The following is a 63,677-nucleotide window of genomic DNA, read 5'->3' as shown; positions in this document are numbered from 1 at the left end:
CAGGGTGTTTTGCTTCTTGTTGGTGGCTTGGACAGGTGCAAGGCTTTGGGGTGGTACAAGGTTGGTGATGGGACCCATCAGAGGCAGAGCATCAGCCAGGACTAAATCCATGGCAAAATTTGGGCAAAATCCATGCTCCTCTCCAAGCCACAGCATTTATTCCAAGCCCAGTGAAAGGGTATTTTTCTTTCCAACAGCTCATGATTTGTGCTAAGTTATTGTTGGCTGCTCTGCATTCGTAGATATTTTCACATCTGTAAGCCTGTAAAAGGTGACATTGATCTTCCTGTGTTTCTGTGGGTGAGATTATTTTGGAAAAGGCTACCTGTAGGTGTAGGGTAGGCTTTGCCTCCTCCTTTAATCGTGTCAAAACTCAGGTGGCCAAAACAAAAATCAAACCAAAGCAAAAACACAAACAAACAAAAGAAAACAAACAAAAATCCAAACAAACAAAACCAACAAAATGTATACATATATATAAATACAAATATATAGATAAATATCTGTAAATATAATATAAATAAATATAAATATAATATAAATATGTAAATAAAATTATGTAAATATAGATATAATTTATGCCTATAAATAAAGATATAAATATAAATATATTAAAGACCCAGTTTCCATTTTTGAATATTTGAATTCTAGGGATGCCAGCCCTTGTTTATTGCCATCAATCTCTAAAGCCAAAGCTCTTGGAGCCATTTTCACCAAATGATGACCAAAAGCAGGTCAAAAATGATAAAGTAAATGCACTCTGACTGCAATATGACTTAATTTTAACCAGCAGGAGTTTCAGGGGGATAAAAAAAAAAAGGAAAAGAACTTGTTGACATGAAGCATGTGGAGCCACTCATCCAGCATTGTGCAAGGGCTGTAAATCTGCCTGGAAATGAGGCATGAAATGCATCATAAAAAGTATATCATCAAAACTATAAGATCAGCTGAAAATTTATGGTAGGTAGCTTGGGGAGAGCTGAAGAGCTGTATTTTATTTAGAGCCCATGTCTGGGTTTTAAATCAAATACAGCTCTTCAGCTGTGTTATCCTGCAAGCTTTTGCACAGAACTCCTTTTTCTTATTCCCCCCTCCTTGCACCCGCTCTCAGCAGTAAAATCCCCACACTATTTTCTGTAAATTCAGCAGTGAAAACTCTGTAATCTGAAAGTCAATACCAAACCTGCCACAGCAAGTGAGTTACAGCAGAAGCATCACTGGTTTAAACTTTGGGGGGGAAATAAAGCTCAAAAATGAAACAGAGGATTTGTCCTCTCCTGCAAAAGGTTTTGTTGACTCAACTAAAGCAGCTCCCCATTCTCCTCATTGCTTTAAGATGTTCTTCTGACCTCCAGAACTGCACTGTAATTATCTTCTTGGTGTTAGTTTCTGTTTCTCCACCTCCCCAAAGATTATTATTGTCTCTCTGTGACCAAATGAAAACCAGATGGGGAGGATAAAGGGGAGAGATGAAGATTTGGGTGTCCACCTGATTTCTGCTGTGCCTTGGAGTATGGTCAAGCATGATCAAAATTAAAGCGTTCAATTACTCTCTAAAGCCTAATAGGAATTGTTCCTTTGGTTTCACTGTTGTGCCAAGGGAGTGGGGATCATGATCCTCCCAAATTACATGGGGCCAGAGGATTATCTCACCTCAATTTCCCTGCTCCACAAACCAGCCAACAAATTGCCCAGCACAAATCTACAGGAGGTCTCTTAATCTCTAATCATCCATCGAGAAAAGGCTGCAGAGGGCAATGGGGGAAAGATTCTCCTGCCCACTGAAGAAACACAAAATCAGAGCAATCTCTAAAAATAAACCAAGCTCATCTTTTCCCTGGTGTCTCCTGCAGCTTCTTGGTTTTTTCTGATAATTCTAGAAAATAAAGTACTGAACCACAATCCTTGCACATGAGTAATTCATGCCATATATTTATATTATTGAACTGTTTCATCTTAATTCTTATTGCATTCTGGGATGCACTGAAGGAACTCAAAATCAGAGCAATCTCTAAAACAAACCAAGTTCATCTTTTCCCTGGTATCTCCTGCAGCTCCTTGGTTTTTCTGTTAATTCTAGAAGATGAAGTACTGAACCACAATCCTTGCACATGGAGTAATTCATGCCATATATTTATATTATTGAGCTGTTTCATCCTAATCCTTATTGCAGTCTGGGATGCTCTGTGCCTTTCCCCTGTTTTTGGAGCCCTGGGACCCAGCATTGTGCAATCTCCCACTGCTGCAGCTCTGCCAGTTGTAGTGGAAAAGTTTGAGCAAGAAAAAAAAAAATCTCCTTGGCCTGACACCAACCACACTCCTCAAAATCAATGTCAGGGCTTTGCTGAGGCTCAGATTTCATGGCCAGCAAGAGCTGCTGTGGCCCAGGTTTGCAGCAGGCTGCTGTGGTGGTGTTCACAGGGGTCTGAGGGTGAGGGAAGAGAGGAGGATCTGACTCCATGTTTCAGAAGGCTGATTTATTACTTTATGATATATATTCTATTAAAACTATACTGAAAGAATAGAAGAAAGGATTTCATCAGAAGGCTGGCTAAGAATAGAAAAAGAAAGAATGATAACAAAAGCTTGTGTCTGGGATAGAGAGTCTGAGCCAGCTGGACTGTGATTGGCCATTAATTAGAAACAATATATGATATATATTCTATTAAAACTATACTAAAAGAAGAAAGGATTTCATCAGAAGGCTGGCTAAGAATAGAAAAAGAAGGAATGATAACAAGGGCTTGTGGCTCAGACAGAGAGTCCGAGCCAGCTGGGCTGTGATTGGCCATTAATTAGAAACAACCCCATGAGCCCAATCCCAGATGCACCTGTTGCATTCCACAGCAGCAGATAACCATTGTTTGCATTTTGTTCCCGAGGCCTCTCAGCTTCTCAGGAGGAGAAATCCTAAGGACAGGATGTTTCAGGAGATGTGTCTGTGACAGGCTGCTGCCACCCTCACCCATCCTGTGGGGCTGTCCCCAGGGGTGGCTGTGCAGGGCAGCCCCGTGTTTGCCACCCTGCACACTGTGGGTGAAGCCTGGGCTGGCTTGAAGCATTTCCTCACTCCAAAAGCTGATTTGTAGCTTGCAGCCTGCTGCTTTCCCAGCCGCGATTTTATGCTCCCACTGCCACCATCTCCCGAGCAAACAGAAACTTTTTGTGTCACCTCATCAGCAATGCCAAAGCCAGGCTCAGAGACAGCACAGAAACCTTCACCAGGCAGCATAAAAACTGAGTAAGCTCACCCTGGGGCCAAAACCAAACACCCCAAAAGCTGCTCAAGCCTGACCTGTTATCAACACGTGACACATGAAATAAATTCTGCTGAGTATCTCCAGATTAAGCCAGGCACTGCTGCCACTGGGCAGCCAAATTGTTTTTAGTGTTAATGAGAGGTGCAATAATTAGAGCAGAAATTTGGACTCCACAGGTGGGCAGTAAGGCCTTTGAAACCCCTGAGGGAGCACCCAACAACACACATTGTTGTGTGACCCTAAAACCAACAGCCTGGGGTCCAAGGTCTCCCCTGGACAAGGGGAGGAGGAGGAGGAGGAGCAGATGTTACCTTCATCCCCTGCTCAGCTGCACCGATGGGCTTCCCAGTCTGGAACTGGAGACAAATTGGAGGCAATTGGGAGACAAAGAGTTCCCAGCCTTCATCCAGCTCTGGCTGGGAGAAAGAAAAGGGATTTCCCAGGGGCTGCTTCCCACAGCGCTGGAAAAACCTGGGTAGAGAAGAGACAAACAGGTCTGTGATCCCTTGCTTGGTGCAAAAGGTGACTCTAAAAGAAGCTGGCACCATCACCAGAGTGACAACAATTCTGCCTGCAAGGCTCAGGAAACTCCAGGATAAAGTGAGGGTGGAACATGGAGGAAAACAGGTGAAAAAGTGACAGAGTCTACACAGGTATGGCTAAGTCTGCACTTCAGTTTAGATGATTTTGTACTTTTAAAAAGAATTTCTGATGAAATTACAATTAAAACTATACTGTGGTTGTGGTTCTCTTGCTTCTTTCCAAACAGTTCCATTGAATTTTAAGCTTGGGAAAGGAAAAAGCGTTACCAAAGAGAATTTACTCATCCTTTTTAGGGTATTTTAAAAATACTGGCTGTTCAAATGGTGATGAAAACTGTCAAGAAAATGCAGGGCATTCATTTGGGTGCAGGAAACACAGAAGGAAGGCAGAGGCAAAAGCAACAGTCACCAAATATGTGAGGACAAGGTCTGTGGGTCTCCTTTTCCAGACTCCAGCTCTGTCCCTGCTGTCTGCACGTCCCAGCCCATCCCATCCCATCCCTGCCTCTCCAGGCTGGATTTCTGCCCCTCACTGCTTGCACATTTGGACCATCAGGGCAACAAAAGCTGATCTCTGAGGAGCAGCTCCTGATTCCAGCACACCATGTTCTGCACCACATTCCAAGTCTCCTCTGCTCCATTTTATCACTGAGGTCTTGGCTGCATTCTTCTGCTTTTTTTTCCCCTTTTTTTTTTCTTTTCGTTTTGTCCTTTTGCCTATTTCTTCTTTTATTTATTTATTTTTATTCAGCGAGCTTTTCTCTAGCAATCTGCTGGAATGAACAGCCAGCCTGTGTCAAGCTGGGATGGAGCTGAGATTTATGTGAGCTGAATGCTCAGACAGTGGTTCAGGGTGGAAACTCTTACCCAGCAGAGCCTGCTGGGTGATTCTACACAGATTTACCCTCTGTCTGATCTCTAGGAACCTTTGCATGCAAACCTTGTGGATGTGCTCACCAACAGATGCAGCAGCTGCAGAAGAGTTTGGGCTCAGCCCTTTGCCACCACTGGCCAAACCCAGTGCCTCAGTTTCCCTGCAAGGCTGGATTTTATGGATTCAGGACTGCCCACTGTCACAGGCAGATTTTGTGAGAAATCCTTTCCTTAGGATTTTTCCCCCTGAGAAGCTGAGAGGCCTCGGGAACAAAATGCAAACAATGGTTATCTGCTGCTGTGGAATGCAACAGGTGCAGCTGGGATTGGTCTCATGTGGTTGTTTTTAATTAATTTAAAATTTAATTTAATTTAATTAATGGTCAATCACAGTCTGGCTGTCTTGGACTGTCTGAGAGTCACAAGATTTTATTATCATGCCATTTTATTTTCCTTTCAAGCCTTCTGATGAAATCCTTTCTTCTATTCTTTTAGCATAGTTTTAGAATACCATTTTCTTTTAATATAAAATATATCATAAAATAATAAATAAGCCTTCTGAAACATGGAGTCAGATTCTCATCTTTCCCTGGTCCTGGGACCCCTGCAAACCCCACCACAGCCACTTCTGCAAGTGCTGGATCTGCTCTGGAGGAGGCTGAGAGCTGGGGGTTATCTCAGCACTTTACACCCATATTTTGAAAAGGTTGAGATCCAAAACAATTTTCAGGCACCCAAATGAGAGCAAAATCTTTTCAGATCAGCCCTTGCTCACCCTTCACAGTCCTATAAATCCAATGGCTGTGCCACAGGGAACATCCCAGAGCCCTGCACCTGCAACAAGGAAGAAAATGCCCTGGAGGAAAAAGAGGAGCAAGAAGCTCCCCCTGGCACCACTTCCCATCAGCTTTCCAGGCAATCTGGGACCTCTCCCACATGGCTGCAGCCCCAGGTTCTGGGAACAAATCAATTGTCATTGATTTGTCATTCATTTGCAAAGGATCTTTCTTGATTTTAAAACAAAAGCATGAAAGAAGGGAAAATAACAGATCCCCAGGGAAAAAACGTTAGTTAGAACATAAAATTCTAACACTTTTAGATTTTAAAAATACATTACTTTTTAAACCATTCACTTGGGGGCTGGTGATGCTCTTGGTACTCTTAAAGGTGGAGACACGAGGCTCAGAAAATTCAGAGTAGGGGATTAATCAGCTCCCTTCTCCCAAAGGGGGTTTGCAGAGCTTGGTCACGTTTTTCCTCCTCCTTTCTCAACCCAAAGCTCCTGAGGTCCCTTCAGCAGGTCTGGGTTGGGTTGTGCAGCAGGACACTTGCATGGGAACAGCCCTCCCTGCACAGGTAAGAGAAGAGAAAAACTGAGGTAAATTATTAAAGTAAGAAAAATTTAATCAAACTTTTAAAGTGAGAACTATTTAAGTGAACATCTAAGTAGGCTTTGCTGGGTATGCATGAAGCTGCAGAGATGTGTCCCAAGGGCTGGGTGGGCTGGCACTTGTCTGCCTCACCACGTGTGGATCCTCCTGAATGCTCCAGAGCTGGAGGCATCCCAATTTTGGGTGAGGAATTCCTTGGGAGAGCTCACTGCAGCCCTTGGAGGGAAAGCCCCAGGTCTGTGATTCCCTTTGCAGGAAATAAAAGGCATCAAGCCTGACTCTGGCCCGAGCTTGGCAGTTTGCCTGTGGAAAACACAACAATCTGTAATGTTCCTTGTGCCAGTGGAGAGCCCAAAAGCTATTTTAATTACTGGGTTTTGGTAACTGAATCACAATAGAGAATTCAATAGGACATTTTTGGGTTCTTAACTCACAGTCCATACATTCCTCCTCCATATCCTGGGGAGGTGCTGTGGCCAGGATTATTCTGGTTTGCAGGCACTTAAAACCAGTTTAGGGGAATCATGGCACATTTGTCCAGACCTAAGCAAATTCTACCCAAGATTCCCCCAAGCATTTTTGGTTGGTTTGAGTGGCTGAGGGGACCAGGAGCACCTTGCAACCCTGAGCCCACCAAAAGCCACCTCAAGGTTCCAACAACCAGCTGAAGATCAGCAGAAAAATTACTTTGGAAGGATCACAGAAAGCAAGATGGCTTTACAAAACTAAGGATTTATATGAAAACATGATGGTGGTGGTGAAAAGGAGCTGAGAGGGAGAACTGCTGCACTGAGCCCCTGCCATCAGTGTCACAGGGCAGTGTCTGATGTGCAGGGAGCAGAGCACTCAGCACCAACCACCCACCCCTCCCTCCCTCCCTTCCCCTGCACTCACAGCTCTTGGTTTTAAGGCTCCCATGCCCCTCTTTTCAACTGATCACAGCCAGCCAGGTGTGTCCACAGGTTCCCCTCAGACTGGAGTGAAAATCCTTTAAAAAACACCAAAGCACAGGAGCTCTCCAGAAATGAAACAAAACCCAAGGAATGACCTGGACGCTGTGTCCCAGGGAACGCTGCCTCTCCTCCCTGAGCATTTCTGCAGCAGCTGCTTTGAGGGAGTGATCACACTTGCTGGGAGTGATGCTGCACTCAGCCCTGGGCTGCTTCCAGCCTGTGGCTTCAGGAGCAGAGTCAGGACACCTGTACCTAAAAGCAAAACCATCCAAGTCTGCTTGGATGTGCTGCCTGAGAGAGATTATTCTTCTCAGATGAGAAGGAACAATTCAGCCCTGCCCATCCTGGAAAGACAATACTGTATTTCTTACAAGAACTGGGATATTAATCCCTGCCACAACTCAGGACATTTCTTTGCTCTCCTGAAATTCCCCCAACCCTGAGTTTACAGTTGGTGCATTAATCTTTATTCCCCCCACAAAAAAAACACAAACTCAACTCCTGCTGCCTTGCCAGCCTCGTCTGTGCGTGCAGCCCAGCCTGGAGTTACAGTGCTGAAGGAATGTGCTGCAATGCTGAGCCTTGCCAAGCCTGAATTTGGATTATTCTAGCCTCTCCAGGCCTTTAAAAATGGATATATTTTGCTACCTACCCCACTCTCCTGATGGGAGCAGCTCTGCAGCAGGCAGGAGCCCACCAGCACCCCTCAGGGTGTGAATGTGGGACTAATTAAAACATTAAACTGATTAAAACTAATTAAACCCCCTGCTCTGCTTTATCAGAGTCAGGGTTTTGGGCAGACCCACGAGCTGGTCTGGGGGTGTTTATAAAGGAACAAGGAGAGAACTTGCAAAAGGCTGAGCTGGTGTTGCACCAGGAAGGGTTTCACAGGAGCAGGGTGGGTGCTGTCCCTCAGCTCTTGGGGGCTCTCACTGCTCTCTGGAGGGTTATGGATCAGTCTGGGACTTGGCATAGATAAAATAATCTGAATTATTTTGCCCCTACCTTTCTGGGAGTCACCCTGGGCTGTCTGGTCACTGCTGTTGGGGTGAGGATTAAAGAAGAGACTCTGCAGGGACAGCTCTGGGCATCTGTGATGGAGGAGCTCTGGCCACAGCCCTGCAGCACTGGGGTCAGGGGCTGATCCTGCCCCAGCTGTGGGTTTTACTGCTGCAACATCACCACAGCATAAATAACCAGGCACACAGAAAACAGCTCAATTTATAACAATCCAAAGTGACACTCTAAATCTCAACCTATAAATAAATGAATCTCCAAATAAATACCCTCGAGGCCATTACTAAGATACGCCCTCTCCACCTCAGGGTTTTTCTAATGAGCAAAACTGCAGACTTTAAATAAACCTGGCTCATGCCAAGCGTTGCAGCCCAGGGGCTGGAGCACCCAGGCCAAAAGGCAAAAATCACCTCAGGTAGGTCTGAACTCCTGCAGGCACTGAGCAAACAGCTCTGCAAGCACAGGAGCTGGAGCCGTTTATCACAGCAGGGGCCAGGAAGGAGTGAAGTGACCTGTGAAGCCAAACCCCTGTGGCTCTGACAGAAATCTCAGGATATTCCCCTTCCAGGACCCGACACAATGGCTGTGTCTGGCCAGACACGGTGCCTTTGATTGATGGAACTCCAGCTCTGTCTGGGCAAGGAGTCAAACGCCACAAATCTCCATCCAAGCCTCACACCTGATGGCACTTTGAGCCAGTCCAGACAATCATCTGGAGTTGATGCTCTGCTCCTTCCACCCTGTCCAGCTGCCAGCCTGCCTGCCTCCTCTCTCTGAGAGAGCTGAGGAGATAATGCCAGCAGATCCTTCCAAAAAGAAAAGGAATGCTGGGAAAAAAAAAAAAAAACAACAGGTTTTAGGCAATCTTAGACTGATGAGGAGGTGTGAGACCGTGTGGCCGACAGGATCCTCCAAGCCCCAGCTGGAAGAAGTCCAGGGTCAGTGTGGGCTCTAATGAGGCTCTGGTGGGACCAACTCTGGCTTTGAAGGGACTTCTACACTCATGGAATCTTCTAAATCCATGGAATCACAGAATGCTTTGGGCTGGAAGGAGATGATCTAGATCCAACCTCCTCCCTGGGCAGGGACACCTTCCATGAGAAGGAATTTCATCAGGTTACTCGTGACCTCATCCAGCCAAGCTTTGAAAATCTCCAAAAAAAGGGGAGTTCACAGCTTTGTTCCAGCATTTGAGCACAGCTGAGGGGCTCCTCTCCGTGCTGGCCCCTGCATGGTCACAGCATCATCATTCCTGCAGGTTCTTAGTTCCATTCCACACAAGCATCAGCGCTGGCCACTATTCCTAGGGGGGCAGAATTAACTGAAATTTGAGATGAAGCCTTTGTTGATGGACTCAGAACATCCAGAAGTCAGGAATATGCTGGTTTCTTTCATGGTGTCTCTTTTCATGGTGATTCATTCTCCAATATTATTGCAGTGTCAGGGTTGCTATCTCAAAATAAGGCAGAAAGCCTGAAAATCACCAGAACTGAAACTGCATTCGACACAGACCTGGCAAAATGAAAGGAGCAAACCACGATTTCCCTGGTGTCCCATTAACCTCAGAAACACAATAGAAAAACTGAAGTCACAATTCAGGAGAAAATTATTAAATAAAATCAGCACCTAAATTACTCCTGGGGAACCTGCTCTTGTAAACCCTGCTTTGAGCAGAGACTCCCTCCAGCCTCAAATAGTCTGTGTGATTTTTCAATCATTTCAATAACTTCAAATAATTTTTCACATTGTTTTGAATTTAACTGTATCAAAATTTGCATTTATGTGCATTCCTGAAATGTTGCATTAGTGGGGAACTTGTTGATAAAAATGGAGCAAAACTTGAGAAATTTTTCAATTATATTTGGTGCAACTCCAAGCCTGGTGCAGAGATTAATTTATTTTTTTTATGGATTTCTCTGCATGAGCTCCTTAAATCCTCTGTTTACCAGTGGGGCTGTTATACTCATACTTGTTTTCTCCCTATCAAAACCACACACCTTCTCTATTTAATTTATTGCACCAATTGCTGGAATTGTGCAACTCCTGGGGATTCCTTCTAAAGCCTTCAGACAGATGACATCCAACAGGGAAAAAATAAAAAAAGCCAAAGGAAAAACACCCTTCTCAGAGAGGAAGAACCTGAAGTTTTCTACACCTGGCTTCCAATTTTTGGCCCCAGCAAAACCCCAGATTTGCATATTCTAACACCAATATTTTAAAAGAAAATTGGAATGAGCATCCTTGGTGTCCTGACACTGAGTTTGAAGGGGAAAATATTGCCTGTTAAAGGAAGGCCTTTGAAATGGATAAAATCTTAAAGCTAGACATGGGGTGCTGGGGAGGGATGGAGGCTGAGGGAAAGGGAACATGGACGTGGAGAAGGATTGGAAAAGGGAGAGGGAACCAGGGAGATCACCAGTGAGGGAAAAGGGAGAGGGAACCAGGGAGATCACCAGTGAGGGAAAAGGGAGAGGGAACCAGGGAGATCACCAGTGAGGGAAAAGGGAGAGGGAACCAGGGAGATCACCAGTGAGGGAAAAGGGAGAAGGGAGGGGAAGGATTGGAAAAGGGAGAGGGAGCCGGAATTGGGGTGCTCTGGGCATGGATGCACACACAGCACCGGTGGAGCTTCTGCGCCAAAGGACAGCACCTGCCCCACCTTCTCCTCCACCCATTTCAGTAAATTTAGGCCAAGAATGCCAAAAGTCCAGGACACAACCCTTGTGCAGCCCAGCTGGTGTGGAGGACAGTTTGCTTGGAGAGCACACAGGGAGGAGATGACTCACAAAGGTCTCCTCACTCTTCTGACAGCTGTAAGAAGGAGCACGAGGCACCAGCCTGTCCCTGAAGATAATCCAGTCCTAGAACTGGGACAAGGAACTGGGAATAACACAGACAGGCTCTTCCTGGGGACAAAAGCCAGAATATGCTGATTTATGGCAAGGGGAGGAGGGATTTATTTTTATTATCCAAGCCAACCTGAATCACAGTAGAGGCAAGAGATCAAAAATAAAGACCAGGTCCATGTCCTTTCTTGGTTTAATTGCAGTCACTCCAAGAGGATTTTGTTTGAACAAGGGTTCCTGATGTTATGTCTGCACTGAAAAGAAAAAAAAAATAAATAAAAAATGTTTCCATTTCAGTTTGGTCAAGCCCCATGAGCTAACCTGGGCTGAAATAGAGGTGAAGAGAGTCCAGGAGCAGGAGAGGGATGGAGTGGGTCAGATCAAAGGTCCCCATGTGCCCAGGGAGGAACACCCAAGCACAGGAAGCTGTGAGTAATTCCCACACCATATCCAGCCTCAGGAACCCACAGCTTTAGGGAGGCTGGAAGTCACAGGTCCCAAACTGGACACGTTTGTGAGCCTCCAACCCTTCAGACAACAGCAGAGCCCCCTCAATACCCCACAGAAATGAGCTCCTGGGCTGGAGAATGGGCTGTGGCACAAATCCCAGCTCCTCAGCTGGCTCAGACCTGCTGTGTGGGCACCCCGGCTCCTGCAGGTCAAAGCAACAGCCCAGAGGTGATTTGGGGTCAGCCAAATTTAATTTCAATTAAAATTGCTGAATTTAGTCAGAGCCTCTGTTGGTTTTGCTTCTTTCTCTTTATCCTTATTTTCATTGGAGATAATTAATATGAATTGGTTAGCTGGCACTAAAAACATATTTTCTTCTTTCTGCCTTAAATTAAAACAGAATCAGGATGTAGGCATGAACTAAGCCAAGGATCCAAACACACTCCAGGCTTAAGGAAAGCCCGAGTTCCAAGCTAAATTTTGTGCTTGAAATCAAGAAAAAAAATATTTCAGTTTGGTGAGAAGAGTTTCTTAGCCCACAGAATAGCATTCTGTCCCATTTTTATTTTATCTCAGCATACCTGATTGCAACAAGGATGAGTGATTGTTTTTCCCAAGGCTCCAATCCCAGTAGTATGCATCCCTTCATTTTTCTTTCTTTTTTCCTAAAGATTTTTGGCAAATAATTTCCCCTCTGGCTCCTCACAGCCCATTTTGTATAGGAAGGCTCAGGACATGCCTGGCTGCACAAAGGGGTCACCCTCCAGGTTACTGATTAGGAAATAGTAGGGTTTGTCAACATCTGGCCCTGACAAACTTTTCAAATATAAATACAGATGGTTTTATTTAAAAGGTAAAAGGTCCAAATTCAACTCAAGGATGAAGCCTGTTTTCTTTCCAATCTCATTTTTTCCCCCTGGATGTTTGGTACGCTGTGTTCCGTTGCTGTGAAGTGTAATCACATTTATATAAGAAAACATAATTAGGAGAGGGAAGCATAAATTGGGAGTTATTTCGTTTTGTGACTTGTTCGAGAAATTTCTAGCCCAAACTGAGTAGAATTTGAATATGTCAAATATTTCTGAGAGCTTATTCCCATGGTAAGAGGGAACACAAGCCTCAGTCAAGTAGAATAAAGAGAATAACTTCTCTAACTGCTGCATCTGTGGACTAGAAAATTAAGTCCCTTCATCCAGAGTTTGCAGCTGAAGCTCTCTTTGCATGAGCTCTGATCCTGTTTAATTGTGCAGCACCTCAATCCCATTGCAGCAATTCCTGCCCAGGTAGAGATTCTACCCCAGAAAATACAAGTCAAAGCCTTTACAATCCATGCCCGTGACTTTTCTCTGCATAAAAGCTCCCAGGCCAGCAGCAGGGTGCTGAATCACCAGAGAAAATTGCACAATAAATTCAGCATAACAAGAACAAGCTCTCCAGCAAACCCCTCCATAATCCACGAGGATAACCCAACATTTGGCTCTCAATAAACCCTGGGATCAGGCACCTGAATTCAAGAAATCACCAACCTGAAATCACTGCAATCACTGCAATCACTGACACTTTCAGTGACCTCTGGATGCTGCCCCTTTAAAAATAGCATCTCATGCACTCTTTGTGCCCCAGGGCTGATAACCCAATAAACCCATGGATGGGTTAATTTACCTTGTCATTTATTTATTTATCTTGTCATTTCTTCCTGTTTCGCTGAGGTTTCTCATCTCCCTGTCCCTGACAAAAGCAAAGGGATTCACTCTCTCTGTGGAGGGTAATCACGTTTATATAATAAAACATAATTAAGAAATAGAAGCATAAATTGAGAGTTCTTTCATTTTGTGATTATTCAAGAACTTTCTAGCCCGAACTGAGTGGAATTCATATTTGTCAAGTATTTCTGAGAGCTTATTCCCATGATAAGGGAACACTGGGTGTTGAGCACAGCAAAGACAGGGAATTTTTTGGGAAAAGGACAGGGGGAGAAGCACAGAATCAGCATTGTGAGGGCAAAAGGGCTGGACTGCAAACATTGTTTTTATCAAGAGGGGTGAAAAAATCTGGCACCTGGATAATGCTCCTAGCAGGGCACCAGCAAGCCTGGAGCAGAGACACAGTTTTGGAGATTTAAATCCTGGGAATCTTGACTGTGACTGTGCTTGGTGCTCAGAGCAGTAACAGGGGTGGGTGTGGTGGGGACAAAACCCCTTTAATGTCAACGTGGAACTAATTAAAACATCCTGCTCTGCCTTATCAGAGTCAAGGAGAGAACTTGCAAAAGGCTGAGCTGGTGCTGCACTAGGAAGGAGTTTACAGGGCAGGATTAAATTCCAAATGTTCTTGGAAAACTGCTGAAATGAAAATCATCAAACTTCTTTGGAAAATCACAAAGAAGAGCAGAGGATTGCATGTAGAAAGGGGGGACCAATTGTGAGTGAGGGGCTGGGGACAGGGGCTGGAGGGGATGTGAAAATGGGGAGGGTGATGGGAATAAACTCAAAGGGAGGCAGAAAGGAACAGCTGGGGAAAATAAAACAAAACAAATCAATGTTGGAAAACAGTGCGTGAACAGGATTTTTTTTATGTAACCTAGAAAAGCAGCAACAGGAGATGGGAAATTGTGTTCACAGCTAAACACATAAAGATCATTATCAAGGCAAAGGCAGCCAGCAGCTCTCCAGGAATGCTCCAAGGAGCACATGAGGCCTTTGGCTTTATTTGCAACAAATACCTTGAACATATCCTCAGATTTAAGCACTCCATGAACTTGTTATTTGGTAGGGTTTCTTTTTCCCTCCTTGGCATGAAAACATCCTGAAGGCAACAGAAAAAAAAAATATATATATAAAATAAATTAAACACATGCAGCAAATATATGTTAACAACACATCTTAGACATAGGAACCCTAGGAAAACTTCAATTTGGCACACAAACGTGGCTGATTCTGCCACAAGGACTCTGTTTTCAGTGCAGTTTTTGCATTAGGCCCATAAAACTGTGACCCCTGTACCCCTGGGAGCAGCAGGAGCAGGGACTCACACCTTGGGTTTTTCTGCCATCCACATGCAAGGCTGCTGCTGTGCAGAACACGAGGTCCAAATGCACCAAGCAGCACCAAACTGTACTTCACAATCAGATTTATTTGTTAAAATACGGGTTTCATTTGCCTTAGGAGTTAATTAAAAGAAAAGGGGGAGGACCCAGCACCATTTACTTCAACAGGTGCCCACTTTTCCATTTCCTTCTTTTCACTTTTCCTTCTGCTGCCCTGAGCACCACAGTGGCATTAAGGTGACATTTTCACCCTCAATAACTGATTGGCAGCAAAATAAATCCCTGAGGCACGAGCTGAAATCCCCCCAAAGCCCCACCTGTGACCTAAACAGCCTCCAATGGATCCTTTGTGCAAAAAGGCACAAATCTCACCCAAAACCACTCATTTTTTTCTGTCTCCTGCTCTGCTTGAGCTTTGTGGGAGCAAAATTCCTGCAGCACCTGCACTCCTGCAGTGCCAGGCAAACCTCAGGGGGAATTCCAAGCTCTGCTGTCCTAAATAATAGGATGCAAATAATCAAGTTTTTACTCTGTGAGGTGGAACCATGCAATGTTTCCTGGAGCAGTCCACCCCACAACCCAGCTGGGAGGTGCTGGAACAGCTGACAGGGGCTGCAGCTAGAAAATGGCACTGGAGATTTAGGAGATTGTAGGAAATATTCCCTGAGTTTTAAACTCCATGTGCAGCTGCTGCACGGAAGGCAAAACAGGATGTCAGCTGCACTGGTAGAGGAATGTCCTCTAATTGAAAAGATTTGGTTTTTATTGTGTGAGGAAATGATAAAATCTAGAGCAGAGCATGGTTTGGTCAAGCAATGATATGGGAAATAAATGATAACAGTTCTCCAGGCTTAAGACATTGAAAGATTCAGGACAATGGGTTTATTCTGATTTCTCACAGCCTGTGGTGGATGGATCAGCTCTCACCTTCAGGAGAATGATGTTTTACGTGTGTTCAGCTGGGAGAAAGACTTTCCAGCATGTTCCTCAGTCAGCAGAGCTCTGCAGCCCCACCAGAGGCAGCTCTGCACCAGCCCCTCTGCTCTCAGTGCCACCAGAAACATCCCAGGGACACCAAAAACCCTACAGCAAAAGCAAGAAGCTGCCTCAGTGTAAGACAACCCTCAGGTCACCTCTGGGGATGTGGCCTCAGACAGCTCTTGTGACCGTGTTCGCAGGGATGAGGGAAGAGAGGAGGATCTGACTCCATGTTTCAGAAGGTTTGATTTATTATTTTATGATATATATTATATTAAAACTATACTAAAAGAATAGAAGAAAGGATTTCATCAGAAGGCTGGCTAAGAATAGAAAAAGAAAGAATGATAACAAAGGCTTGTGGCTCAGACAGAGAGTCTGAGCCAGCTGGGCTGTGATTGGCCATTAATTAGAAACAACCACATGAGCCCAATCCCAGGTGCACCTGTTGCATTCCACAGCAGCAGATAACCATTGTTTGCATTTTGTTCCTGAGGCCTCTCAGCTTCTCAGGAGGAGAAATCCTAAGGAAAGGATTTTTCAGAAGATACCATGGCTACAAACTCTGGTTTTTACACAAGGAACTGCATTCCAAAGAGCTCTGGAGCAGCAGAGCCCGGCCAGCTCGGGCTCCGTCCTCAGGGACATTTCACACTTTGCCACCCAAATATTTCGCAGACAGGTAACCCAAATATTTCACAGACATTTCTCCACCAATGAAAGGGAGAAAAGGGACAAAGCTGCCACTCAATCAAGCTAATGACACAAGGCTGATTGATGAGAGAGGTGAGTGCTGCAGTGCTGGCCTGCTGGGAGGTCAGAGCCAGAGGGAGTTTGTTGATATACCTTCAGAAATAGGTGGAGAAGCCAGAACAGATGTGCTCCCATGGAAAACACAGCTCTGGAGAGAGGTGGAGCTCAGCTGGGTCAGCCACACACGATGATTTGTCCACCAGGGCCTGAAAAATGGGCATGAAGACACGAAATTAAACCACACTTCTCTAATAAGGGCAGGACAGCTATTGGGTTTGGAGAGTGAGAAAGAGCAGCAGTGTTTGTGGAAGTTTGATGCTGTTTTGCAAAGCTTACTTTCTCAAATGAGAAAGAAACAGCCAAAAATATTATGATTTCTAGAAAAAACCAAGTTGGAATAGGCCAAGTAAAATGACAATCTCCACTTGGCTGGGAGCCTATCTCACTTACCTGGAGATATCAAATCCCACTCTCCGGAGGGGATGACAGGACCTGGAGGAATTCGTGGGACCCCTCCAGACCCTCTGTGTCCCCTGCTGCTCCTCACACAGCCAAGCCAAACACCATGACCCCGGGGTGGCTGCCCTTGGCACCAGTTCAAACTGGGTTGGTCTCCTTGTCCCTCCCATGATACAGAATTTCCTCACCTCAATTAAGGGCTGAGCTCCTTCTCTGGTCTCTCAGCCATCAGCAGAAGATTTGTGGGGTCCCCAGGGATGTTTGTTGTTCTCCAGGGAGGCAGGGGCAGCCCAGATGCTCAGCAAAGACCTCTTGCTTCTCATGAGGTTCCTATGATCTCATGGATCCCCATGGGGAAAATGAAAACAAACCCCAAAACCCAAAGCCAGAGGTTTACACAGAGACACAGGGTTTCTCAAAGCATCAGCAGATTGTATTTTTTTTAAATTTTTACTCATTCTGAATTTCGTATGTCATCTCCTGGAGAGTACCATGGTTCTTCCCACATGGTCACAGTAGCAGAGGTCTCACAAAAGCAGTTTGTGTTTTCTAACACCATCAAGAGAGCAGCAAAGAGAAAATGATCTGTCTGGGATATTTGAAAGCATTCCTTCTGCTCTGGTTTGCAAAAGAGCACGCCAGATTTCTGCCACAGAAAAATTCAGCAAATGGGAGAGATTTGAAGGAAACTTGAAACTGGCAGAAAAGAGAAGGAAAATAAATTAGGGAGATTTATTTTAGCCTATGATTTCATTTCTGAAGTCTTTTATTTGAGCATTATCTGTCTATAGACACAGGTTGTTTTTGCTCAAGCATGGAGCTGTTTATCTTTTCTGCTCTCCATGCCGTGGTATTTCTGGCCAGAAATGGGTTATGTATCAAATTCACACCTTTCTGCTCATTTCTTAATAAAAAATCAGCTAATTGCATCACCCCTGCTCCCAGCCAAGTGGAGATTGTCATTTTACTTGGCCTATTCCAACTTGGTTTTTTGTAGAAATCATAATATTTTTGGCTATTTCTTTCTCATTTGAGAAAGTAAACTTTGCAAAACAGCATCAAACTTCCACAAACGATTTTGAGCTCACTTGGAGCTGAGAATCGTTGCCTTCAGACCCTGACTCAGTGCAATCATTACTCAGTGTTTGCCCAAGAACAAGCACGTTTAAATTCTGTCTAAGTCTCTTCACCTTGTGTTACCTCCAGTGTAGGTCTTCAATGCTTGGTTGAAGGAGTTGAGTGAGGGAAATGAAAATATTTTCTGGCTCAGGGGGTCTCACCTTGCAGCTCCACCACGTGAATTGGGACAATTCCACTCATCCTGTAGAGCAGAACATCCAACCTGGTTAAAGGCCACCAGGATGCTGATTCATCCTCCCTGTGTCCATCCCTTTCTGTCCCAGCCCTCTTGGCTCTGGAGCAAGCCAGAGGCCATCCCATGCTCACCTCAGCAGCAGCATCCAAGTGTCCAGGCCCTGCTCCTGGCCAGGATTCCTCCTGCAGAAAGATAAAGAAGAATAAGAGGAATGCAAACACCACTTGGCATTTCCAGTGGTACAGGAAATATCCACTTTTGGGACAAAGCCTTTTCTTTCTAGCTCAGACAGAGAGGTTGAAAATGATCTGCTGCTGGGAGCTCAGCCTGGTTTTCTAAGGAAACAACAAATCAAACACTGCAAAAGCAATGAAGGCTGGCACTGGGGTCGTGTGGGTGTTTGGCCGCTCCTGTGCTCCACCCTCCTCCCCCCTGCTATTCCAGCTTGAGCTGCCTCCAACAATGTGACCCAGACTCTCTGCCCTGCTTGCTCTTCCAAATTACACCCTGCCTGCAGATATCCTTCCATTCAGCTGCTGGGGGGTGTCCAGAAGCTGAGTCTGGATTGAGCAGCCCAAGAGCCCTGAGCTCAGCGTGGTCAGTGCAGCTCCAGAGGGTCCCAGCCCAGCTCCCACCTTGCAGTGCTGTGCAAACCCAGGGCACACAGGGAATGTTTCTCTGTCTGCTCTGGGCTGCCCTGACCCCCAGGGCAGCACTGACTCTGACCCTCATCCATGGAGAAAGTTTCCCAGACTTAAAGATAGACTGGAAGCCACAAAAGTGTGAAATAGATTATGGAGAGCAGTGCAGGTGTGTCACTGGGGGAGAAATTGAGGTTTGGGGGTTTTCAGTGTGTTGTGGATGGAAGCAGATGGAGGGCACAGGGTGTCATCCTGGGCTTCTTCTTCATGCTTCTTCCTCCTTCTTCTCCATGGGCTTGGGTGGCATTTTGTAATTGGGCAGAAAAGTCCCCATTGCAGCTCTTTGGGATCAGTTATTGGGTTAAAAGGGAAAATAATCCAGGTGTCAGCTCTTAATTGGATAGTTTAGTCTTGAAGGACCTTGTAACAAGAGATAGTTAACGATTTTGTGCCTTCTAATGAAAGGCTGCCAAACTCATGGTTGTGTGACTGTTTCACTGATAAGAAACAATAAACACCTGAGTCCAAACGTGAGCTACCATCTCAAGTGCCTTCAATCCAGACCCAGAGAAACCAACACAGTGCTAGGAAGCAGATTTGGCCCAGATTTTTAAAGCAAAGCAAAGCAAAACCCTGTGCAGATGCCCAGAGTCAGGAAAAGCACAAATGGTTTGAGTTGGCCTGCTGAAATGTTGGCCATGTTGTTTAATTGTACCTTTGTACACCAGATTCCAAGAAGGAGGAATAAAAGCAACTCTGTGCCTTTTATTGCTGAGGTCAGGTTCCTGTCTCCCCAGTCCTGTTTCTCATTCTCTAATCAAATCATTCCTCTTGATACAAACAGTTCCTAAAAGTCTGCTTGCCATAAAGTGCTTTAACCTTAGAACCTGAATTGAAGGGTTTATTCAGGCTTCATCTATAAAATGTTTTGTGCAATCAGGCAAAAGCTCGAGATCAGCAGCAAGGCCTGAGCCCAGAATCAGCTCTGCGAAGCCCAGCCACTCTCAAGGGCTTAAACTGGGTTGCAAAAATACTCTGGAAGTCCAGAACAGTACAGAACATTTAGGGAAAACCATCCCAGCCTCAGCAAGGCCAAAAATCCTTCGTGAGGACATAAGGCCAGCCTGGAATAGGCTGGGTCTGGGCCCTCTCACTTTGGGACCTCATTTTTCAAGCTCTCTCATGGTGAAGTCAAGGAGAATCTCAAGTCTGGGAATTGGGAAAAGGGACCAAGTATCTGGAACACCTCAGGAATTCTCCAGGGAAAAAAGCACAGCCTGGGAAAAAAGAGATTTTTATGATCATTCCACAGTGCTGGGAGCAACAAAGCTGGAGAGCTGAAATGCCATGGCCTGGTCATTTGTTTCCAAGGAATAATCCAGGCACTGACTTGTGTCTGAGGTACAACCCTTCCCCACACAGCTCCAGCTATTGGTTTGTTACACAAGGCACTTCCTGCAGAATTAATAAGAAATAAATCAAGTGAAGCCTCTCCTGCAATGACTCTATGGGGTTGCTGTGTCTTTTTACAGATCCCTCGTAGGTTCCCACACTGAAAGATATTCTGCTCAGCACCATGAACAGTCATGCCTTTGGAGTCACAGCTTGGATTTCACATGGCTCTAAATAAAATAAAATTTAAAAAAAAAAACAACAACAAACCAAGAACAACAAAACAAAATAAAAAAAAAAATCACGTGCCCCAAACATGTTTTCTGGAAACATTTTGATTTCCAAATTATGTGTGTTCTCTAAAATGAGAAAAATCCCTGACCAGGAAGAGCTGCTTGTTGAAAACATTACTTGTTTCTTATTTCAAAGGGAAAATTGAAAACATTTATGAAGGGTGTAGCTATTTACCAGTCCAGAGTGTTCTTATAAACCAAATAATATGAAACATATCCTCTTTGCTGTTTTGTTGTTTAATATCTTCCAGTGTATCACAACGTGGAGAGCAGAACAGAGGAGAAAATATAGTGTATTTCCAAAAAGAAACTCTATTTCCAAATAGAGTGTATTTCCTGTTCCTTTTTGCAACAGGAAAAAAGGGTAAAGGACTATGCGTTTCAGCTGTAAATGCACAGAAAACATGAGACAGGTACCGATTTTCCATCAGATCAACTGAAGAAATTGTGCAATTTACCTGCAATTCCAGTTGGGACACATCAGGAAAAGTGAAGAAATCTGAAGGCCTTGAGAAAAGTTGAGTTCATCCAATGGACAAACGCATGTAGGAAATCCTTGAACTTCTCTGACAACCTCTGCACAGAAACTCAGCTTGAGAAAACAGCAACCAAGTCGAGTTCACCATTAAACTGCTCCTTTTATACATTGTCCCTCATTTTATTGACAGCTGTGATGCTCGTCATAATTGCTTTACTCACATCATTTTACCCACAGAGAGCATGGAAAATAATTCCATGTGCAGAGCCTCAAACACATCTCTGGCAGATGGGTTTCCAGCCCTGAAGGATGGGGGGGACATTTGTTCTGTCCCCTGAGGGGGGGACAGGCTGTGACAGTGCTTGAGAGGCTGAAGAAGTGGAGGAGCTGCTTTGTTTTAAAGAGAGACAGAACCAAAAGCCTCCCTGTCCTTTCACATCTGTACGACAGCTGGGTTTGTCCTGTGCTCCATCCAGACATTTGATGAGGTTTTTGTGCTCTGGACAGCAAGCAAGGGCCCAGGAACAGCCCTGCAGGGAGGGAGGGAGGGGTGATGCCTTTGCTGGTGCTGCTCTCTGCACACACCATACCCCTCAGAGCAGCGGGCAGGCACGTCAGAGAAATGCCATGGGGAGTTCATTTCTGTTTCCAGACCCATGTGATTCCCTGGGAGAGGGCAGCTCTGCCCAAATCCACGCAGTCCTTCCAGCTGTAACAGGAAACCTCCCTTAGCAATGTCACAATTCCCAGCTGGGACCTGCCAGCCCCTCCAGGAGCTTGGGCAGGGGTGGGGCTGTCTCCAGGCCAGCTGCCCCTGAATTTTGGGGTGGATTGAGCACGTTGGACTTTCCCCATCTCTCTCTCTCTATTGGTATCACCAGTTGTGGGGCTTTGTTGGCTGCAGCCAAGGTGTGAAGCAGGTCCAGTGAGGTGGTGCCAATTTGCACCCCCTCTCCTGATGAGGGTTTACTGTGCCTGAAAAACTGAGCATCCCACTCGCAGCCTGAAAAAGCCATTTACATGGAAAACCCAGCCTGTGCTCCCCTGCTGCAAACCCAGCACAGGACACCAGTTTGCTTTCATTAGGGGAAAAATTGATTTCTGGGATGAAACTTCCTCAAGATTCTCATTCCTTTGGCCAAGAAGTTGAAGCAGGATTACAAATTGCATTTCCCAGATACCTGGGACCAGATTCTCTGAGGGATCAAAAGAGATGAAAAGATTTACAACAGGGCAGAGAAATTGTGTCTGTAAGGACATCCTTCTAAAATCAGAGCAAGTGCAGAGCACAATCCAAGATCTTTGGTTCCTGCTGTGCAAATCCAGACCATGCAATGTCAGAGCTCAGGGTGACACAGGGCAGGGTGGAGGGGTTTTCTGTAAAGCAGCAGAGCCACACAGAGTAACTGGCCACTTCACTGAGCACAGGAAAACTGTTCCAAGCAGTATGTGACTTTATTTAGTATTTAGATTGGCCATGCTCTCATTTTCCCACAAGAGCACTAAAACTTTCCCTAGGAAAAGTCAACTCCCAGCTTAAAATGCCACAAAATTCAGATGTCACAAGTTCAGCTTTCCCACCAAAAAAGAAGGTTTGATCAGCCACACCTCAGACCAATATTGCTAAAGCAGGCACCAAAACCCTTCAAACATCCTGGGCATCCCTGCTCCAGGCCACCCAAAGAAATTCTGCAAGCTCTGCTGGCCATGGACAAAATCCCAGTTGCTGTCTCAGGGCAAATAATTCATAAAGACAAGCAGAGAAAGATGTTTATCTGCTCCATGATCAAAAGAGTGGCCCAAGTTCAGTTTTTGGAGATGTTCCAGGCAATCTCATGCTCATGACAAAAATAGACCTCAGACTGATGCAAGTGGACATTGCGCCAAAGAGGACAAGACAGGGGCAAAGCAGAGTACAAGAGCAGCACAGTGACATGTGGAGCTGTTTTGTTTGCATCCTGTGATGGCTACTGATGGGAAATTTTAGCTGGCAATCGTCCACAGAAGGACCTGCAGAGCCCAGCATGGTGGTTTGGGTGAATTGAAAGCAGTTGGATTTCTGAGCAGGCAACAGTGATGTCTCTCTTTCCCAAAGCCATGAGTCAGGCTGTGCACAGGGATCCAACATGAGCAAAAAGCACAAAATGAGGGAAAATCCAGCAAGCTCCAACACGTGGCTGGATTTCCTGTGGCTCAGGACACAGCTCCAGCTCCTATTTTTTTCCTACAAGCTCCTGGTTAAGGTTGGTTCCTCTGGGTGGACAAGGATGTGAGCATCTCCTGCTTTTATTGTGATGAGGCACAAGCCCTGGAAATCCTGAATCAGCCAAATGGGGCTGCAAGCAATGCAACAACATCCCTGACGTTATTGGAAAGATGTTCCACAGCCTCTCTTCTTCCCAGCCCTCCTGTCCAGAATCCATAACTCACTGACCTGGAGCAACACTGTCCTGCTGACAGGCATTTCTTTGTGGCTGATTTCACCTCCTGGCACTCCATGAAGGCTTTCATGTCTGCTCTACACACAGTCAGGAACTGCAGTAGCTCTGTTATGTTCCCTTGAGCCTTTCTTGCTTTTCTAATATATATATTTTACAAAAACACGGTGTCTCTTCATGAAAGTTCATTTTGTTCCCTCCTGTCCTGTTAGCAGCTACCCAATACTGATAAATCTATTCCCATGTCCCTAAAGTACTAATGCCAAGACGTGTCACAATGACAAGTGTGTGGACCACTGTCCCAGCGGGTGTGAGGCAGAAGAGTGACTGAAGATCACCCCAGCAGCCCCATCACTGTCATATCCTGTCCCCCAGAGCCCAGACTTACTTGGAAATGTCCTTCTCTCTTTAGCTGTCAGGCTAAAGGCCTTGGAACCAGGCCTCACAGGCCTTGGTTCTGGATTTGGGACGGGAACTGCCTTTCCTGCCCAGCAAATCCTGCTGCTGCCAGAAAACAGGTCCAGACACCAAAAGCTGGAGTGGCAGGGTGGGATGAGGCTGCAGGAGAAGGTGTGGCTCCATCCCATCACCTGCTGACTCAGCTGGCACTAATGAGGTTTAATGAGGGTGGTTGTGCTCAGGAAGAGGTGCTGCTGTCCCTGAGGGCATGGTCTGTGTGAGACACTTCACCCAAATGTGACTCTTCACCCAAATGTGGCACTCCCAGACTGTTGGGACTCAGTGCATCCCTCTGGGTGTCCAGAGTTGCCCAGGACCCCGCCGGGGGGCTCAGAGACCCTGGCACACAGCCCAGAGCACCTGGGGATTTGATTGTGACCCCTGGAGTGAGTTGCCAGCTTTGTATGAGGACATGAAAGTCACAGAAGTTTGAATAGTATAATAACAAAATTATCACAGGGTGAAAACGTAGACTTTAGGATTTTTGGTATGAGGGTTATGAGGACAAGATGGAGGAACTTGGGCGTGTCCAGCCTTTCTCTCTTCTTCTTCTTGTTCTCCATTTTCTGCAGTGATGTTGGCACTTTGGGATTGGTTTAGAGTAGAAGTGCACTGTCTAACATGGGTGATAGGTGTTGGGAATTAAGTGTCAATATGTTATATGTAGTTTGTGGTATAAAAGGACAACACCACCTCAGGGGCGGTCAGAGTGCCTGTGGCTGCCCTGCTGAGCAGACCTCAGCTGGGCAGAAAGAAAATTTTATAGATCAGAACTAATAAACAACCTCAAGACTGAAAAGTGAAGAGCTCAGACTCGTTCTTCAGCCGTATGGGCCGAAGCAGAGACACCCTGCACATCTCAGGGCAGCAATCAACAACAGCAACCCGAGACCAGACATTGCCCCACAGCAGCAATTTCAGCAGAGGGCCTGGGGCAGAGCTCAGTCAAACCAGGGAGGAAAGGAGCAGTGGGGCAGTGTCAGTTCAGTGAGTGGCTGTGACCAAGCTGTGCATCACAACTTGAAAATCCCCACTGCACTTCCACAGGAGGAATTACACAGCTCTGCTTCCAGCCCTTGGGCTTCCTGTGACACATTTGGCTATTTTTTCATTTCTGTGCAATATCCTTGAACAAATCAGGAGGACCACTCAAGGCCTTTAATTGGGAAATTGGTGAGCCAGCATTGCAAGCCCTGTCCCACAGCCCTGTGAGCTCCCACAGCAGGCATTGCCACACCTTTCCTCAGTGCCAGAGGGGACAGCCAGAACCATGAAATGATGAAATCTGTCCTGCTTCTGCCATGCTGGAAATCATTCACCTCTAAAGACAAAAGACACCCTCTCAAAGGTCCCACGACTCCAGACAATCTACATTGTCCTGCATGGCTGGTTTGGAGCCTCTGATTTGTGCAGAACTGGGAGGAGACCTGCAATGACCAGCTCAGGCCCTGGTTGTGAGATCCATAAATGAGATCCTGACAGGGTTTTCTGAGCCTTTCTTTGCAAAGGGGATCTGTACCCTTGCACCCTTTGCAACACTTTCTTCCTGTCCAGTCAAAACAGATGTTGAAATCTACAGTAATTCTCAGTACACTCATTAAAAATGAGTCTGTGGTTCATTTTTGCTTCGTCTTCCAATAATTTTCTTGTCTCCCTCCCCTTCCAGGGTAAACCTCCCGTATCACCAGCATGAGGGGGTTCCCTGAGCTCAGTCTGTGCCACCACTGCTGCCACCACTGTCCCCTGAGCCCAGCACAGCCTTGCCTGCCCCTCTCTGCCACCAGGGAAGGGAGGGGAAATGGAAAGCGGGGTGGCTGTGCAAGCCCCAGGGGTCTCAGATCTGCCTTTAATTAAAGGCAGAGATCACAGAGGATAATGAGAAGGTACAGGAGAGCTCAGCTTAGGGCAGGGCTTTGATGAGAAACCCACATCTGCCAGAAGCACTGTGCCCAGAGGGCTGGTGGGAGAGCTGGGACTGGGAATGGGATTTCCCTCTGCTTTGCACACCCCCAGCTCTGGGAATGACTCCCTTGCTCATCCAGCAATCCAGAGATGCTCCCATGGATGGGACGCAGTTTCTGCAGACACAAAATCTCACCTCAGCTCAGGGCTGGTAAAACGGGGCCTACAAATGGAGCAGCTGCCAGGGGACCATCCCCTTGTCAGTGACCAAGCACAAACCCAACGGTGCTGTAACAGCAGGAGGGAGTTGGGCTTTCATCCAGCCTTGTCATCCTGGCAGTTTTCCAGGCTGCCTGTGCTGTTTGACCAGCTGAGTGAGCTGTTCCATTAATTTTCCCTGAGGGAAGGCCACTGGGAAGCTGTTGATATGGAGAGGAAGAGACAAGGGCTGTGTTGTCTGCCCAGCCACCGAGCTGGAATGCTGCCCATAATTTCCAGAAAACCCAAATGTTAGCTCAGGAAAAGAGAGGCTGCTTGTGGCTGTCTTTTCCCAGTGAGAAAATTTCCTTTGCATTGAGTTTAGCTGGAAGAATGACATCCTCCAGCATCCCACAGAAGATGGCTTTCCTGGAAGAAGGCAGAGCCTGCAGTCAAACCCTTCCTGGTGCTTTCAGGGGAAGGGAGAAATGTGTCCTCAGCATTCCTGGACAATTTCAGCACCATGTGAGAATCTGAATGGAGAAGATCTGCAGGACATGCACTCTGAGGTTAAAACGCCCTACACCCCTGAGACCCTGAGGTTAAAAGGAAAGGAGAACTGCTCCCTGTGTCCTTGCTGGCCTCTCAGTGCCACCACAGCTCAGTCCCTACAGCCACGGGGTCCCTTTTCTCCTTCCACTGGAGCAACCCAAAAGGCAAATGTGAAGAGGAGCATCCATCCCCCATTCCTGGACAAGAACCTCACCTGCACAGCCACGTGGGACCAAAAAGCTCTTACCTTTCCAGCTAATTAATGCATGTGCTAATTAATGAATCAACTGCTCAGAGCTAAAAGCTCTCACAGAGTCCATCCAAAATCTGGGTTTGGCTTAAAGGAGCTGAGGAACTGGAAGCAAGAGGTAATTTGGGACCACCTAAGTGGCAGCAGGCTTGGCTGCTAAAACTAAATAAACCAAACTACAACCCCCCCAAAAAAAACTTTTCTAAGTTTATCATCTCTTCTAAAACAGCAAAAAGTTTTATTGTTTCATATGGTTTAAATTATTATTTAATAAACAATTTTTTCCACTTTTAATAAATAAAAAAATTATTACCAAAATAACAAAACTACCAATAAAAATCCACCATATAAATACCCATATCCCCAAAAATAAAACCAATAAAAACACCAAAACAATAAACAAATAAACCAAACTACAAAAATAAAAATATCAAAAATAAACCTAAATTAACGACACAAAAAAAATTATTCCTAAATCAATAAACACATAATACCTCAAATCATCCATATAAAAATACCACTTATAAAAAAAAAAACCACAAAGCCAAAAAAATAAATTTAACCATAAACAATATTTCACAAATTATCCACAACTATAAAATATATACTACCATCAAACAAACCAAACAAATAAAACCCCTACAGTATGGTGGGCTACAGGATGGGCTGCAAAGCCAGGACACTGCACTGTGGAATTACTGATGATGAAATTGGGTCTTTCATAATTGCAGAATAAAACACTTTTCTGTTGGGGAAGAAAAGGAAAATAAGTTTGAGGGGGTTCAAAGCATGAGGATCACTTCCCACCCTGACTTCCATTCATCCCCTGGATTTTGCAGAGTGGCTTTCATTCAAAGTGCACAGCAAAGCTTCCCTCAGATTTCACCAAAAAAAGGTGTTGGGCTCCAGTTTGAGTCCTTGTCATGGTCCCCTGCTCTTCACTCCTCCTTTAGCTCCATCCCTCAAGAAAAGCCTTTCTCCTTCACAGTTCTGTCTGGAATTTCTTAGGTTTCTTCAGCTGACACTCCTCAATTTCAACAAAAAAAAATTGCTCCTCTCTTCACCCAGATAGCACTCAGTCTCCACATGAGCCAGCAAAAGCCAGTGAAACACCATGGGAAAATAATAAAAAAAAACCCAAACAAACAATAAAATTAATTAAAATTTTTCATTAATGCTTTTCAACTCAGGCAAGCTTTTAAGAAGCCACACTTTCAAACATGAAAAGAAGTTACTGAAATAACTGCAATTTCACTTTTTAAAACAGTGTATTTTTAAAATATGTTTTGATCAACAAAACCACTTTTTACTTCAAACTGCCTCACTACAAAAACGAGGATTGGCTTTCACTCCTTTTTGATCCTTAACGACACAGAAATGCTTTGGGGGTTTGGGTAGTTGCATAAATTTTACGTAATGTGGTTGGCTTGGGGTTGGTTTTTTTCTTTCCTAAAGGTCAGTCAATCAAAGAAACACCCCTCATTTATCTGTAATTTGCAGTTATGGAGTCAGACCCTCCAGTTCCCTGGGAATGCCCCACTGTTGACCCTTGGATGAGGAGTGCTGCTTGGGTCCCTTCCAGGGAAATTTCTCCCCTGGTGGGACTGAGACTCCATCCAATTTCACTGGGCCAAGGCCTTGGAGCAGCTCCAAGCCTGTGTCGCAAATGGGAAAGGCTGGCACACAAAAAATACAAATTAAAAAAAAAAAAAAGAAAGGAAAAAAAATAGAGGAACACATACCCAATTCTGTAATATTGCACATTAAAAAAGCCTGCCTTGCAGGTCCTGCTGATATTTCTGCTCCCAATGTGTGAATTATTAATATTTAGTATCTGTGACTCACTGATATTTACCTTAGGAGGTATTTTTGTAAAGTTGGAGTGTTGTCTCGATGTAGGAGCTAACGAGGCTCCTGTTGTTCATGCCCAGGGAGCCCTCCCTGAACAAACTTTCCTGGTCACTGTTCAAACTGGGCTTTTTTGGGGCCCTAACCCTGCGAGGCTGAGCCCTGAGGCTGCCAGGGATGGCCCTGCTGGGACACAGCTAATTTTAAACCTGGGCAGAGGAAAAACCTGGATTTTACTGGCAAAACTGTCACAGCCGGACGCTGTGCTCAGATTACGGGAAGAGCACACGCTCAATCCCTTTTTTGGATACTTGGCATGGATTTTATCTGAAGTCATGGATTGTATAAGAGAAGAGCAGAGACTGCACACAACTCTCTCCTGCGTCAGTGCAGGACACCTGGGGCGTGCCAGAACCCAGGACATTGCTCTGGCTGCCCTGAAGGACTCGAGACCCTGGCAGGGGGCTCAGAGACCTTGGCATGGAGTCAAAACCACCTGTGCCTCTGATTCTAGCCCATGGAAACAATTCCCAGCTTTGTGTGAGGAGTTACAAGCCACAAGAGTTTGAGTAGGATGATGGTTAATTTGTCACAGGGTGAAAAAGTAGAATTTTGGGGTTTTAGAATGGGGGTTCAAGTGGCAAAATGGAGGAATCTGGGCATGTCCTGTCCTTCTTCTCCTTCTCCTTGTCCTCCATCTTCTGCTGTGATGGTGACACTTCTGGATTGGTTTAGAGTAGAGACAGACTGTCTAACACAGGTGATAGGTATTGGAAAATTATTGTAAATAAAGTACGGGTAGTTTTTAGTATAAAAAGATAACACCGCCCTGAGGGTGGTCAGTGTGCCTCAACCCGACCTGCTGGACAGATCTCAGCAGGTCAGAGAGAGAATGGAACAGATAAGAGAAAATAAACAACCTTGAAAAGCAGAACCGACGAATCTCGACTTCTTCTTTGGTCGTGGGGCTGGGAAAAAAAGAGACTTTCTGATACCTCAGGAGCCATTTCAGCAACACAAAACCTGAGAGAGACAGGGGGGACTCTCCACTCCAAGCCCCCCTGTTGTGCCACACGGTGCCCACAGCCAAGAGAACAGGGCTTGACCACTTTTCCAGTAACTCTCCTTAAAAGCGCATCACAAGCATTTTCTGGAACTGCATCCAGAGCTGTCCACAGCATCAACTAGAGCTGGCTCCTAAAGTCCTTTGCTTGGTCTAGACGTGAATTTTTGGAGCTCGTGAAAACTTTGGTGTTTTCATAATTTTATGGCTCTCGTTAAAATGGCCAGTGTCCAAACAAGTCCCCATTTAGTGCTTTGGATTTGCAGAGATCATTGTTTGCTGATCATGAAGCTGTTCCCAAGGAGAGCATTGTCCAGCGCTGGGCTGCTCAGCTGCCTGCATCTGTTTTGCTGTAAAGTTTTGGGCCAGCCTGACTTCCCTGGTGTCTTTGGAAAGGCACTCCCAGCCTGCTGAGCTGGCCAGCTGCCCTCAGACGCCTGAGATGGTTTCATGACTCTGCAGATGAGAAAATTTCCATGGCCTGCCTCTCCCCACCCCAGAGCCTGTCCTCAGATGGTGCTGCATGCCTGGCACGGGGAGGAGATGCTGTCTGTGCCTGGGCTGCCCTGCAGCAGCCAGTGCCCAATTCTGGCTCAGTGACACCTCCAGGGAATGCCCTAAACAACCCCTTCCTTGCCAGCATTTCTGAAGGTTGTCCCCATTATTTTATCTCAGACACAACAGCCACGGGTCCATCTGTACCTCAGAATTCATCTGTCTGCCAAAAGACCTTAAAAAAATCCCCAAAAAAACAACTAAAAAAACCTGAACAACAAAGACTTAAAAGAACAATGACTATTTTTTTATCATGACTGCCATGACACTGCACACCTTTATCTAGACTTATTCTGCCAGATCATCTCTGTCAGCCACAGAAAAATGACAGTCCCTGCTTTTGTCCCATCCTGGTCCAAACAGGATTCCTGTCCCACGTGAAAATTTTCCTTTAACTTGGAAAATTATAGGAAAATGAAAATGTTGAAAATGTTTCCTTTAACTTGGAAAATTATAGCGAAAAAACACCTGGGAGGACCACCAAGACATTTTCTAGCCCATCCTCCACTCAAAGCAGGATCTCATTTTTAGGAGCTGCCATCCAGAATAATCTTAAAAACCTGGACTGGTGGCTTGAAAAGAGCACACAGATAATCTTCTCCAGTCAGAACCCTTACCAATGGTCCTGGTGGTTCCTACTACATTTTAAGGCCATCCCTTGCCAGTGGAGTTTCTTTGGGCATGAAGAACCCTCTCTCCCTTTACTGTACCTTGGCACACCTCAGGCATCCTCTTCCCCACCTTTTCCATCCTCTCCTGCTTTCTCAGGAGTTGTTTTGGCTCTCAGGTCTCTCTTTCTCTCCTCCTGGACTTCCCACAGTGGGATGAACATTTTCCAGGCAGTAGCAGGACAAACCCAAACCGTGTCATACTGCACCAGAGACCTGAACAAAGCTGGAAGGTTTCTCACCTGCCTTGCTGATCCTTTCACACCTGATCTGGCTTTTATCTCCTTGGCCATAATGTGATGGTTTTGACTCTTTATCTCATTTGGGCTGAGTTGTTCTTTACTGGTCTCCATCTTTTATTATCCCTTGTACTCTTCCCTTCCAAGTGGCATCTGATTTTTCAGCCTGTTTCTTCCAGCACAGCTACTGATGCAGTTTTGGAGCTCCCTGCATGATATAAACAATATTTTCATTACCAACACATCTAGTAAGATGGTATGAACACCCCTACCTCCGACAGTCAATCTCTATTGGGTTTTATTCTCTAACTTACAAAGCCTGCTCAGCTGGTGGAGAGGGAAATTAGGCTGCTTTTGAGATTCGTTTTTGACAAACTGGCCCCTGGGTTTAGCTCATAGGTGGTATTTTCTCAGCTTCCACATGTGCAAAAGACAGATGTGCAAAAACAAGCCTTGAGGCAGGTACCAAATAAAAACCTCAGCTATCAGTCAAGCACTCCTCAGGACAGTTGCATGTGTTGGCAGGTCCCCCCTTGGGGTCAAGGTCACCCACAGCCCCTAAACCAGAAGAGCCCAAACCTGACAGAATCCGCCCTTGGAGGATTAACCGCGAAGCTCTGGGTTTATTTTGCTCCCTTCTTCTTTCTGCTCTCGTGTTCCACCTGCGCCTCCTGACTTTTCACCCTCTATAAATATCCCTGTGTTCCTTTTGACACTGAATCTCCCTGCCATGTGCTGGGCTGAGCAGTGGCTGAGGGACACTGGGGACAGCCCTCCCCGGGGTGAGGAGCAGAGGCAGCAGCATAAGGCAGACCTTGTCTGTTGACTTAACTCCCTAACCCAATTTTAACCACCAGATAGAAGGGTGGTTTCTGTTTACACTGAGGCTTCTTTACACTGCTCTCCCCACACCCTAAAGTGGCATAAATGCCTCCTAAGTGCCTTAAAGTAGGTCCTTGGTGTAAATGAGAGCCAACCCCATGGTTTGCAAAGTGGCTTTGAAAACATTGGGGGCGCATCCTATAAATGACTGTGGGTTTTTGGAAGGACACCCACCCCAAGGCATGCCCGTGCTATACATAGGCTCTGATGAGCTCAGCACGGGCTGAGGAGCAGCCAGCAGAAGGCAAAACAACCAGCAAGGAGATATTTGTGCCTGAAGCAGCAAGCAGAGAGAGCCTGGCTGCTCGTTGATCCCCAAGGATTCCCAGCAATGTGGGAATATCAGATCTGCCACCCTCACTCAGGTCCTTGTGGGTTTATCTTTCCTTTTTTCCCCTCTACTTTCCTCCAACCTGCCAATCTTTATGCCTTCTGTGCTAAAGCAGAATCTGGAACCCCACCCCAGCTGGGAAAAAAATAATCAATATTTCTCCTGGCTGTGTGTTTCCCCCTGAGCCTTGCCTTACCTGGTTTTCATGCCTGTTGTACAGGAAGAGGCACAGCTCTGATTGCTCCCACTTGTGATGTCACCAATTTCTGCTGCACAGGCAGAGGACAAAGCCCAGGGCTCGAGCAGGAGGAAACAAAACCAGAGACAGTGTCAAAGGATGGCAGGCTGACCCAAAGGATGGCTTAGGTTCAGCCCTAAATTTTGAGTATTTTGCTCTTTCGCTCTCTAGGCCAACCAAGACCTAAATTTTAGCACAGAACTCACAGAATCATAGAATGGATTTAGTTGGAAGGGAGCTTAAATACCATCAGGTTCCAAATCACAGTGTGGGGCATTTTGTAGCACCAAAAAATAAGATATCAAACAACTGTTGCCATTAATGGGATGCTCTAGGCAGCCTCACCATGACCAACAGCCTGAATTCCCCTCTCTGCTTACCTTGAATTCCTGAATTCCCCTCTCTGCTTACCTTGAAGCTCTGCTTAGGAAAATCTTCCCAAATGCTTCCAGAGAAGGAGATATTTTTGCAGCAGTAAAAATGGGGGAAGGAAAGCACAGGGTGAATTCAAATGGGCAGTTTGGAATTGGAGAGCATGCAGGAGCACCCATGAAACTTGCCTTTGACAGAAATCACTGGCAGGGCAATAATGAGGTATTAAAAATTAATTAATAATCTCATCAGTCCTAGGCTGGGATTTACAGGGAAATATTGTTCAACCAGAACTGCATCAGCCCAGCCCTGAAGTAAAGCAAACATCTCTGGATTTAGCATTAATCCTCTTGTATAGGTAATGAAAAACACAAATTTCATGGCCTGGTCAATCAGGACCCCATCCCATGGCCCAGCCCATATTTTTGGTCAAAACCCATCTGGTGCTCATTGTCTAGAGGATGAGTTATGAACCTCCCTGTGTTGCTCCTTTAACCAAATGGCGTTGGATTACCAGGAAAAATCTTGGTTTGATTTGTGGTGCTGTCAGCAAGGATGAGCCTGGAGAAAATTTCAAAGGGAATTGCAAAATCTGAATACTTTTCCTTTCAAAAAATGAATTCACACCAGCCTGCTCAGGTGGGGAGGAGTTCCCCTCTCTTGTATTTTGCAGCACTAAATCATTAAACACTATTTCTAGCCCATTAATCTAACTCAGCCCTTACGTTGCAGGGATTCAAAGACAGGCAGTGATTTTCCCTTACTCTCAGCTTGTTTCACTAAGAATACCTCTTATTTTTGATGCCTGGGTACTGGGCAGTTTATTTGTTTGTGGAACAGGCTTTGCACATCCCAATCTCATTTGGAGTCTCCAGGGGACACTCTAGTCCCCAGGAATTATCCCAAATAGCTCTTCTAAACACCAACCCAGCTCTGGCTGAGCATTAAAGACAAGGGAAGCATTCATTCTGGGAAGGTTTTATTTCACAAATAATTCAGAAATCAAAAGAAAATGGAAGGGTAGGGAAGAAAAGATATTTTACAATTCTGTATTTAGACAAAAAAAAAATCTAGTTTATAAACAACCACGGCCCCTTGGAAAACATGCAAAGGCACACAAAAATTTACAAGTAACTTTTATACATAGGAAGTAAAATACACCATTTTTCATAGAAAAAAAAAAAAAAAAAAAGGAAAGCAACCTATGAACTGGCCCTAAATATTTTGACTGCACAAGTGACAAACTGGAGCCTCCTCAACCAGCTGTTGGCTGGAAGTCTTAAAATAAGGAATGAGTGGAGCCAAGGCTCTGGATTTCACCCTGGTTGTGTTTCCTGGAGGTTGGGCTGAGCCAGGTGTTCTGCAATGACCAAGCCATTGCTTCCAAACCCCAAATTATTGGAAAAGAACAACCAGGCAGCACCAGCTTTGGCCGCACCTGGATGCTTGAGGTGCCTACAGGTGTGCTGAGCTGGGGCTGAGGAGGAGAGGGCCTGGTGAGATACAGACGTGATGCATCTTTAAGCTGCACTGAAATATAGCAGGCTGAGAAATGTCTTGGTATCAGAAATAAAATCTGTCAATATTTGGCTAAAAAACTGGTACTGTCCCACCTATTCATGAATAGCTAGCACACATGATTGCAAGTCATTGATAGGTCATGACTGCCTTGGAGGACCTGATCACCCCTAATTCTGGGGGAGGTATGTTTAAATTAATAGCACCCAGGACCTCGAAAAATATTTGTGTAGTAAAGTCACAATTTCTCTTTTGTACAACAAATACAAAAATAAACAGATACAGACTTAAATTAACATCGGTTTCTAAAAATCCAAACCAGTTGGCTGAAGATAAAAATACGCAATTGTAACTTGAATTAAGCATTTTAGGATATTTCTGTTGGAATAATAACCCTTCCCCTGTCCCTTTTCTGTCACCTAGGCACATCCCCAGCTGTTTGGATTTTTATGTGCTCTCAGTAATCCCCTGGGTTTTACTCCAAGAGCCCTCACAGTCCTTTCCATCACCTTCCATCTGTAATTTTCATGGATCCCACACTAGAGTCGAGGTGTTTTATGTGCTCCTGCAGTCCCCATGAACCTGACTGCACCTCTCAATCTCTCCAGTTCCATTCCCAGCCCATTTGGCCCAGGATTCTGGGATTTGGTCCCAGATTCTTGCTGCAGTTCTGGATGGGCTGGGACCAGACCACGCTCACCCCAACACTTCACAGCGGGCAGAAACGGGGGAGCTTCTCCTCACTGCCAACATTCCAAATGCTCCCAACCAGCAGCTTTTCTAGGATATGTTCCAGCTGGTTTTAACACCAATTTATTTAGTAAGAAAAGGAAATGGTTCCGTTTTCCTATCTAAAGTCAATACTGTACACCTTGGACGACAATACTACATAAACAAAGATGACATGAAGGTTCACTTCTCTCTATCCACCCCAAAAGTGGCTTTTCTGTGCAGCATTTTTGGAGACAGTGAAATGCAGCTCCAATTTCAGGTTTTACAAAAGGTTTCTTTCCAAATTCAGATTTTATGGAGAAATAAATCCCAGTGGTGGGACAAACTGAATGATAAATGTCATTTAAATGCCATTTCCTTGCTAATTTCATGGTGTTTACAGAATTAAAGAATTTAATCATAGAAATGCTTATGTCTGTCTAGATTAAACCAAACATGTTCTGGGCCTAAGAGCAGCAGTGAAACATCTGCCAAACAGAGGGAAATATTTTCCCATTTGTTATCCAATACTACAATTCAGTTATTGAATGGAAGGACTGCACATTTACAAAATCTGAGGAACCTCTGTTGGCTTTGTCTTCTCATGACTGATGAAGTTACTGCATGTGTCTCTATCAAAAACCCACCAGATTTGTGTTTAGACCAATCATAAAAATTCATTTCCAATATGAAGCAGAGCATGTCCTTCTGCCTTAAAAAGGCAGCTCATGCTGAGCCCTTCTCTTTGAAATGTATTTGGGTGCACGTCAAGACAAAAATATCAAAATATCAAAATAACACCATTACAACACCTTATGAGTTTTGCAAAACCCACCATCCTGGATATCAAATACCCACAGGTACAGCATTGTGTTGGCTTCACATTTGGAAATTTTTGGAAAAATTAATCTGCCCCAATTTATGCTGCATCATTAAAGTCTCAGAACTGCGCACACCACAAGGAGCTTCACAAAGGGAAAGTGAACCTGTTTCCTACAGATGCAACCATTCCTAGCAGAAATAAGATTAATTTTATCACTACTCAACTACTATAAAACAACCAGCACTGCTGTATAAACCAATACACTGCATTTAACTGAAGTTATGGCGTGGAGTATAGGATGAGATGTGCCAGCACAGGAGCCCCAATTCTCTGACTGCTCAGAGGTTGCCAAAATACCTGGGAGTGTTTGACCAGCAAACACCAAACCTGCTCTTTGGATGATCTGGTGGCCTCATTTTCTGCAGTGAGGATCTCTGCCACCGTTTTACACCCTGCTCCAGGCCCACAAAACTTTAATTTTGGCTGCCAAGAGCATCCCCAAGCCCCATCGTTTGAGGTACCCAGCAGCCTCACAGAGCTGCTGCACGTCACCTCAGTGGGGAAACACCACTTTTTATGCTTTTTTGCACAGAAACCATCCAACACACACAAAATCACTCTGTCAAAGCCCATCCTGTCCCCAGACAATGCAATTTTTCAATGAGTTTCTCATTTCAAAGTGCCCAGCACCTGGACAGCCGCTCACTCCCGAGTCTGCTCATCCTCACACCCATCCCAGGACAAGCTTCACACCCTAAAAACACCATCCAGGGCCAGGCTGAGATCCCTGAATCTGCTGCACATGGAGCCACCACCATCCTGTGTAGCAACACCTCTGGTAAAACGAAACTTAGAACAGTTTATGGTCGCTGAATGCCCCTAGAGAAACAAAAAACACGAGACAAAAAGATACAACGCTGCACGGGTGCGATGAGATGCCAACAGCTGAGTCAGAACCTGGGGTCTTTTTTTGGGGTTTTCTTTTTTTTTTTTTCCCCTTTTCTTTTGGAATTCCCTGAAGGAGATGGGCAAGGAGGGTACGGGCAGAGCTGATGCCGTTCAGAGGAGCTTTTGGCATCTCTGGAGATCAACAGAGAGTTCTCCCAAAGGAACCTGCACCTTCCCTGGGGGCTTTTTATTGCTTCACAGCAAAGATTCGGAAGGCATTCCCATCTGAAGGGTTCTTCAAGCTGGAGACGAAGAAAAGAGGAAAAGAAAACAAACATGGAATGAATCAAGTGAACACACAGACCCAAACAGGCAGCTCTGAGTTTCCCCTATCTCTTTCCAACCAGGAGCAGGAGAAAGATAAAGGATGAGAAAGAAGTGGCACAAATCCATGGTTGCACCTTTTTTTTTTATGTTTTCAATCCAAATCTGTAGTGCTAATGCCAAAAAAAAAAAAGGAGCTGGAAGACAACAGGTTCTCTTACAGCCCCAGCTTTTATCCAAGGAACACTGTGCTCCCTTGTGCAGAGATTCATGCATAAAGAGGAATATGTTTTCCTAAAAAAAACTGCTGTCAAATAGGCTGGCAGGTTCCCAGGGCCTGTCTGGCTTGGCTCCTAGTGCTGGGAGTGGGAATGGCCCCATCAGCTCATGTTAAATGAGAATAAATACAGATATTCCTTTTAAACCTGCAGAGGTGTCCCCAGCTGCTCTGACTCTGAGCTGCTTGGGGTGACTCTGTGCATGGGGAAAGGGGGTGTTTCTATTCCCAGGTCCTACAGCACTGAAAAAACCCAGGAAAAATACAAAATTTCATCTTCCCACAAAATAAACATTGCAACAAGTGTAAGGACACAGTAAATCCCGAAGGAAGTCTTTTCCCATACCTGTTTGGGTGTGTGTCTTTACCCAGGGTTATTTCCAGAGTCCTAAAGGGTGAGGGTTCACCTTAATCTTGGAAAAGCTATTTCACTGTCTGCTGGATCTCACAGCATGAGGCTGCTCCTTATTGCTGAGTGTAAATAACACTTTCCAAATCTTAATCCCCACTGTGAGAAGGTCTCTGGTTTCCCTCACCCTCCAGATCAGCCCTGGCTGCTCACATTGCTCATCCCTGAGAGGGGTGGGATTTATTCTGAGCTAGGGCACAGTTTGCCATCCCAGTAAAAAGTTGTCTTTAGGTATAAAAGATAAGTGAAAGCAAGACTGAGATAAAAAGAATTCAAAGAAACGGGAGGTTTTTCACCCAAATCCAAGTTATCCACTTGGAAAATGCTGACCCTGGTAATCTGTATTAAAACCCCCATATTTAACAGCTATAGCCTTCCTGTCTTAGTCTGCTTTTATTTCTTCAGATGCTCTAAAGCATTCTGGAATATCCATTGTTAGGGATAAAACCAGCAAATTTGAAAAAATTCCTTATACTCTTTATAAAAGAAGAACTGCACAGAGCAGACAGAGTTAGCAGTAACCAAAAACCTCCCTAACTGTGGGAAATGTTGTACTTGTGAAGATAGCCCTGAGAAATCAGTGCCATCACACCAATATCTGAAAAAACACATAACAGATTGAAAGGGAAGTCTCAAATTAGGAAGGAGTGGATGAGCTGTGACTGGATTGCTGTGGTCATGAGGAAGTGCAGGATGCTGGAAGCACAGATTTGCAATTGGTCACTGAAACCAGCATGGTTGGCCCTGGAGAAACTACAAAAAACCTACAAGGGTGGCAAATTAATCTTCAAAAAGTGTTTGATCATGTCTCAAGAAGTTAATTTACTTCTTTCAAAGAGAATAGAGGACGCGAATGAACAAATGAATCCCACACCCAGAACTGAACGGAAATCCAAATTACAAACCCCAAATCATGACCTGGGCTGAGAGCTGACAATACCTGTGCTTACCTCCTGATGTGTTAAACACACAGCAAAACGTATTAGCATGGACTTGTGCTGTGACAAAATCTAACAAGGTTTGCTTAACAACATTTCACAGCAGCCTGAACACAGCTCCTGGCTGGGCGAGGACAGCACGCTCCATTTGCTTGGCTGCCACAACTCACAGTGGCACTGGGAAGCCACTTCTTCCCAAGCCTGTCCAGCTGATATCTGCTGACCTTCCCAGGCACCTGAAAACACCGGAAAAGAGGAGGGAAGTGCACAGGAAGGGGATCCCACCTCTCTGACTGGACGCCGTTCCTTAAGGAGCCCACGTAGGTTTTCTTCTTCTCCACAGGCATCACGTCCACAAAGCCTCCTCTTTCGTCTGAAATGACCCCTGCATGCACTGCAGTTTTGCAGATACTGGAGCTCTGGAAAATATTTAATTGTTTTGACTTACGCACTGTCTATATTTTATTTACGAAGACTTATCAATTCCAAAACAGGGAATAGACAAAGAAACAGTTATGGAACAGTTTTGTCCCTCTTTTGGACAAACTAGGGACTAGATCTTGTGGGTATGTCATAATCTCTGGGTGAAAGAAGATCCACCATCACCACAGAGGAGAAGCAGATTTTCCATTGTTCTGAGGTGGAGCTGCCCCTGTGAGATCATCACAGAATCATGGAATGGTTTGGGTTGGAAGGGACCTTAAAGATCTTTCCAGTTCCATCCCCGCCATGGGCAGGGACACCTTCCACCATCCCAGGCTGCTCCAAGCCCCATCCAACCTGGCCTTGGACATTTCCAGGGATGGGGCAGCCACAGCTTCCCTGGAAAACCTCTGCCAGGGCCTCCCCACCCTCATAGGGAACAATTCCTTCCAAATGTCCAGCCCAAACCCACGCTTCTTCACCTTATCCAGGGCCAAGACTGAATTGAGGACAATTTTCCAGCCAGTGCCTCTTGGGACTGCACCAGAGAAACCTCTGAGGTGAAACCCTGTGCCACTGACAGCAAAGGTTATTCACACAATTGCTTGGAAAGCAAATGCTCCTCCTGAATTAAGGTAAATGATCACTAATTATCTGGGACAGCTCACATCCTTCTTTCTAGGAAAGACAGAAGGGCTGCCCCCTTTGTCTGGTGTAGTTTTTTGGATGGGCATTACCCCATTAAACAGCACCAAATGTGGAGGGAGATTACACTTCTGGAAAGACCAAAGCTTCTCTGTTGCACATCCCAGATGTGCAGAGCCAGAAGAGCTGGAGGAACACAAACCAGCAACAACTGATGACTAAGCCCCCAAAATATCCAGAAAAAGGGAGCAAAAGCACAGAAAGCTGAGGGATAGTGTAAACTTGGCCATCAGCTCTTTGCAGGGTTTACATGCAGCGAGCTGGAAGAACAGAAAGGAAAAACCAACTCTGCACAGCAAAACTGCAGCAGGTGAAAATCCCAAGCCCAGAAATGCCCTGATTGCTAAAAATCCAAGTACCACAAAACCAGTGCCAAGTGCAACTGTTCCCGTTGTGTAAGTAGGATGCAGCCCATGCTGCCTCCCTGCCACAGCCATATATGGCAGCTCTTGTCCCCTATATATATATTTATCACTTTGGATGGCCTATCTCTTGGCAGCCCTCAGAGTTTTGAGTGCTGGTTTGGCATTTTGCTTCTATATATGGTCAATGGAGCAAGGGAATGCTGTGTTTGGAAGATATGCAGTGAATTTGCCCTAATATGTGGTGGGAAATCTATAAATCTAAAACTGGCTCGTAAAATTAAACTGTCCTGGATCAATTTGCAGCACTCTCCACTGGGAGACATCCTGAACAATGTTCTTTTCAAAGCATTCCTGTTATTTTTTTTTTCCAGGACTTGCTGTTCCGCCGCTCACTCAAAGCTTTGACCAACAGATTTACCCCAAACCTCCTCTTATCACTCTGTTGGATTACAGCCCTCTCATGTCCCAGGCCACGCTGTGCTTTGATTAATTAATTGCAGAGCTTTTGGAAGATATTACAAGAATAAGGTTCAGGAGTACAGCAGCATGGGCAATAAAACAGTTTTCCATGGTGAGGCCCCTTGGGATGCTCTGGAGACCAATTCCTGATGAAATGAGCCCCAGGGCACACACCATAAAATGACAACACATTTTATAGTGGGTCATTAACAATGTTCTCTGACTATGAGCTTAATCACCCAGAATTTCCTCGCTAGTGTGACTGATTTAATCATTAAGTTCATATCTCCCGGGAGCTGACTCCCAACTCAGTTTGCTCTGGTGACAAACTCCTGCCTCTGTGCAGGCCTTCCATCCATCCATCCATCCATCCATCCATCCATCCATCCATCCATCCATCCATCCATCCCTCCGTCCATCCGTCCATCCGTCCATCCGTCCATCCGTCCATCCGTCCTCCTCCAAGCAATCACTGTACAACTGTGGATAAAGCCTTATCTCAAACGTGGGCAGCTGTTCTCTTTCCTGGCTCCACAGGGTTCCTGGGCAGGGATGGGATGGGTTTCCCCTGCATGGTTATGTCACACCAAGAGCCAGGCAGAGTGACAAATGAGAGTCTCACGGAAGTCAAAAGCTCTTTTACAACCTCCATAAAGATCCCTGGCTGTTCCCACAGCTCCAGGTTGGACTGGGCTTGGAGCACCCTGGTCTATGGAAAATGTCCCTGCCCATGGCAGGGGATGGAACTGGATGAGCTTTGGAGTCCCTTCCAACCCAAACCATTCCATGGCTCTATGATCCCCCCAGAACCAGGCCTGTCCACTTTTACCATTGCATATTTCTTGCATTTTTTCATTTACCCCAAAATTCAAGTCTCCTCTAGGTCCCTGTTCCACAGCCTTACTAATTTCCCCACAAACAAATCCCTGAACTTTTTTTTAAAGCAAAGTGCAGACTGGAAATGGGGATAAATGCTTCATTGTCTTTTAGGTAGCTTATTTAAGAAGATTCATTTGGAGCCCAGGTGCCCCCAGGGCCACGAAGGTGCCACACTAGACATGAAGTTGGTTTCCCAAAGCCCTCCCAGAAGACCAGCACTTGTCTCATCCAGCTCATTGCCTGCTTTAATTATTCCCCAGCAGTGGGCTGGGGTTAATTCCCAGCATCCTGCACAGGCCTTTCTCCCTGGGAAAAGCCTTTCCCCAAATTCTCCTTGTGTGGTGTGGTTATTTCTCTTCTCAGTTTCCCATTCTGAGCATTCCCAGCATCCCACCTCTCCCTTTGCAGCACCCTTCAGAGTCACCTCAAACTCTTTGTGCCACCTGCTTTGCCACCAACCTCAATTCTTTCCTGGCACCTCCACATCACCCTGCTTAGCACAGTACTCCAGAAAAAAGGTTAACCAAACCCTCGAGGAAGTGGCCAAATACTTTTTTATTACTCTTGCTTTTTGTTTTTCTCCCAAGCCACCATCCATGCCCCCGTTTCTGAAACAATACCCAGGAGGGAGAGTAGGAAATGGGTTCATTAAAGGACACTAATCCTTTTGCGTCAGTGCAGTGCCAGCCTGGGATGCTGCTCCTCACCTAATTCCTTTGTAATCACAGGCCCTGTTCAGGGCTGATCTGAGGGAGGTTTGTCGTCTGTAAAAAAGACAAAACTATTTCCCATTTCCGGCAGGTGGGAGCATGCAGGAGGCAGGTACTGCAGGGAGGCAGCTGCTCCATGGATTTGCCTGTGAGCTAGTCCAGGATAACCTGTTTGTGCAGCTCTTCCTTCAAAAAAAACTTCTTCTTGAGCAAAATTAAAAATAGTGTGGGGTTGTTTTGGTTTTGTTTTTTTTTTAATTGCTTTCAAAATTGCTTCTCCAAATTACTGTATGATTCCTGCAGGATGGATTTTCTCAGCAGTCTGCAAAGCTCCAGGGTGACCTGAAGCTGGGGGTCCACAATCTGCTGACTGCTTTCCCCAGGTTTTCTAAACCAGGATCCTACAGGCTACAGGGCAGCCAGGGAGCTGGCATTCCTGAACACAGCCCCCGATGGAAAACAGAAAATGAGGAAAAAAAACAAAATAACCAGACACCCACAAATGGAAAAACATTGAGGCCCAGTTTTTAGAGGCCTAATACTAAGAGATTTTAAGAAAATGACTCTGCCTAGTTTTAGCATCGATTCTCTGCTCATCCCCACCAGCAAAGCTCAGAAAAACAAACCCATAAAAGCAGCTCACACACTTTCCTTCTTTCCACTGCTCTGAGCTCTGCCCTGGCTGCTGAGAAGCTGTTCATCTCCCAGAAAGAGGAAGAAAGGGGAGAGAGAGGTCTTTTTCTGTCAGCTCCATAGTGTGATAGGATGGAATAAAAGCCCTTTGGTGATCACCTATAAATTCCCAAAATGCTTTAAACAAGTACAACCATTATTTCACAGCCAGAGCCCAAAGGCTTGGGGAGGTTAAGGGATGTGACCAAATCTCAAGGGCCATGACCAATTCTTTAGGAAGCAGTCAGTGCTGGAGAGTAGAAGGGCTCACCAAACCCAACTCAAGGAGTTGTGGAGCGACACATCCCAACCCTTCCAAATAAATCAGTGTATGGAGACCAAAAGGGCTCCCCCAGCCTGCTGACCCCATCCTTCACCCCCTTTTGCCCATCCCCGCATGGAATAACCACAAAAGAGTCTGAATTTCTCCCCTGAGCCCCAGAGTGAGCCCAGCTGTGGGACAGGGCAGTCAGGATGGGCAGGGAGGGGTTTGGACTCACATCGGCGTAGACGTTGGTGCCGAACACGGGCGCCCAGTACGAGGGCTCGTCCTTGCAGTGGGCAGGGCAGTAAATCCTGGAAAACAATGAATGCAGATTGATTCTCCAGAGCAGGGCTGCACAGGAAGGCCAGCTGCATTCCTGGGAGATTTCGAGTGCCTGCATCTGGTCTGCAGGTGGCAACAGTGAATTTGATTATTCGCTCCCCTCAGATGACATTTGGTTGCTGCTGCAGAGCTGCAAATAGAGGGATTTGGACCAGGAGAAGAGGGGTTGGTCTTTTATGACCCTTTCAAGGGGGATTACCTGTATTTTTGCTCAAATCTGTGCACATAAATCTCTGCCTGTGTTTGTGCCCCCCTGCCCTGTCACTTACTCCTGCAAACAAACTTCTTCCATGTTTTAAGGTGGAAAGGAAAACATCCAAAAACATCCAAAACCCAGCAAATGCAGAAGGAAAAAGACAACGCGTGTGCATTTGCACACTCACACATGAGAGTGTGCTGGGACAGAATTGTGCAGCCTGGCTGATATCTTACTGAAGCCATCCAAAAACATGAAGTGAATTTTCTACAGTGATGCCAAGAAAAGCATGGTGGCAGGAGGGAAACACCCCATTCCCAACCCCCTCCTCCAGTTCAACCAGTATGATCAGCTCTTCTCGCACCAGCCCTCAAATTCAGGGCCCTCAGCATCTCTGTTAAGCTGCCCCTCCCTTAGGACAGAGGTTTTTAACCCAGATTTGTGTTACCTTGGGCAGTGGCTCGCTGGCTTTTTGAAGTGGCACAGCTCAGCTACTGTGGTGTAACAATCCAGAGTCTGTGCTGCCAAGATAAACGTGGAAAGGCAAATCATTAGACCCAAAAGCTCAGGCTGCTGAAGAAAACACAAGTCAGAGCCACACAATGCATTAGGTGGGACCCTTGAGCACCAGGGGGAAAGCTGCTCCAGCAGCAGGATCCCAGGATGGGGCTGAGCTGCTCTCCAGCAGGAATCCTGGAAATTTTTAAGGCCACTGCAGTGTGGCCTTGAAAAGGTCACAGCTTTCAGAAGAGACAAGCAGCTGATCCACAACACCTGGGCTTGCCACAGCTCCAGATGTGGAGCCCAAATATCCTGACACCTGCAGCTCTCCCTGAGAGGGGCTGGGGTGGATCTCATCAAAAGGATGGTTCTGCACTGGAGGAATTTTGCAAAGATATTCAGAAAGTCTGAATTGTTTAAAAAGTAGAGCAGTGTATATTTATATGCCCATCAGAAATGCGATGACTCACTGTTAAAAACTAATTTCACATGTATTGTGTTTTTCATTTCATTACTGCACTAGGACATTAGCCACTATTTTTTTTTCTTTTCAGTTTTTATAAGAGTTGACAAGTGACTGAAGCTTTTAAAGATGGATGGCTCAACTTCCACCCCTTCACTATCGCAGCTGAAGCCTGGACCCCACCACGATCCATCAGCAGGAGATGCTGCTGGAATTGGCCCATTTTCACCTATTTCTCTACCCTCCTCCCAGGAAAATGAGGTGGGTGGTGGTGGAATTGCCCAGGGTGGGTGGGCAGTCACTCTAAGGCTCTGATCACCCCAGACCACCACTCCAGGGTTTGGTTGTGGCACAGAACCATTTGACACAACCACTGGAAATGACAAAGAGCCCTGAAAGGAATGATGTTTTCAAGTATCCCATAAAACTCCAGCAACATATATTTTTTCCCCCTCAATATTTAAAACTTACTTGTGACTTTGGAAACCATGAATGCATTTGAAGGTTTGCTTTTCCTGTTAAACAAGCAAGCAAAAACAAAAATAAGCAGAGTAGAATTATTTGGACCACTGTGTCTACATGAGAGCAACAATGACTGAATATTTGCTTGTTTTTAAAGGTAATACCAACAGCTTTTGGTGAGGGCAGTACCTGAATGACTCCACACCATTCCTGGTGGACTTCACAAAAGCAGGTGTCCTCCCTTTCCTGGTGATATCCACCAGCCCTCCCTTGTTGTCCAGGATTCCATAGTGGATTGCAGCACGACATATGCTGGAGGACTGACAAGAGATAAATAGATGTGAAATGAATCAAATCCAATAAATCCCATTCACAGAGCAACGCTGCCCAACTGCTACGTGAAAAACAGAGGAGAAATGAAACCACCACCAGAGCGCCAAGTGGAAAATAAGCTGAGTACACTCCTTTGGAATCTGGTTGTTAAATCTTCCTCTCCCAATACAGATTCTTTTATTACTATTATTTTAAGCGCTGCCTGGTTGAATGGCAAGATTTTATATTTTTCAAATAACAAAACCATACATTTAAATACAATTTAGAGGAAAAGCAGTGTTGGAAGTGAGCGACCAGTCTGAAATATTTCCAGTTCTCGAGAAAATATTCAAACCCAAAATATTTCTGCTGACGCCACTTGGAGGGGTTGGGTGTCTGCAATCACAGAATTTCCAGGGCAAAGACACATCAGGGGTGATGCAGTCACGCACCAACAGTTGGAACAGGGAAAGAAAACCTGATTTTACCCAAAAAAACCCTTTTATCTTCCAACTTCCTTCACCCCAAAAGCAGTTTTGATGGGAAAGTGGTGCTATGCTTTATTTATAAATTATCTTACTAATTTAAGATCAAGCAAAATATTATTTAGTTACAAAATTTAACAGTGGTTTTTATATAAAGTTTCTGTTCAGGTGACAGCTGCCCACAGGAGCAAAGGCATCTTTGTAGGAGCTGCCCATTAATGCTCATCCTTCACTTTCCATGGGTGTCCGCATTAAGGACATTTCCTGACAAAATCACATCTGGAGCCACTTTGCCTTCCCAGACTCTGTCCCTTTTTTCAACAGCAAGATGAGGAAAATGCAGATAATCTTTATTAGCACCATTTTACAGCACCACAACCGGAGAGTATGAAAAGCCAAATTACAGCAGAACGGCTGGCATTCCCCATTTCTGTCATTCCCACTGCCTCCCACAAATTACATCCAGGAGCTATTAAAAGGTACTTACACTTTCATAATAAAATGTTCCAAAGATCTTTCCCTTACTGTACAAGCAGCCAGCTGGGCACAAATACCTAGTAAAGATATTTATCTTTGAGGGTGGTGAAAAACAATTCAAGAAAAACAGACTTTGACTCTATTTCGCTTAATAGTCATTCCATTCATTTCACGTAGCTCTCCTGTTTTAAAAACAAGATTGCAAAATAGCTGCTTTTTTAAAACAGTTGCTCCACCCTCCTTAAGAGCCCGACCAATATTTAGGTTCTGTGGATTTGGTTTTTCTCCAAGTGATAAACTGTCCTGTTCTCTGCAGAAACCTTAACCAGAGGTTCTGGACTGGCTGGGAGGGGACAAGCCATGAATTATTGGTCTGCCTTGGGCAGCAGTGGAATGCATGAAAAAGGCTCAAAAAAATGACTCTGCCGAAATTTATTAAATTATTTTTGACACCTGAAACAGTGGGTTGAAACTCTTCATGGCTGAGTAAAATCATGCAAATCACCTTATTGCCAGGCTTGGCTGCAGGCTTGAATTAAGAGACACTTAGGGGGATTTTTTTTTTGTTGGGTTTTGGGGCTTTTCCTAAAGAGATCTACCTAGAGAGTCACAAAAAATATGTAGTGCAGCCTATCCTGTGTTTGCAAGAACTATCTAGCAATAAAACATAAATATTTATTAAATATTTATTTAAAATATTGTATATTATATATTATTAATAATATTATTTTAATATTATTGTTTATTATAAATATTTATAGCAATAAAAGGTAAATATTTATTTACTTTTCCTCTCAGCACTCCAAGAAGTATCAACAAAACCCTACCTGTTGCACGTTGAGCCTCTGCATTTGTCTCTCATCTTGGTTTCACAGGTAATGACTTGTGCTGGGGAGGGAAAAAAAAAATCAAATAAATACATTTTTTAAAAAGGAAATTGCTCAGCCTGCTCTTGAGCTACAGAAATAAGCAAGCTCCACACATCTTTCCTGGAGGTCTTTGGTGCAGCAAGATAAAATCTGATTTTATCCAGCCTGGAGCAGTTGGTGCCTCCTTAGCCCTTCACCTGAGACAGGTGTCTTTGGAATATTAGCGAGGAAGATGCAGCTGACAGCTGAAGGCTTTGATTTACAGCCCGAGGTCTGCACTCAGAGCTCTCATTCTCCTTTTAATTACAGACTCTCCAGATGCTGGCTGATAAACTTGAAAAGGACCCTCTGGCTCGCCCCACCTTGTTTTCTCAATAAGTGTCTTTTAATTAACAGCGGTTGGAAAACAACTCAGGAAGCACCAGCAGCTCCACAAACAACTTCAGAAATAGTCCCCAGCAAGAAATAAAGAGGAAACAAGCCATAAACCCCAGAAAAGCTGTGAAGAAGGGTAAGTGCTGAGTATAGAGTTTCTTAAAGGTGAAATAAAACCAATATTTCCTAAATGCATTACTAATTGAGGGGACTTTTGGCACATTGATATTTTATTGAGATCAGGAGGACGTGGACTGCTGGAGTCAGTCAGAGGAGGTCACAGAGGTGCTCTGAGAGCTGGAGCCAGGCTGGGAGAGCTGGGGCTGCTCACCTGGAGAGGAGAAGGCTCCAGGGAGGCTCAGAGGGCCTAAAGGGGCTCCAGGAGAGCTGGAGAGGGACTCCAGCTCTCCTGGAGGGAGATGGGGGACAAGGGATGGGGGACAGGACACAGGGAATGGCTCCCACTGCCAGAGGCAGGGATGGATGGGAGACTGGGAATTGGGAATTGTTCCCTGGGAGGATGGGGAGGTGCCCAGAGCAGCTGGGACTGCCCCTGGATCCCCGGCAGTGCCCAGGGCCAGGCTGGACAGGGCTTGGAACAATCTGGGACAGGGGAAGGTGTCCCTGCCCATGGCAGGGGTGGGACTGGGTGGGCTTTAAGGTTCCTTCCAAACCAAACCATTCCTGGATTCTATGAAATGACTGAAACAAACACTGAGGACTTTTACAGATCGATGTGCAGAAGGTACAGGTTGTTTTTGAGAGCTTTGCTCATCACTTTTAGCAGCTTTCTGCACAGCTGAAACGTTCACACAGTGAATTTTCACACAGATCACCTTTCCTCCACTCAAACATCCTCCCAGTTCCTTTGTCCCTGAGCCTCCTCATCACTTCCCACACCCTTTCCCACTGAGGTGCTCCAAAACCCATAGGAAAAAGAAAGAAACAGAGAAAAAGAGAAAGAAAAAGGGAAAGTCTGTGTCTTACTCATGTAGGATTCTGGGGTGATTTTCTTGGCCTTGATGGTTTTGCTGGGTTTGTTTTCTGGAAGGTGGAACTGCACCGGCTTCTGCTCCGCCACCTGCGGGATCTCCACCTCGTTGGTCTCGTCTGTCTCGGCAATGATGGGATCTTCATAACGGTGATCTTGGCAGAAAAGGGCATTCAAAATAATCACAGTGTGCTCACACTGGTGGGCAAGTCAGGTTCATGTTCAGTGGGGATGGTTTGGTTGGACAAGGATCTGCTTTTAAACAGCTGGGAGATCAGAAATGCCCATTGGAAGCAGCTCAGGGCTATTGCCAGGACACTCCTCCCCTGCTCCTCTGCACATGAAGCAGCATTTACAGCATCTCACAATGAAGATTTGAAGGGATCCTCACTAATTAGTGAAAAAAACCAGCTGTTATTCCTTCCTCTTTTTCCCACTGAGCTCTTCCCTCTGGAGGAAAACACAAATTTGCTGAAGGGCTCATATTCCATCAGAGCATCCCCCTCCTTCTCTCCCTGCTGGAGCCCACCTGCACCCTGAAGGAGGACCCTGGGGTCCTCCTTCAAACCCCACAAGATAAAAAATGAGAAATGCTTGTTGGCAGAAAAATTAGCCTCAGCTTTGGGCAATTCTCCAGGGAATCTCCCTGTTTTCAAAGAGCTCAGCTCTCTGGGAAGGAAAACACTTGGGAGGAGAGAAATGGCCCCAGGAGATGCTGGGGGTAGCACTGCTGCTGGAGGGCTCACCCTAATAATATGTTTTATCCTATTGACCTCTCTTCCAAAAACACTCCACAGGTCAGGAAAAACCCTTCAGGATCCCCCTCCTCTCCTCCAAGGGACGCGAATCGCCAGGTTCATTTTGCATCCCTGAAAACCTGAAAACCTGAAAACCATCCCTTGAATCCCCCACCCTGAAAGGTGCAGAGGGAGGCAAAGGCTCCACCCGCGGCCCTTGAAGGTGCAGGGCAGGCAGCCAAGCTCTGCCCACCCAGGATGCCTCTGCCAAGCCCTGGAGAACATTCCAGCAAATGTTCTTCCCCAGCAAACCCCACCAGGACGGGATCGCTCCTGCCCCAGCCTGCCGGTGCTCAAACCCCCCTGCAGCTCCCAGGCCAAACCCATGGGAGCTCACAGCTGCTTCTCCCTATCCAAGCTCTGTTTTCCTCAGGAAAACCTGCTGAAGCCCAGCTCCAGATTTTCAGCAGCTCAGGGATTCCTGCTTTCAGTGGCTGATGATTTCCCACGTTTCCCAACATCGGAATATTGAGGATGGCTAATTAAGAGGGGCACGAAGCTGTGGCTGGTCCCAATTAGAAGCTTCCACAGGTTTGCTCCAGCCTTGTTCCCCACCCCAGAGGTGCCCCAAGCCCCCAGCAGGTACCTTTGTAGCAGAGGTTGTTCTGGCAGCTCCCTCCATAGCTCGGAGGGCACTCGGAGCAGGGACGGCCGGTCTTGTACGGAGCTTCTCCAATCCAGTTGCCCCTGGGAGCACAGGAGAAATGAGCACCCATCAGACACCCAAATACCCTTCCAAGCCTCCAAACCCAGAAACATCATCCTGGCCTAGAGCAACTAAATAGAGACTAAACAACCAGCCTTGTAGGAAAGATGTTCCTCCTTGTTCCGTCTCTAAAATGGCATTTTTAGGGGTTTGCTTAAATCGTGTGCCACATTGCTTTTATATTGCATTCCAACATCAACACCAGGGTCTTATGTAAACAGAAATAAATCAATGGATTACTGCATTTTGCCGAAGAAGCTCCCCAGAAACAACAGTCCATTTTGGCCTTCTGTCCTGCAAGTTTTAGGGGATGAGGAGGCTGAAGGAGCCGGAGTTAAGCTGTGCCTATAAACTCCTGGGTTATGCTCTTTCAGCTGTCTCCACCTATGAGGCTACATGAGGACAATGTGCACCGGTGCCAGAGAGAAGAGATTAAGCAGAAGCTGCAGAAATAGAGTGTTTTTCCATCCAGCAGCTCTGAATGGATGACGTGTGAATCTCCCAGCCTGCTGAGGGGGCTCTGTGGGAGATGCTGTTATCCCTCAGGAGCAGCAGGTGGGTAAATCCCCCCAAACCAGGAGCAAAATGTGCTCATCCTAAATGGGGAGAGGGGCTTAGAGAACCCACCCAGAGAGCTCTGCCTGGACATGACAGCTGCAGCCCCACACATCTTTTTCCTTTGCATTATTCTGCAGTGATCCCCTGAAGTCAGGTGCTCCCCAAGCCACTCTGTTTGCGTACAGAGATTTCCCTATTTTGTTTTGTTTTGAAGTTTTAAATTGCCAAGGGCTTGGAGTGGGAATGTTTCTCCTATTAGCCATTAAACCAGAAAATCTTAACTGCCATTGCCAGGTAGTAAACTTCTCCTGGATGTAGTAGGCAAAGAAATATGATTTTTCATTTTGAAATTTAATCAAACCGTCGAGCTGGTGAAATCTTGACTGCTGCAGTTATTTCAGGGTTTTTTTGGCATTCGCCACCACCCCATCCCTTCCCACCCTGTGACAGCAGAGAGCAAGCCTTGCTCAGCAGCCAGCTCCATCCTGGCCATCTCCTGCTCCTCCTTTCCCTTCCCGTGGCAGGGACATCAAAGCTCCAGCCTGGCCCCAGCCTCTCATTCAGTTTTCCAGGCAGCGCTCTGTAGCTTTGAACCAGCCCAGTGCTGCTGTCTAAAGAAAAAATTTAAAGCCACAACCACCAGTCTAGACTGCCTGAAATCTCTTCCCCAGAGCTAGTTAAGCCAGCTGCCAGTTTTGGGAGGGCTGGAGAGAGCCCAGCTGCTCTGCCTTACTTGGGGGAGTAGTTGCAGACCAGGTAGACAGCGTTCTCCCAGATCTCTCCCCACACATTCATCTGCTTGCAGACATTCACAGCACAGCCAATCCTGTTGGTGGTGGCCCAGACTATCTGTAAGGGAAATGTGGTTATTGCAAATAAGCAAATTACCCCGTTCCAGACATGGGGGGGATGTGGGGAGTGTGGGTACAGAGCCCTTGGAGTCCTTTACCTGGGTGTAATGTGTGCACATGGCACCTGTACACCTGTCTGGGCACCACGGGTTGCACTCGTGGGGGTATGGAAATGTGTAATCTTTCACCTCATCATACCAGGACTGCACGTGGAAGGCTGGAGAGCGATACCTGAGGGGGAAAAGAGGCAGCTGGAGTCAGGATGTTCTGGTAGAAGTTTTAAAAAAAAAACCAAAAAAACAAAAAAACCAACAACAACAACAACAAAAAAAAACACACCAAAAAACCCCCACAAAAACCAAAATAATAATAAAAAAAAACCACAACACCGACAAAAAGGCCAGTTTTTAAAACTGTTAAAGATGAGGGGTTAGATGGGATATGTCACTGCAATTAGAATCACAGAATCACAGAATTTCTAGGTTGGAAGAGACCTTCAAGATCATCGAGTCCAACCCATGTTCTAACACCTCAGCTAGATCATGGCACCAAGTGCCACATCCAGTCTTTTTTTAAACACATCAAGGGATGGCGACTCCACCGCCTCCCTGGGTAGATGATTCCAGTATTTGACCACTCTTTCTGTGAAAAACTTCCTCCTTAATTGGGAAGGAATTGTTCCTGTGAGGCTGGGGAGGTGCTGGCACAGGGTGCCCAGAGCAGCTGTGGCTGCCCCTGGATCCCTGGCAGTGCCCAAGGCCAGGCTGGACATTGGGGCTTGGAGCACCCTGGGATGGTGGAAGGTGTCCCTGCCCATGGCAGGGGAATTGGAACTGGAAAGATCTTTGAGGTCCCTTCCAACCCAAACTGTTGTGTGTTTCTATGATTTTTTCCCCTCAGATTCACAGCCTGACCTGACTCTGTATTATTTATAGGTTTGACATGATCCTCAAGTGCTGCTGACCTGAAATGCCCTCTCACTTTTCCACTCAACGACAAAATAACTTCTAGTTTGGCGGGAAGTTGTGTTTTGAAAGTAAACACAAGTTAGGCTTTGCCAAACATCTTAAACCCAAAGCCATCATGTACCTATCTTACCAGGGGGCAATTTGCTAGATCTGGGAGATAACTCACAGCCAGTACTGTAAGACCTTAGAAAATGAGTGGGCTTTTCCTCACTCACATGCCACCAGGAGCTGGTGTGGAGTAGTTGGTGCTCTGCACTCCTATCCCGCCTTTTTTGGCAGCAATTTTCCCCTGCACCAAGCCCCCTGTACCCTGTGTGTAATCTCTGCCCCAGATATCACAGTCTGAGGCAGTGCTGATGCTGTTTGGGGGGCACAGATGGTGTCAATACTACCTGTACAAACTCATACACACTTTACACACAGTGATCTGCAAACTGTACCAAACCCACTGCTTTCTGATTGCTTTCAACACCTCACACCAAGCAAGCTGCCAGAAATCCAAATTATATCATTACCAACTGGAGCTTACCCTTTCAGCCAACTTTTCATTAAAAATCACTCATTAGAAGTATTTTAAAAACATCCATCTCATGATGTCATGAAGCAAATACTTTCCGAATCCTGTTTTACAGGAGAGGAAATGGAGGCAATCAAGTCATGGCCCGTTCCTGAAAAAGCTGAGATAAATCTGATTTTTCTTTCCTCTCAGGGACCTCAAAGGGAGCAAGATTGGATCTTCTTCCATCAGGAACCCGTGGCCATCCTGAGCACTTGTAGGGCAGCCAAGAACAGCACGATCTTTTGACTTTGTTTCCAATGAATTAACCACTCTACTTGCCAAGCATTAAAATGGGCCCCAATTTTTAGATCTGGCTAATTTCAGACCAGCAAATTTCCTTTGCTTTCCACCAAGTTCTACCCTGATTTACAACAAAGATAACTGGACTTCCACCCAGGAAATGGGGGAAAAAGCTCAGGGCTCCTGAGCAGGTACAAAATGTTTGCTGTGCAAAGCAGGTTTAACCTATAACAAGCTTAAAATTAGAGACTTAACAATAAACAGATTTCATCTTGAGATGGAGAGGAAAATTCCTTTAGAAGCCTTCATGTCAGCTTCCTAACTGGGTTAATGACTCTAGTTTAACAACTTGTCCTAGGAATTGAAAAAAAAAACCCTACAAAGTGTTTTCAGTAAAGAAAAATCAAGAGCCAGATAAATATTTATGGAAAACACAGCAAGAGAGAATTAAATTCTGAACTGAATCCAGACACAAATTCTCAGCTGAATCGAGACATTGCCCCTGAGAAACTTCAGCATTCAGCTGCATGATGCCAGAACCCCCTGAAACAGCAGATTTAGGAGCAAGGGCTCAGGCTTCTGTACCTGTTCTCCTCAAGGAGAAGGAGTGACTTGGGTGTGTTACAGAGGTGCTACCGCCAGCTCCAGATGGATGGAGGAGCCCAAATCAGTGCTGGGAACTCTCAGTGGAAGGTGGCTGCAGGAGTTACCACAATACCCATCCCACTGATCACAATTAATCACAATTAATCACAATTAATGACCCCCAGCTTTTCTCCCATCTCCCCAGCGCCCCACCACGCACCACAGCAAACATTTCCAGCTGTCTCTCTCTAAAGGACACCCCATGAATCACCCTTTGCAATGATCCTGGAGCACCCCAAGCCTTACCTGCCCCAGTGAACTGCCAGGTTCTGCCCAATTGACCTGATGAGGTCGCTGGGCCCGTGGTCCCAGATGCACTGCTGAGCCCAGGCATGTGCCGACCTTTCCAGCTCCTCATCCCAGGTCTGCAGGGTTGGGGAGAGAAAAGAACAGGTCAGTTTTGCATCTCAAACTCACTAGATCAGGAGATTAAACCAACAGCAGTTAGTGGAGAAAGGTTAAGGTACAGACCACCCCCCTATTTCTGGCCTGTCCTGGTGATGTTTCTGTGCTAAAATCAATTTCTCAGCATGTTCCCCTGCCATGAAAGTCCAGGGCACTGAAGGGTCTACGATTTTCCCCAGCTGATGCCATGCATCTGAGGAAATGCTTCACTCAGTTCATCAGAAAACACACAGACCCACGTGGGAGGACCTCAGGAACACATCCAGACCATGCACCCTAAACCACGAGATATTCTTGGCACTTGGTTTCCTAATATGTTTTTAAAAAATTAAAAATTAAAATTCAAGCTTGGAGATCCCATGCTCTCCAACATGACAGATATTACTGAGATCCCATGATCTCCAACATGACACATATTTCTGGGATCCCATGATCTCCAACATGACAGACATTTCTGGAATCCCATAATCTCCAACATGACACACATTTCTAGGATCCCATGATCTCCAGCATGACACACATTTCTGGGATCCCATGATCTCCAACATGACACACATTTCTGGGATCATTTCTGGGATCCCATGATCTCCAACATGACACACATTTCTAGGATCCCATGATCTCCAGCATGACAGATATTTCTGAGTCCTGCAGGAGTTCTGTCATGCACTCAGTGCTTTGATGTATTTCAGGATGATTTTTCATCCATTGTCCTCACTGTTGGGATGTCTCCAGGCTTTCCCACCAAGTGAGAGCTCCACTACTTCCACCACACAGCTGGAGATCTTTGATCCAACCTCTTCATCAAGCACTGTGGGTCTGAGGCTCTCAGTCCCAGCTCCCCTTCTCCTTCCAGAATAAATGAGAGTCCACCAGTAGATCCAGTCAAATACATCAGAGGTGGCAACGTCCCAGGGTTTTTAAGCTTTTTTCCACTCTCACTGAAACAGGCATCACGTTGGAAGTGACAAATGCCATTTCTGAGGGCAGGATGCTGGGGTGAGATCACTGCTCATCGAATATCACACAGTTGTGAGCCAAAGGAGAGCTCCAGCATGACACAAAGGCAAACAGGAAAGCAGCTCTGCTGGCTCTGCTGCCCAGGAGAGCATTTGTTCTAAAGGCCAGGCTCTCTGGGTCCAGCAGCCAGTGCCCTGAATTCATTGTGTAATTACTGACAGCTGCTCTATTCAGAGCAGCCCTTAGAGGATAATTCATTGGGATTAAAATATTACCACACATTCCTACCAATAAAAGCAAAGAGAGGAGAGGTCTTGTAATGTGCATCCAGCCCATCCACATGCCAGCACGAGACTGTCCTCTTTGGACATTTACCATCACAACCAGCTGCTCTTTCCAAGTCCTGTCCCCTCCAGAGGAAAAGCAACTTCTCATCTCAAACATTTCAAAGGACCTGAAGGGATGCAGGGCATCCAGGCTCTCCTACACATTTACAAAGCTCCAGTGTTCACTCTGAGCATATCTGCACACAGTCTCAGGCAGCTGCAGCTGGGATGGGGAAGGACTGTGCATCCCTGGGTAAGGCAACAGGAAAATGCAGCGTCTCCTGGAGCTCGGTGTGTCTCCAGTGTCTCAGTGAGGCAAACACGACCTCATCTCACTGAGCTCACACAAGAGCTTATCGTGGAGCACTCTCAGCAACCCAGATTCCAGCAGCATCCCAGAGCTGTCCCAGCCTCACCAGCTTGGCTTTGGACTCCGCAGTGACCAGGAAAATTCAGCCTGCAAAACCCTGTGTGGACACAGCTCTGACAAAGGGAACAAAACCATTTTCCTTCTCAGCCCTCCCAGCGCCTTGGGAGTGATGGGATCAGACCCACCACACATCCCCAGCCCTCTGCTCCGGCAGCCTCTTGCAGCAGACGCAGCTTTTTGTGGTTTCCCACTTTGTGGGCTCAGCAGCCACCGGCCACAGCTGCCCTCCCATCCAGCACAAAAGCCACAGAAACTCTCCCAAGATGTTCTGCACTCCCGGCTCCTCAGACTTCCTACCCAGATCTATTCCCTGCAGCCCCGGAGGCGGAGATGTTCCAAATTTCTTAATTTAATGCAGAGACGTCCCGAGCAATGGGCTATTAAATGGGAATTAATGCAAGCGTTCACGCTGTATCTCCCTCTGATGCCTGCGGATAAAATAAATGAACTCGGACAAAAAGACACTTAGCAGGTAATTGGGAGGGAGCTCCATCTCTGCACGGCTTTTTCTGCATGAGGAGAGAAGCTCGTTTCTGCAGGCATCAGATTACAAAGCCATCCCATCTAAATTAGAGCAGTTATTTGCCTCTTGCTTCTCAGACGCGAATGCGGTCAGGGGGCTGGAATTATTTCAGAGCAATAAACATAGAGGGGGAAAAAAAAAAAAAAGAGAAACTTTCAAACTTTCCCAGCTATACTTGCAAGAATTCTTTATGCCAATATTCAAAGCAGTATCTAGGAAGATGACTGAAGCCAGAGGGGCAACGAGCCTGTGCTCAGCTTCCTTCAGAAGCAGAGGTTGAAAATGTTTTGGGTGTGTGTGATTCCAAGTGGGTTAGCACATCAACTCTCTTCTTTTTTACTCCTGCAAATTTCTGATGGCCTTTCAAAGTGGAATGGACAGTGTATATGTAAAATATATGCATGGCACACACACACACACACCACACCACAACTTGTAGGTCCAGGTTCAATAATGCATCCCAGAAGGAGTCTGCTCCCTCAGCCTGAGGAGCCTGCAAACCCAAAGCCAGACACCTGAATTGCAGTGATCAGGTTACTCACTCATTTTCCTCCCCAGCCCAGACTCTCTGCAATGCTGGCAGCTTCCTTCTAAAAGTGGCATCAAACTCCAGGCCTGACATGTCCTGGCAGAGGTCTGGAGATGCTTTTTGCTAACCCCCACAGAACAGAAACACTACCCCATCCTGACAGGGAAAGCCACCACCCTGCAGTTGAGAGGAAGGATGCATACCTTATACATGAAAACAAACTATTTTCCTTCCAGCAATCTGCACTGAGAACAATTTTGCTTTATCCAGCTGTCTCTGGGGCGGCCGCAAGAGGAAAGATTTCTGCCTTTCATCACTGCTGAAAGCATCTGACTAAGCCATCTTAAAAGGTCACCATGCCTTAGGATCTATTTTGTCCTTTTTCCTCTGAGTCCGTTATGTCCTTTTCACTCTGGGACTGTTAACAAGGAGTTTGTTTTGGCCTTGGCACCCACCCACCTCTGTTCAACTGTCCAAATGCACTCTGGAAGTGTCAGTCACTGAGCTGGTAGAGGGGTTAAGGTAATTTTGAACTGGCTCAGTTTTGTCAGGAACTTGTGCCCTGCTCACTCATTTTCCATTAGCACTGAATACCTGTGCCAGCTCTCAATTAATTACACAGACCCAGCAGCTAAACTGTTTCTTCCTTCATTTTTCAGCCCCCTTTGCCTCTATCCCATATGTATATAAAAATTCTTTTGATCTCCACGTAAGTTATAGGACTCACTGTGCTCTTGCTTTCTCATTAACAGTATCCAAAAACAGAAGTTCATCCAGAAGCAGTTAAATATGTCCCTTTCCTGGAATATATTAGGTCTCATTTCCCTTTTAGACCACTTAAATACATCAGATATGGAGCTGGGAGAAAGGATTTTCACAAGGGAGTGGCTGGAGGTTGATGGGCAAGAACAAGCTCTACCCACTCATCCACAAGTTATCCCAGCACATCTCCAGTGATGCTCCACTCCAGCACCAAAGGGAAAGAGGAAAGTTTATCTATGGTTCTACAGACAGACCATCCTCTTCAACGAGTCCAAATGAGAAATGTCCTCTGCAGGACAAAGGATTAAAGAGAAATTCCCGTTCAGCATATACATGGCATTTCCAAGTCCTACTGGGTAAACAGGAGCACATGAAAGGCTGATTATAGCCCTTCCAAGCAGCACCATCTCATACTCAGCTCCTTTCTTCAGAGCACACAAGGCCCTTTCACTGGCCCTCCATCACCCATGAAAACCACTAGAAAAGCTCCCAGAGCAAAGGCAAACACAGAAGTGCAAACAGCGGCTGGGCCAGGGACGAGCGGCGGCTCTGCCAGCCCCAGGGCCAACCAAAACACCTTGGGCTTGCTCCTGTTTTGTGTTTACCCTCTGGAAATGCATCAAGTGGCCTCTCCTGGCAGTGCTTCCCTGCAGGATAATGCTGAGGAAGGGATGCAATCCCCAGTTCTTAGAAAGGCACGGGATTTCTGGCAGAACCCAGAACCCGGGACAGCTGTCCCTCCTCACCATCCCCTGCCCTCCCTTCTCTTCCCTTTCTCCCTGCAGTCACAAAAGGCAGGATTTTCCATCTGCAGCCCTCACTTCAGCACAGCTGGCAGGCAATTTTATATTACACTTAAGTTTACTCTTCTTTTACCCTTTTAAACACGGTCTTAACAAGTCATCCGTCCTGTGATCCGTCAGCAGGGGCACATGGCTGAAGTCAGACCAGTTTTGATCAGAACTATATTTGCACATTGGGAAAAGGTACACAAAAAGTAATTATTTGCCTACATCATTTTGTGGCCCTGTAATATTTTGATGGCATGGCAAAAATAGCTCAAAGTAGGGTCTCTGGCACCAGGTGAAAAAACAATATTCATGTGAATTGTTGATGGCAAAGGCGTATTTCATACTCCTCCAACTTTTAGGTTCTCCCTCTAAAATAGGAGAATACATTGACCAAATTTTTATTTTGGTTTCCTGAACTACAAAAACAGCAGTGACCCATCCACCCAGGAACTCCAAAAACCTTTCCAGCTACTCCCAGTGCTTTGCAGATGGAGCCACATTCCTCAGGCCCCATTTCCCCGTGGTCCTGTGCAGATTCCCAGGAGCATTGTGGAGGTTTGGCTCACATTGCTAAGCTCAGGTTATCACTGTGTGACTGAGGGCAGGTGAACCTCCAGCATTGGGCTGGCAACCCAAAAACCACCAGAAGATTGCCTGAGCAGACTGTGGTGTCCCCACAAGAGGCTGAAAGCTTTCACAGGGAGAGCAGGGGTTAAACACTGGGGGAAAATCGCTGCTTTTATGACCTGAATGTAATGGAAGAACCTGCTGAGGCAGGCTGGGGAATTGCCAGCACCGGAGATGCATCCAGGGCTGGGCCAGATGCTCCTTTATGAATAATGGAACCACTTCTGGAACTATGCAGAGGATGGACTGGATGACCCAACAGCAGCAGCCCCTTCCAACCAAAACAGGCCACAGATCTAAAGCATCCTTCACTCTGGAATGAAAGGCTTCAGGAAACCTCTTGAGAAAAACTTACTTCAGAGGAAATTTGCTACACCTCTCGCACCACAAGGAAAATTTAAATACAGTTAGGGGGAAAAAATAAAAACAGTAATAAAGTGATGCATCAGGCTCTAGACTCACCATGTATTCCATGTTAGAGGCCACTGGATACACCTGACCTCTCAGTTTATTGTGGAGCATCAGTATCTCCTGTCTGTCTGAGAATAAAATGGCTCTCTTGGACCTGGAGTGAGCTTCCCCATCCTGGTATTTACTGAGGATGCTCTCCAGGTGACTCGAGTTGGGCAAGATGAAGCACTCAGCTGTCTTTGTCAGCAGCAGCAGCAGCACACATCCGAGAGGAAGGATCCAGGGCAGGGCAGGACTCATGCTGCCAGCAGGAGCAGAGATGAAGGCGATGCTGGGCTTTCCTGCAGGGACTCGCGGGGCTCAGTGCAGTTCTGGAATTTGGGGAGAAAGAGGCAGTCAGAGCAGTGCCACAGGAGATCTCAGTGCGTTTGCCCCCCAACAACCAGGTCACACAGCCCAGATTTGAGCCTGGGAAAGAGTAAAAATTATTAAAATTATTGCTCACCCCAAAGGTGGGAAGACCCGAACAGCACCGAAAGAGGTGGGGACTCAGAGTTTATTACACCTGGGAATTCCTCTGATGCTGATTTGGGGGTGAACCCTTCCCAGGCATGCAGGAGGATGCTTTCTGCAACCCCGATGGAGCTGCCACCCTGTAATACCCATCAGCTCTGAGTAACCCCAGCTCCATCCCCTCCCAGGCAGGGCGACCCCTGGAGCCATCCCCCCAAGAGCAGCTGGCAAAGCCGAGATTCGCTACTTTATGAATAAAAGGGAACGAAAAATCGCCAGCCAGGCGGGTGAGGAGGTCAGGCAGCAGCAGGAGCTGCTCTGAGGCTGCAGCAGAGCAGCTGCTGGGCTGGAGGAGAGCGGCTGTGTTCGGGAAATGTCACGGCGGGACGGAGCAGCGCGGTCCCTGCTGGCGCTGACGCAGCCGGGGCTCCGGCTGACGCCTCCCGGGATGTGAGTTATGGAGCAGCGGGAGCCGCCGCCCTCCCCCGGCCAGATTAGGTGTTCCCAGGCACTCGGATGCCGTCAGCACCGACAGAGTGGGCTTTGGTTGTGGATGCCGTGGGACGGAGAGGGAGAAACGGCGTCTCTCACAGCGGCTTGCGAGGAATTTTAGAGAGTTGGAAAGATGTGATAACTTGTTGAGTATGAACAATTTGCAAGTGGTGTTTTTCTGCTTGGTCTTTCTGTTCTTCTCAAGGACAGTGTGTGAGGAAGATGTTTTGGTTTTGAACAGAACCTATCGTATCACTCTATAAAAACCGCGCAGTTCCTTTAAATAAAGTTTTCTTTGTCTTTTCTACAATCCTGCCTCTCGCGTTCCGGTGTCAATCTCGGTGCAGGAGTGACATCTGGTCTTTGAGCAGCTTCCTTTGATCCCTGTCCCTTGCTCTATAGTGCTCCTGCTCCACCAGTCATTCCCATTCTACCCCTCCCACGCTCCAGTTTATCCACTCAGTGATCCTTGAGCATCTTGGCTGGGTTTATTTGGATCATTCACAGGAGGCTGTGCAGCACTCACTGAGCCCCTGGAGCAGGATCAATCCATCCAGGGGCAAGAAGCATCTCTACAGACAGGGCAAGCACAGCATCTCCCTCCTTAGGGTTAATGTTTGGGAGAAAGCTCACCCATCCCTGTCTCCAGCACGAGGTGAGGATCTAGTTTTGACAGCACTGTTGAAAGCCACGCTGAAAGCATTCCTCTGCAGCGGCAGGAAACAACCCCCAGATTAGCAGGAATTATTTGAGAAGTTTCATCCAGTGACACAGGATTTGGACACTCTGAGACCAGAGGAGCTGGAAGCCAACCAGAGCAGGGGAGAGCCATCTAACTCCCTGCTAAAAGCTGCACTTGAGCACAAAACCCCAACCCCCTGCTCCCCCAACCCACTAGAGCAGCATTTGAGAACAGCAGCAAGCAGGAGGTGCTTTGCACAGCCAGGAACCCCCAAAAAAACTCTGAGAACACCGAGAACCCCCGAAAACTTGTTGGCTGACTGCACAAAAGACACAGAGTCCCTGCTTGAGGCTTCTCTCTTGGACTGAACGTTGAGGCAGATGAAAACCAGCTGCCCCCAGCCTCTCTCCAGGCAGCGCTCTCAGCCTTTGCCTGCCTACAACAATGCAGGATGTCATTGCTCAGTTTAGGTAACAAATCCTCATCATTTCCTGCTCTGCAGAGCAAACCGAACACACTCGCCTTGTCCCCAGCTGCAGGCACACCTGGAGGGCAGGACAGTCGGTGGCAGAAGGACAGACAGACACTCCTTTAACCTCATCCTGCTCAGCCCCGCCTGCGGCGTTCGCCTCCCCCCAGGCAGGAGCCCGACTTTCTAACCCGGCTGCACCAGGGTAGGGGAGAAGGAGCAAGTTGCTTTTGTAGACTGTCTGACCCAAATTCAGGGAACAATTCCTACTTTGAGGCACTTCCCTGAGAGGTTAAAAATAGCTGCATTGCCAGGGCCATTGACAATGTGGCCATTTAGCCCCGGCCGCTCTCCCTGCAGGAACAGCCGGCGCTCAGAGGCGGCCGTTGCACCCCTCGTTTGGCCGCCTGCCCTTGGCTGAACAGGAGCCCAAATCTGCCACCCATCTAAGGCAAACACTGAACTTTCAGAGAGGGCAGATTGAAAAAAAATCAGCTGTAGCATCTGAGAGCCAGAGGAGCTGCCCCGCTCAGGGCTCCGCAGCGAGGCCAGCGCGTCTGGCTCGGCGAGGCAGCCAAAACCTCCCAACAGATGGTGCTTTATTCCTTGGGATGTGCTTTATTCCTCGGGATGTGCTTCCCTGGCTCCCACTGGCCAGCAAAAGGATACCAGCACCTCTTTAAAATTAGGTCATTTTGGCTTAATCTTCTATTTCACTCGGGGTGTGCAAGTCCCGTCCTCTGCTTCAGCTTGAGGTGAGGAGCATCCCAAGGAAGGATAAAGGGATCAGAAAGCAGAGAGTTTCCTGGCCAGATTAATTGAAAGCAGCTGGAAGATGCTCACATTTCAGAAAGCTGTCACAGATTTCAGATGTCCATCCCTCTGCCTCTCAGTGTCCTCGTGCCCAGGTGCAAAGGAACACTGGGACATGTGTGCTGCAGCCCAGCTTGTCCCAGTGCCCTGCAGGGCTGGGGCAATGCCTCACCCAGGGAGGCTGAAATCACAAAATCACATTGCCTTTGAGCTGGGGTTTGACATTATTCACAGAAAATCATCAGCTGACAGTCAGCTGAGGAAGCCTCTGCTGTTGATTTCAAGGGTTCAAGAGGAGCACAGCCTCCCTTTAAACACATGAGGCCCTTGACACTGGTGCCAGGTGAACATCTGGGAGCCATCAGAAATGACTGAGTCAGCAGAAAAGGACTCCTGAATGCGCTGGAAAGCCTGTCCAAAGTGGGGAGAAATGGGAGGCCTTCTTCTGGGGTCTGAGGGAGTTAAAGAGCAGCACTGGACTTAGGGAAAGGTTATTTTTAGAAAGCTATTTCCCCAGCTAATGGATGGTGTCTGCTTTGCACGGAAAGCAGGAGAGCTGGGCACATCTGAAGCCTGGCAGAGACACTGCTAAAGCCACATGCAGGCTGATCCTGCATGCATGTCCCCATGTCACCTTTTTCCCTGGGGATATTGAGCTTTGACTGCTCCCTGGTGAAGCACACGGGTGGGCTCCTGCTCCAGGGTTATGGGTGACATTTGCAGCTAAAACATCCCAGGGCCTGTGGAGTTACACATGGCACCAGCTGACAAGGATGGAAAATGAAAAGTTAGCTCAGGATGTCAGGAGAGCGTTTAAAACAGTGAAGCAGAGGGGAGTTAGCCTGGGATCAGCTTCTACACTGAGCCTGGGATCAGCTTCTAACCTGAGTTAGCCTGGAATCTAGGATGAGTTAGCCTGGGATCAGCTTTAAGTTGTGCAAAGAAATCCAGGGATAAGGCCACAAGATGATGCAGAAAACCCCAGGTCATGTCTTTCCCTGGGATGCACACACCCCAAGCTGTGCAGAATTGTGCTGCCTTCCAAAGACAGGGAGGAGAACAAGTTCCTAGGCACAGGACAACAGTGCCACATTGCACT

General features: G+C 46.3%; 1 protein-coding gene across 1 annotated transcript; it reads right to left on the bottom strand.

The window, feature by feature from the left end:
• Positions 1-36,429: 36,429 nt before the first annotated feature.
• Positions 36,430-59,909, bottom strand: CRISPLD2 (cysteine rich secretory protein LCCL domain containing 2). The gene is made up of 14 exons (XM_036390051.1): positions 59,661-59,909; positions 54,092-54,210; positions 51,532-51,664; positions 51,316-51,431; positions 49,905-50,005; positions 48,518-48,676; positions 47,114-47,174; positions 46,297-46,363; positions 45,202-45,332; positions 45,022-45,065; positions 44,035-44,107; positions 43,284-43,359; positions 38,856-38,989; positions 36,430-36,924 (listed from the first exon to the last, which is right to left on the bottom strand). Exons 1-14 carry the CDS (start codon positions 59,907-59,909, stop codon positions 36,870-36,872), a joined length of 1,518 nt encoding a protein of 505 aa, XP_036245944.1. The 3' UTR covers positions 36,430-36,869.
• Positions 59,910-63,677: the final 3,768 nt, after the last annotated feature.

Source organism: Molothrus ater, chromosome 12 (genome assembly GCF_012460135.2).
Source record: "Molothrus ater isolate BHLD 08-10-18 breed brown headed cowbird chromosome 12, BPBGC_Mater_1.1, whole genome shotgun sequence".
NCBI classification, from domain to species: domain Eukaryota; kingdom Metazoa; phylum Chordata; class Aves; order Passeriformes; family Icteridae; genus Molothrus; species Molothrus ater.
This window is presented reverse-complemented; position numbering and strand designations above follow the sequence as displayed.

Excerpts from the sequence above, each read along its gene's own strand:
- CRISPLD2 (XM_036390051.1), bottom strand. The coding sequence starts at position 59,909 with ATGAGTCCTGCCCTGCCCTGGATCCTTCCTCTCGGATGTGTGCTGCTG. Across the intron at positions 51,432-51,531 it reads TGTGCACACATTACACCCAG|ATAGTCTGGGCCACCACCAA; the intron begins GTAAAGGACTCC and ends TTTCCCTTACAG. Across the intron at positions 44,108-45,021 it reads CATGGTTTCCAAAGTCACAA|CACAGACTCTGGATTGTTAC; the intron begins GTAAGTTTTAAA and ends TTATCTTGGCAG.